The 60,634-nt window shown below is 37.6% G+C and overlaps 1 protein-coding gene across 1 annotated transcript; it reads right to left on the reverse strand.

Moving 5' to 3' along the window:
* Nucleotides 1-1,771: 1,771 nt before the first annotated feature.
* Nucleotides 1,772-42,634, reverse strand: LOC139732272 (polyamine-transporting ATPase 13A3-like). Its single transcript, XM_071643145.1, has 30 exons — nucleotides 42,434-42,634; nucleotides 36,853-36,984; nucleotides 34,643-34,813; nucleotides 32,478-32,554; nucleotides 31,655-31,792; nucleotides 30,538-30,618; nucleotides 29,420-29,489; nucleotides 24,635-24,769; nucleotides 23,712-23,781; nucleotides 22,712-22,843; nucleotides 21,883-22,047; nucleotides 19,981-20,091; nucleotides 18,785-18,831; nucleotides 17,271-17,459; nucleotides 16,439-16,500; nucleotides 15,915-16,059; nucleotides 15,073-15,183; nucleotides 14,608-14,761; nucleotides 14,112-14,235; nucleotides 13,202-13,326; nucleotides 12,445-12,635; nucleotides 10,756-10,866; nucleotides 9,796-10,028; nucleotides 8,521-8,617; nucleotides 7,770-7,842; nucleotides 6,632-6,782; nucleotides 5,812-5,960; nucleotides 4,643-4,731; nucleotides 2,679-2,762; nucleotides 1,772-2,098 (listed from the first exon to the last, which is right to left on the reverse strand). Exons 2-30 carry the CDS (start codon nucleotides 36,925-36,927, stop codon nucleotides 1,943-1,945), a joined length of 3,516 nt encoding a protein of 1,171 aa, XP_071499246.1. The 5' UTR covers nucleotides 36,928-36,984; nucleotides 42,434-42,634; the 3' UTR covers nucleotides 1,772-1,942.
* Nucleotides 42,635-60,634: the final 18,000 nt, after the last annotated feature.

Consider the following 60,634-nt stretch of genomic DNA (forward strand, 5'->3'; position numbering starts at 1 on the left):
GCAGCAATATCACATGAATTGTGCGCTGTTTTGAAGAGAAAAGCTTTAGACAAGCTTGAATGGAAAAAAAAAAGTGATCCATTTTGCCAAATCACTTTCTGGTATGGTATAGCACTGGAAAATTTATCCTCTTTCGTCACAACAATAATCTACTGCGTTTACTGAAAATACAACAACAAAAATGAATAGTGACGCTATGTGAAAGCGCACAAAAGCATTCAACCCGTTTGCAGCAATAATGTACAATGAGTATGACGAGTGCGCAACTGCGGAAGCAGGCATGAACAATAAAACAACCAAAATGCTGACTTATGAACACCGCGCGTTTATGCATGCACAGGTATAATACTATACATCTGTGATTACGATATTCAAAATGAAAATGTATTACAGTGTATACAACATTTACTGATTCACAGCACTGCACACATAGAGAGTGATACACGGATGGAATAGCGGACACTGACTCTTTAGAATGTTCATTTTACACTGTGCCAGCGCACAACTCCATAGACTATACTTAATATCGGCGTGTTTCCCATTAACAACAAGCGGTGACAGTGGGACCAAGTAACAACTATTGTAATGAGAGGTATTTTTTGCATATTAATGTACGTTAAATTCCTGATGTAGAATTATAGACCACAATGTCCACGTTTAAAACATGAAAGTTGGTAAGAACCTGTTCATAAGGTCCCAAGAACGATCAAGTATGGTCTGGACGACTGTGTTAAATTGAGGTATATTCTAAAGTTAGCAAAATTTGCTTCTTGGTCCTGGTCTAACGATATCTCCATGAACGCAAGGACGGATCTATGAAGGGGTTTGCTTGGAAGGGGGTTGTTCCAATGACAATTTTCTCGACTGACAAGAGAAAAAAAAAAAAGGTCTTCACACTTTTTCCCCCGACACACTGCGTGGGTCTTGACACGGGATGCCGTTTTTCTAAGCTCATCACATTTTCACTAGGCGGCTCGGGGGGGGGGGGGGGGGGGGGGGGGAGGGGGGATCGAGTTAAACCCCCTGCACCACCCCTCCCTCCCCCCTCCTAGTTCCACACTCACCGTCTCCTCTCCATCGTTTTCAGAAAATAGAAACAAAATTTCACGTCACGATGAACTGGAAGTATAAAGATATATATATATAGAAATGTATAACGTACATGTAGAGTAAATCTTTTCTCCTTCCCGCCATAAATGTTAGAAAGACTGAACTTGTGGTTTAATGTTTTGGTCTGATTATTGGTGTTCATTTCTTCATTTCACTTGTACAGATGCAATACATGAACTATATACAACTGTACTGGAATTTTCATGATATGTCTTGTTGTAGACGACACTTTTTTTTAATTTCTCTAACAGTATACTGTTTTCTTTCTGCATGAAAAACATACTTATAATACATTATGTGTAATATCTGTACAAAGGTGTTGAGGTGGGGGGGATACGTCGATGTAGTGAAGATAGATAGATAAACTGATAGACTGTAGATGGATAGATAGATAGATAGATGCCGAAAGATAGATAGATAGATTGCCAGTGAGAGAAAAGCAGTATACTGTACTCAGATGATAGGACACAGTTCGAAGAGCTGGTAGTATAATCAATAAAAATGAGATTACAGCTAGCATATTACCCGATAACAAAATAACAATAATTATGTGCATAGTAATTAAATCACGATAAATATTACATCTGAAATTGTCGCATATAATCATGTTGCAGAGTAAAAAAAAACAAAAAAAAAAAACCCCAAGTACTTTTCATAAAGCGTTGACATAAAAACATCAATCTGTCATTGATAAATCAGTGTCCGGATGACGCAAACAAAAGATATATTTCCGTTGCTCATCCATTGCAAGCAAAAATCCACGTGCATACATGCTCTCTTGACTACAGTTTCTCTTTTCGTACATCATATTATTGCTTGTTGTATTAAGGAGCTAAGGGTTTACTCCGGCCCCATCTTCGCAGATGAGTTCCATGAACGGTTTCTGCAGGACTCGGAGCTCCACCCCTTGGTATTTGCGCGGCGGCTCCTTGCGGCACAATCGGCACGTGATCAGATTCATCAGTCTCGTTGAGGGCGCCAACACGTACTGTAAAAAATAAACCAACAACAACAATAACAACCATACTAAAGAAAAATGTGACAGTATCTTCAAAGGTTGTCTTATTACAATCCTGTCTTGATACATACATAGACAGATAGATAGATAGATAGATAGATAGACCAAAATATAGATAGAGAGACGAATGGATATAATATGTGGATAAATAAAAAGAAATACAATGTGTAGATTAGAAGATCGATAGAGTGACATAGAGAGAAATATTTTAATGAATATCAACTTGTATAAAAAGTACACATTCATTTGAATCTATAGCAGTCGTAATTCCTGCGGAGGGTATATACACACTTTTCCCCGAGGCGATGATTTTAACCAACACTTTTACCAACAATATCTTTTAAAATGATTTCCAGTTTCCCATACTGATGTGTGAAGTGTTCTACTAACATAAATATTTGAAACAGCAGATAACGTTTTTAGAATTCAATAAAGTGTTCTACTAACAATTTATACATTCACAGAATTCACGTTCACATTTGGGGCAAACTCCCCGTTAAATATCGATGTCATTCACTCTTCACTTCTCTTCTAATGATGTTAAGCTTACCTCGATGCTCATGGAAGCCATGAAGCTAATAGCTACGAGGCCCAGTAAGACAAACTTGAATGTCAACGATGGAATCACGGTCAGCTGAAATGAAACATAGTTTGTTTGTTTTGTTTTGTTTTTTGTTTTGTTTTTTGATAAAGGATTGATTCAGCGACAACGAAATAACAAGAATTATCCGTTGCCATTCAACGAAAGCGTATCTCCCTGGTCGTTGAAGTGTAGGGGTTAAGAGTATAGCATGGTGTACCTTCATAAAAAATTTAAAAAAAACAGGCAAAGAGTGTGCCCAGTACAGAGTGTACAAGACAACAACCTAGATATGACTTTGACCGTACAAAAGACGGAGTACTGACAACTACATGTATCATTAAAAACAACGGGAATCTATTTTGACCATCAAGAACCCGAGTACAAAATTTCAGCATGAGACGTCACCTACAGTGGCGCACATAAGACACCGACCAATATGATCTCTGGCCCTTTAAAAGACGGATCATAGGGAGCATGTAGTATTACCAGAAACAACGTACAACAGAGGTCTGAATTTCACCATAATGTGGGTACGCATGAATTTTGAAATGGAAAAAAAAAATGAATTTAAAAACCCTGTCAAGAAAATGAATGGTAGAGCACACGCAAGAAATACAACATAGTGGCGACCTTTGGCCAAGAAAAGGCGGAACATTGGGGGCAGCATAACTAAAACTGGTACATATCCAAGTTTATCTAAATGAATGATTCTTGCGTAGAGTTGTTTTAAGACAACTTTGTTAATCAGTTGCAATACCGCCACCAAAAGTCTGAGGCGGCTAGATCTCATTATGTCTTTAATGCACCTCCATACCGAATTGGAATAAAATCTGTCAAGAAACGTTGCCAGAATTGCGCATACCAAATAATGTGACCCGGCGTGGCGGTGTACTACTGCAGAATCTAAGTATCCCCAATCATGTCAGGTAAACGTACAATGTAACTGCTTTTAGTATTGTGTTATCCTTTGCTATACACATTGCATCTGTATACCAATGGATGCGGGAAATCTAATCACTCATTCATGTACATAAAAAAGTAAACTTATTGAAAATATTTTCTCTCTTCACTTATGGCATTAACTTAAAATCCTTCGGTCAGTACAAAATGGGTTCTTTGTCAAAGAATGCGATTTCTATCACGTGTACAGGTATCATTATTGTCATTATGATATCGTCCCTTTCAAGCGGCATTTTCTGATTACAAAGAGAATTAAAGTAATAATAAAATATATAGGGGGAATTCATGCAGACTCGGAAATGGCAATTAATGTTTTAAAGAATGATTGACCTGAGCTCGATGAATCTAAATTGAAATTCCGTCCACCTCATCTGGATGTTGGACGATAATAATTTCCTTCAATTTCAGAGCCACTGAATCACTATCGGTCTCAAAGAAAATGAGTGGATCAACAAAAAACAATTTGCCTTTAACCAGCTCTTAGCAGAATTTGACGACAAGAATCATTCCTGTACCTTTTAAAATCAGGATTTGCATAAATATAAATCAGGTAAGAAAGACTAACAACCAAAATGCGTCGAACGTTTTAGTCGGTTGAGAATGATAGGGCGTTAAGTTGTCACTAAACCCAATAGTGTTCAAGACCACTTAACGCCCTTCTCATTCTCAACAGACGTGCTGGATTCCACAAGGGGTTATTTGTTTGTTTGTTTGTTTGCTTTTACTTGCAGGAATGGCTTTTACACCCTCTCTTCTGGAAAATATTATCATTGCGGGCAAGTAGTGGAAGGGATTGTCTCGGAGTATACTGTGAACTCGATCCCGTTATAACGAACATGCGTAAAACGAAATCCTGGTTACAACGAAGTAAATATACGAGGTCCCCAAATCATCATCTATACTTGGTCCCGAGGATTCCGGTATAACGGGAATGCACTGTATAAGGGTGACCTCACCTACAGCCGTCTTACCTGAAACGCTTTGACGATCTTTGGGGGAGAGGCAAAGAGGAATCCAAGAAGGATAAAGAGTTGTACGCAGAAAACCACCAGCAGTGGGACTGAAACAAAACACCGGACCAAACACCACAAGATTTAAAAAAAAAATCTTTGTTACCAGTTTGTATCATCAATTTAAAAAGAATCAAAGGGGCAGAATGCAGAAAGGGAGACGTGTCACCACATCGGACATAAATTTAAGAGAGTTGTGGAACTCAAACATGTCACATGTATTCACAAGCCAGCAATTTTAGGAGCAAACATACACGCATCTTGGAGGAAGTGGATATTTTGTGTAAGTGCATAAAATGACCCTTGCACAAATTAATCAACTATATTTCCTCTTCTTTGCTTTAATTTAAAAGAGAAGAAGTTTTATCTTTGCATCAGCTTCCTGTGAAATAGCCGACCAACTATGGCTTTTAGGGGAAAGGGATTTTAGTTGTGGAATTATCGACCCAAAACAGGATTATGTTGTAATATGTTTGTATGTAAACCAATGGGACAGCCCTAACGCCTGATCCAGCATATCTCAAATGTATATCTTATTTACGGGGCACGTGTTACCATGACTGAAAGTTACAATGTCGTTGCATGTCGGCTACCTTTAATAGTTTCAATCAATTTCATTTGATGGCCGGGAAGGATGATATTGATCTATTAATTCCTCAGTCATCTTCTCCTGACGAAGATTCTACTCGGATCGAAAGTTCAGGCCCCTTTTGACTCCATATGACTCCATTGGTTCGCCACATTTGGATATAAGCAGTTTTCAGCAGATTTTTTCTCGTTGTCTTTGTTTTTGTTTGTTTGTTGGTTGGGTTTTTTTTGGCAAAATCTAATCCTAAGATACGGAGACGATTTGCAGATGGAAGGCGATGGGGGAGTACACGTATGAAGGAAGCAAGCAAAATGGATTAGGGTACCGATTCATGAAAGTTGTCAGCCCTACCAAGTTGTCATCAGTCTCCGATAATTCCAGTAAACTCCTTGGTTGTGATTGGCTGAGAAGGTCTGATCACTGACTTGTGGTGATTGTCAGAGACTGGCACCTTGTCGGGGCTGACAACTTTCATGAAATGGTGCCCAGGACCCAGTCTATATCTAGCAGGGGGTAGTGTAATGAAAGGATCGAAACCCACTGTTCTTGTAGAAGCGGTTGCTGTAAGGTGGACCCGGTGTGTAGACGAAGGCAAAGATTAGGTAGAGGAAGTTTGAGACGTAAAAGACAGCCGTGTTCTCGTACGACACCACGTTCCTGTGAACCGAATCAATCTCGTGTGGCTCGTACCTGTACACAGATGAATGAATATTAAACATGATAGACATGGCTAAGTATTAATGTATACAGTCAAACCTGTCAATAGCGGCCACCTGCCCTATACGACCACTAAAACGATTCCCTCTGACATGTCTGAGAAAAAAATCAAAGCCACAGAATCTGCAAATAGCGGTCACCTGTCTCCCTTGGGTGGCCGCTATAGACGGGTTTGACTGCATTTCCTTATGGTACAGTCTTACGTCAATTACGAATGGTTTTGTGTCAAGGGTATTAATTGCGTATCTGAGGAAGTTTCCCCCGTATTTGACCCATCAGTTGTCAACATAACAGTCCTCATTGGAGTGGGAAAAGAACGGTGGTGGTGGAGTAGAGTAAGGAATACAAGGGTAACAATACATCAACCTCCTTCACTCTCACTCTTCCATCTGCACCTCAACGTGTCCACTACTTTAGAATCTTGCCAGTTAATTAATATTTCCTCATTGTATTCTTAAAACATCTCGCGATACTATTTCATTGTATCCATAAATCGTGAAAAGCGAAGTTCGATCCATGATATTCCATCAGCGGTGCAAGTACAGCAACCATGCACTGATTGCGGAAGGAGGAAATTCGAATCAGTTCGCTTCAATTCAAGTAATGCCAAGTGTGATCTCTTCCATGATCCACCGTAAACTTACCAGGGTTGCCGGAGGACCAGGACGAGAGTGACAATCTGGATGGCGAACTGGACGAGCACCTGTGAGATGAGGGCGAATACTATAGGTGGGGTGACGAGTTTGGTGTGCGGCCGTCTGGTCGAGATCTTGTCGTGGGCCTTGTTGCCACCAACTGGGGATCAGACAGGGAACAGACAGGATTCTCCGGTTGAACATGTTTTCGAGGTCGATAGATGAATTCATTACAGGTAGGACATTATATTAGATTCTCCACTGCTCGCGGTGTTATTAGTTGATTAATGTTCCACATAATATTCTGGGATATGTGTGTAGATTCTTCTTTTTTTTTCAAGTTATAGTAGTATAAGGATGGTGAGTCAAGCACCGTCTCGCGGGGTGTAACCTCCGCCGAACACGTTTTTATCTAGCATTAGTTCTGAAAGTTAAAGGAAGTGACTGAAAATCAGACCTTCCCTCTTAAACCGTTCTATCTCTGAAAATCTTCTGACAAACATTTGAATCGAAACTTGAATCGAAGTCTTTTCTGGGTATTATTAAGTATGCGAATACTTTATCAAGCCTCCCGTGCTATTCAAATCTGTGAGGACGCAAATTATTTTCGTTGTCAAGAGTTTGGGTTAAAAGTTCAAGTTACTGAGAGTCTGGGAGAGTGCTTTGCTTGGGAATGCCGTATACGCTTAGCAGGGAGACAACTTCTCCTTTTAATTCTCTCTATGCCAGGGACTTTGGACAGTGTGTACAATGCTACACGGGGATTTCTGTGCTAACTGGCCCTCAAAGCACGCAAACGGTTAAGCTAAACATAATGGAACCTATTAAGCGGTTAATAATAACATGTTGCAGCTATTGATAATACGCGTCTAATTTCACTCATTTAGAATCAATAACCCCATTCATCATCTTAAGCCGCGTCTTAACAGACCTCTGGTGGTCCTCCGGTGGTTTTCCGGAAGCTACCCCGCATTTACCCTGGTCGATCGCAGGGTAAGATTTCTCCGAAGGCTCTCCGGAGGCTGTCCACCGTGTTGTGTCTAATATCAGACACAATCTTCTCCGGAGGCTACCCCGAGGCTACCTTTTTTTTTTTTCTGCGGCCTGTTAAGACGGGGCTTTACACAAACAGTAGTCCTATACACACCTGTGAGGACAAAAGCTGTACACAAGACGATGTCAAATATGAAAAACTGCATGTCGCCGATGTAGTATTTCACCTGTTGACGAATAGCAATAGAAGAGAATTAATTTAAAAAAAATGGCAACGGCATATGTCAATATCTGAAGTACCAGTTGTGAACAAACGATATCAAACTTTGTTCTTTCTAACTTCATGTTGTTCTTTTTTCTTTACTTTGTGTTGTTTATGTTCAACAGCTTTGCAAGATTGCGCCATATTGCATGAACACATTATGAAACTTGTTTTGCCCCTGCTAAAACTCATAAATTGAGAGAAAAATTGGGTTAAAATGCTAATGTTTGGAATTATTCGTGGCTTTGGCATCTTAGAAATACTGTAAAAACTATTGTAATACAGGCCAGCATCACTTCTAAGCCTATATAATTTAAGGAATCTTGTATTTACAGAATAAGATGTTACAATTGGGATATCATTCCTCGTCTCTGTTGTCATAACGGTTTCTTGGCTGACTACGCCGCAAAAAAACCCCAAAAAACCAAAAAAAAAAAACCAAAACTAAATAAAAACAAACAAACAAGCATCCAAAGCACACAAACAAAAGCAAAACAAAAATCCCAAATTTCTCTGTTGTTTAGGTTCATCATAGTACCAGTCCTGGTAAACATCATATTAGAAGCAATTATGATAAACAGTTTAAAGGCCAAATCAACAACTATAATACTTTAAATGCGATACCCAAGAATGGGGTACTTACGGAGGTAAGAACGGTAGCGGTAGCAAACATGACAAGACTGTACAGTGCCATGTATTTGAATAGACCAAATGACGTCACCATGGCACAACGCCCTTCCCTGTGTAGTGGTGTAGTGGAAAAGATCAAATAGGAGGCGTGAGCACTTGACATACTTTTATGGTCACAGTTCGCTATTCCGATCAGAAGGTTCGTTAAGACGAAAACGATTCCGAAGGTTCGTTTCATTATTAGCAGTGTGCACCTTCTATTCATTTTCGGATTGACGAACCTTCAGAATAACAAATATCATCCCATCTCTACATTCACACTTTAAGTACAATAACAGACTTTTTATTCATGATAACAGATCATTGGTTTGGATACGCTCCCTTAGATATCCTAGATGACCATACCAATAGTTACTGGCATACATTTTCTAATTAATGTTCTAATTGATCGTTTACCCCATGTATGAGGGCACCGTCCTCCAATACAGCTTTGGCATTACTATAATCATTCCGGCATTAACAAGATGATATTACGACACAGAGGCTGCATTGCATTCCTTTCTACACCAGATTCTTGATAGTCATCAGGACAGCTAGGTGTACACATTCACTCTTTTGGTTAACTATTTTGAGAGACGAAACGACAAAACAAATGCCGCACTTCAACGAAATGACTGAGCAGCTAAAACAGAAAAATAGAAATTAAGTAAATATTGTAGTATAGACCATTTTTCGTTCTCTAAAATACGTATTAATTCTATCAAAAGCACATAATTATAGTAAGTGTTATTATTTTTTCGAAAGTTCAAGATGGAGGTGAAGTGAAATAATGGGAGTATGAGTATTCAAATGTGCACGTGTGTTGGGGGGATGCGCGCACGTGTATGTGTGTGTACAAACGTGTGAAATTCAATTCAATTCAATTCAATCATAGTTTATTTCCAATCAACGAAAATCAAAACATAGTACAAAGTGTACATGTCATGAAATGATATTGCTCAAACATTTGCAGAAGATCCATGTAATATACACGATAAGTTATATAACAACAACAATAATTAGGAGTAACAATGCATATATACTTCGTGGGCATGCGGAAAATAAATTCGATTATGGAAAATAGTGATCCACTAAAAAGCAAAGCTTGTGGGACGTGGATCGCTAGATGATTAATAAGTAAACAATGTATTATTCAAAATTGTCTCCATAAAACAAAATTGTGTTCATACATCTCTGTATAATTTTGTGGACACAATCTACTTCTTCATACCTGTTATATAGCACTTACTTGATGACTATCGGTACACAGCTGATAGTTGCGGTCTTTGACGTGAAGGGTGCAGCCGCCGACGCCTCTGCTTGTGATAAGGCGATTCCCACATGAGCTTGTTTGAGGGCGCCACAATCATTAGCTCCATCCCCGCACATCCCGACAGAAAGCTGAAGAGCTTGCAGCTCCTCGACTAGCTGGGATTTCTGGTCGGGTGACATACGGGCGAAGACTATCCCCTGAGCCGCGACCTGTAAGGGATCGCAGGGGAACGTTCTCGGGTCAGGCGATGAAGTAGCAGATGTTACCTGGTTTGGCTTTGATTTTCCTTCTTTGTTTATGCATCTCAAACCCCAATGTATTCAAATCGCTTGATTATTGTATAGTAACGGTGAGCGGTACAACACAAGGGTTTCATCTTTAAAGGAGACCTCCCAATGATTTTCAGACTTTTACATTAGAAAAACTATATATTATTTGTACGGAGTACAGAGTTTCAGAATTTAAAGTGATTGGGATGACGAATATGAAGGTTTTCAAAATCTATAATAAATTGCAATGAACAGGGATGATGACATGGCAGCCTCACCATAAGAATGTATGAGTTGAGGCTCAAGGAAGCAGAACAAAAGAAGATGCCATGCATAGATTCTACACAGGTGAACTTGTCAAGCGAGCGGTATTGTAATGGAATGACACTGCTACATTTCCGAAATATCATGTGAGGCTCCTATGTCATCAACACATTGCAGCGTAATTTGTTGAAGGATTTTCAAAGTATCGGTAGTGGTTTCTCAGCTCAAGGACCACAACAAATTCCACAAATCTATACATGGAGCTGACGATTTATGTACTACATGATGTGAAATTATGAAAATCGTTTGGAATGCCCCTTTAAGTACTCATCCACTGCAGATCATACTGCAATAATAAATTAACGATTATGACGTCAGCCATCAATATTCATTGTGTTAATACCTTGGGAATCATGGCGGGATAATGTTCGCAGATGACTCCAAAAGAAGTTCCATCCAGGACAAGAAGTCGAGATTCTTCTCTTTCTCCGATCGCCTTCTCCATCTCACCAAGCTTTGATAGGAAATAGACAAAACATGGGTCTATGAAACAGATAACTAGGTAATATGATTAACGCAATGTGACACTAACGAAAGCATTTCGTATGGGAAGTGTGAGGGGACCGTCTCGTCTTATCGTCTATGATAAAGAGGCGCAGCACCAAAGAATCTCCGAAGAAAATCCCATATCTTACAAGTACTCATTAACCATATAAAGCCCAAGGGGGGGGGGGCACATTGTGCCCCCCCCCCTACCAGATTTTCGTTTGCCACTCCTTCGCCCTTAATCCGATTTCAACCAAATTTGGTGACTTTCCCTAAAATCTTATTGCAAACATTTTGATATATAATTTAGCTATGTTTGATGTTGCTGGTTGCCATGGCAACCATAAACTGACCATGTCAGTCAGATTTTGCATCTTTTTTTCTGTTCCCATTTCATTTAACAGCATTACAGTGTATGAAATGGGTGTTTCTTGGCTGAAATTTGTTGAAGGAGCAAAATTTGAAGTAATTATGTTCCTGGAAAGTTTTTCTTATCATTTCCTTTGTTTTTATGTGACAAAGGCATAAAACAATAGATACAATAGAGATAATTGAAAACAATAATATTTTCTAAAGATTGTCCTCATATTTTGAGTTATTTTGATTTCTTTACCCAAATTATGCCTCTAATATCATTAGTTTATCATATTATCAATTTGTAATCTCAAAATTCCAGTATTATGCAAATGTGAAATGTCATAACTATATATGTACCCATCCCAAACATTTCATCTCAGGTCTCATAATGTATCACTATGTTGATATGAATAGCGCCCCCCATGTGGTGACCGTGAGAAATTTCAACCGTAACAAATAATAAAATTCAACTTGCTTATCACTTGTGGCAAATATGAAAATGATCGGTCTATAATAAGACATATTTAATGGGGATAAAGAAATTATACAGAAAAATCATGTTTTTAGCATATTTCCTATGTATTTCTTTATATTTTGGTAAATAGCGCCCTCCATGGGTGACCTTGTGAAAATTCAAATGTACGGTCATGAAGAGTATGAGTTACTCTACCCACGTGCCAAATATGACGATGATACATCAAATAATAAAAAGTTATATGGGGGGGGGGCACAATATGCCCCCCTTGGGCCTGCGAGGGGTCAAAATAGCTTGGGCTTAATAGGGTTAAGCTTGTTAGTATATTTACACACTCTTCAGACCTTTCACGAACTACAAGACTAATTACAAGAGGGAAAAAATACCGAAACTGAGCGTTTAGCTTCTTGCAAGAGTGACGCTAACACACACACAAAAAAACATACATTAACCTTGATGTATAGATGTATGCATGCGTTACAGAAGTGAATGCCTACAGAGCAAATGGGTGACTATGATAATGGAAGTCACGTGATGTCATTATCTATGATAGTAATAAAGAGAAATGGGATGCTACACGCAACGACTTAAATTAATTGGTAGTTCATCACTCTCATTAAATTACCAGTCTTGCGTGGATAATTTGCTGATGGACAGCTATAATGCCTTATTTTGACAGTCAAAACTATACGATACAGAGTATATATCGCTTACCAAACACTCCCTATTTGAGTTGAAGGAGTGTTCATCTGGCTCTTCTTTCATCTCATCCTCCAGCGGAGTGATCGTGATGATGGGCTTGTTCTCCGCTGACGGTGGTTTGGCTTCGATCCGCAGCACCGTGGTGCCCGATTGTATCATTCCGCACTCCCGCCCAACGCAGATGGCAGTAAAAATATTGTCTCCTATAGAGGATAGATGCGTACAATGACAGTACGATCTAAAATTAAACCTATAGCAACCTATTTATGAAGTACATTGCTTGTATGGCTTCACTCTGTCTATTTACCGCATGACTTGTCGTTATTGGATAAGATGTCCATAGCTTCCAAAATAGGAACAATTATATCCTCCTGTTCCCCAGTTTCTAAGAAAGCCATGCTACTTAACTGCATGAAATTTATTCTATTTATAAAAGCCAGTGGCACAAACACCAGCAAAGACACCAGTTATATGTCCAGTCACATTTGTAGACTACATGTCGAGTGTGCAAGGCCAGTGTATATACAGTTGTATGTTTGCATATTTTTCATTAGTTACATTGTTTTGTCGTAATCGTTTTATCTTCAATGTAATTTGCGAAATTGGAAATGTATACTATTTGAATTGAAAACAAAATATAGAGCAGGGAAACTGAAATTACTGTAGTATGATACGGTTACATGAATATGCCCTAAAAGTAAGACACACTCGAAGGAAGCTTTAAAACAAGCACAAAAAAACCCGAAAAATAATTCATGACGGTATTTACCTGTGACCATGATGGATCGAATCTTCGCCTCGTTGAGCTCCTGGATGACAGGCTTTGTCGCAGGTTTCAACTTGTTCTGCATGATAAGGAAGCCGAGGAATTCCAGGTCGCATTCGATCGCGTCCCTGTGGACGTCGTGAATGAACAAATAGTAGGCCTATATGTGTTGATGAACTTGGTTGATTGATTGATTGATTGATTGATTGATTGATTGAATGAATGAATGAATGATTATTTGATTGATTGATTTATTGATTGATTGATGGATCGATAACAAATCTGAGGGAATTTTGCTGATGAAATTATAATCTTTTCATCGTTCAATTTGCACCTATGAATTTCACTACAAATCTTCACTAATTGAGGAAAGATGACATGGAAATTTATACAAGGCACAACTGATGGGGTAATCATTAATTTTGTGTAATGTCCAGTTCGAGTTCTAATTCATTGAGGGAAAGATACTATGATGACGACAACAGTCATCACTTACAAATCATTCCAATGGCATTATAATATATAAATCACGAGAACTGAGAAAAAAACGTAGAATTTGGTTCAGATTGCAATAATAGTATGTTTTACGTTTTAGCATTGACTTTTTGTTGATATGCGCGGGCATGCCGCTACATGGTGTGTATATGGCTCCAATATTATTCCAAATAATTCTGAAATCGAGGAGAAAAGTGATAGCATTAGAGCAAAAGTGGATCAATAATATGATTATCCTCTTTATCTCCTTCTCCTCCTCTTCTTTTTTCCCTTCTTCTTGTCCTTATAATTATCATGACTGTTATCATCACTTTTATAATTATTATCAGAATCTTCATCCTTATACTATCATTATCATCTTAAGCGTCATTATCAACATCATCATCATCGCTGAAATATTCTTCCACACCATCATTACCTCTGGATCTTTGTAATGCCGGCAATGTCCTCCGGATCGATATCAAGTGGTTTCCATGCCAACGCGAGGAGACGCAGTCCGAGCTTGGTGTAGCCTTGCAGTACGGCTTCGAAATCTGCCGGGACTGTATACACAGGTTGAGACAAACAACGTTAGTCCAGGGACGATGACTGCTGTAAACCTGGTTTCCAGAAACCGCTCAATCCAGCAGAGTAGAGTTAGATGATTTCAATAAGTTTTGACTTCGGGAAATTCTATTCTAAATACTTACATCTTCACCATAAAATCGTAATTTCGGAAGAGGCGATGACGATAATGATTGTTATGCCTGATCTGTCCGATTCAATTTCACAGTAATAAAGGATTGAAAATCGAGTACCCTTAACACACTCTTGCTGCGCATATCCATGATTGAATAATGCATACATGATGAGCTATGTAAAAAAAAAGGAAGAAGATATACGAAGAATTTCATCTCCGTGTTCGGTTTATTTACCGGAATCTGGCTTCGACAGTTGTCGTATTTTCTCCGGCGACCCTTTGACGAAGGCATACGGTTTTCTGGTTGACGTCTCCGCTGTAATGACGCCCATCGATTGCAAGGCCGAAGAAAAGGGGTAGATCTTCAAGGTAGCAAACTCTTCCATTTCCTCGAATAATTTCAATAAACAGATGAATCTCTAAATGATTTCTATATATGATGCAAAATAATACCTTCACAGATACTGTATTTAACTAATACCATAATGATGATAATGTATCTTGACGCCAATCATTATTCAACTCGATCACATCTCACATACATATACGTACATAATAAACACATTACACACAGCACACTTAAGCATATACCTTAACTGTCCCTTTAAAATAAACAAACACGCACACACCCATACACATACACATGTACACACAAACTTGAACCACGTGAAAACGCGTTGCTTGCCACTTTTTTTTTTACCTCCCCAACGTCTTCCGAAGGGTCAGCTGAAGTCTCCTTCCACGAATCATTTCGTGCCAGCGCTAGTACGCCCTCTAGCGTCGTGTCCTTCTTTTCACCCAGATCAAGTGACTGTTTGTTTGTTTGTTTGTTTTGTTTTGTTTTGTTTTTGAGGAAACGAACAGACGAACTTTAATCATGAAAAGGATGCCATGAGATAAAGTTGTGTTTTCAAACAGACGAAGCTAGATGCACCCAAAAGCATATTTATGTACGAATTCATGAAGCGAGACAGCACATGCCGTGTTCTGTCAAAACTCTTGATAATTATGAAGCGACATAAGGTGATAAAGTGTATTTCAGCTCAAACTAATCTCGATGTTATGGGTTTAGACATGACAATCACAGGCTTGGTAATATAGATATGTAAAACAAATATTGCACTCGGAAATTTTTTTTCATAAAATTTTGAAAATTTCGCATTTCAAACCATCTATAAGGACTTAGTTAAGATAAACTAAATTATCTAAGATAATGCATATAAATATCAATCTTAATCAAAGTTTAAAGAAAAAGCAAATATTCTATTTTTCTTTAGTTTGATATTTACAACATTTTCAGACTTTTGTGGTGATTTACAAGTATGTATGATTATATATATATATATATATATATATATATATATATAATTATATATATATATCAATAATATGTCAATAACTAAATTGAGTATTACCTAATTGTGAGAAAGTACCCACCTATCCACTTTTAGACATAATATTATGCAGCAATCAGAGAATGTATATCTAAATAATGTAACTGCAAGCCGAGAGAAATCAAGGGTAAACAAGATCTTTCCTCACCCATCCTATGGCGTTAAACATCTTTATGTCCAGCGGGTCACCCATGACCTCACCATCTACCTGCATCAGCTCGTGGCACGTTGCCATGGCAGCGGGAACGGGACCACGTGGGAGCAGCTTCGCTTCACGGACCATTTCACGGAACCTGCGATTGTGGAGAAGGTTTGAAATGTCCAGAGGGAACAAAATGTAATGATAACTGATTAAACAAAATTCCCGGTTAAAAGAAAAACAGTACATTTAAGACAATTTTAAATATTGTTGTGTAGCTATTAAAGGCACTGTCGGACTATGCATACTGCTCTAAAATGAGAATTATGGTGTAGTGTACGGAAAAATTACGTCACACACCGGTATTGCAAATTTCGAAGCTTACTGTGTAACGGTCAATGTATCTACGCACAAACTTCACTATGCCAATACACCGTATTCTTAATTCTGATACTACTATCTGTGGGATACAGTGAATTATGGTAATCTAGTCACAGTCGACGCAAAACAGCAGCGAACATCACTACACTTACCGCCCATCACTGGCCCGGTGGACACCCTGTATGTCCAAACCATCTTCGGTTAGTGTTCCAGTCTGCGTGATTTAAAACCCATTGTCAGAAGATTATGCTTCTTATCACAACACAGTCCATGGTTCGGTTGATTTAGCAAACAAAATGGCAGTGCAACATAACTGACGATTGATCGTCATCACAACGACGAATAAAGCATATACGCAAAAGAGTTATGGAAAATATTCGGTTTCCATGCATATCATACATTCATACTTTTCTCAATGCGAATTCTTTTCGGGCCATTCTTTACCATGTCGGCGTGGCACAATAGGAGAGTCTCCTAAAGACACGCTTCTCAACCTTTATTTTTCTTTTAAACCCGAGGCCCACTTTAGCTATTTCAAAGTTTTTTATTTGTTTGTTCGTTTGTTTGTTTTTGTTTTTGTTTTGTTTTGTTTTTTTGTTTGTTTGTTTGGGGTTTTTTTTTTTGTTTTTTTTTTGTTTGTTTTTTTTTTTGGGGGGGGGGCAGTTAGCATGTGTAGATCGAATACAAATCCTGTTCGTTTTTTGTTTTGGGAAGACATCGCGGTCTATGCGAGAGCTTTGCGGCCCACCCTTGGGGCGTGGCCAGCTGGTGTATAAACTTTGTTATCAAATCTTGCACTCTGTGACTCAAATGTTGAAAAAGTCCCTCCGCATTTATTCAGATTTCTGTCTTATCGCTGAATGTGAACATTCATTTTTTTCAAACGCCCACTTGAGGAGATCGGTGTTTATTCCAAGTAAAGTGGTGCCATGTCGATCTTTTTTGACATAGATTTTACTTGATAACCAGACGAATAATCATTACCTTGTCAAAACAAACAACGTCGATAGTCCCACATAGGTTGATTCGCTGTGGGCTAATGCAGAAGATACCTTGCCTCTTCAGTCGGAACTGTGCGTACACCATGCCAATGGTGAGAGCAGCGGGCAGGGCCGGCGGTACAGCTATGGTGATGATGTCTATAGCGTGAGTTGCCGTCTTCGACGCGCTAGACTGCCGTTAAGAAAGAAATAATGTGTCTCAAAAAATAATGGTAATTATGTTTTTATTTTTTTCCAAACTGTAGCAAACGATAACACACACGCACGCACACACAGCAACACACACATTCGTGTATATTATGTATTCATAATTAATTGTGAACACAACATGGTGGCAATAATTATATTTCTGAATGTCTCACTACATATTGTATAACACGGAAATCATGTTAGAGTAAATAAATACAACGTAGTAGTCTTGTGACGCTTATAGGTATATCATTTTATCATTATTTCGTAATGCAATCATGCTACTATTCGTACTACTGACTATGGACATGTGGGGTTTTTGGTAGACACATTCTCACTATTGCAAGTTTGATAATATCAATGTTAAAGTAAGTTTGATACACACATGATGCATGTTATGTCAGTAACTTCAATCAGCATATCAAATCTATTCCACCTTCACCTTGACAATAATGAACAGAATTGTACAAGTTTGATTAAAGTCTGACATAATTTAAAAAAAAAATGAATATTAAGGAATTTAAGCGTTTACATATCTCTACACAGTCATTCCAACCGGATACGGTAACATTCGGTTTTCGTAACTGATTTCTACATTGCGACATTTACAAGAAGTGGCGCATAACATTCGCGTATATAAGTTATACGCACCTTTAACATGACTATAATTATGAATTGTTTTTGATTGATAACCCAGTAGGTCTATAGTAGTCACAACCACTTGCTCCCCATAGAAATGATTATCATTAGGTTATTGAAACACTACTGTAACCTGAAGCAATTAATATAGAATATGCTCACAACCGAACAACAAAAACAACAAGAACAAAAGGACATTCAGTGAAGATTTGTGATGTGTAGGTCAAAGGTGACTTAAAGGTGACTCCTTCGCTTCAGCTAATTTGCCAGTTAAGTATAGTTGTGACGAAACTAGATATCGCTTTGGCAGCATGTGAAATTTCGCAATCATATTTGTTCTTTTTATCTCTAATTCACGTGCGATCCTCATGCAACTCATACCATTCAGTTTGTTTGCTTCAATACACTCTGGTCATAAAAGTCAACGTGCACATGAGGCAATAATAAAGTGGCGTCGCACTTTTAGGCTCGAATGAGCAAAGGTTGCTTTAATCAAATGAATAGTCCTTAGAATTGGACTCACGTTAAACGCATAACAAGCGTACCTGATTGGATGTCAGTAAATATGCGATATGTGTCTTGCAAATTTACTCAGTCGAATTTGTAAAATACATGTATTACTCAAAAATTTCGTTGTGAATACCGACCTGAGCGCCACATTATACTTACGCCAGCAAGAGCCATCATAGTACTGGTATAAATAACTCCCAGAATAGCTGTCAAGTGTCAATCAAATGAAAAGATAATTAAATGTAACACGTAATGTAACGTTTCAGAGAAAATCAATGTCAAAATAGCATCATGTGTCACTTACAAATTGATTAATGTAACAAGAATGATACACTAGCTGTGCGCCAGAATACGTCTGACAAGTAGTGCACGTTACACAAAACTACTCATTCGTCAAACGGTTTCAAAAGAGTTTCAAATTTCAGCGTATATTTGCTTGTAATGTTGATCAAAATAAAATTAATGATTAATGTTTGAGAGTGGCGATTATGCAGTAGGAAGCACATATTCCCTTTGGTCAATGTTGATTGTACAGGGAATACAAAGGGAAATATAGAAAAAATATAGCCGACGTCTAGTAATAAGACGTGCGCATAACTTACAATGGCGATATGGCGTGATATCTTCTGTTATCTACGGTTAAAGGTTGACAGATACATTTTCCCGTCTCATATCTACCAGATTTATTACCCGGTCACACAAGACGCAAGTCAATATTTAGTCATGTACATTATCTTATCGTCTGCTACACGTTACAGTCATTCAGCAGAAGAAGCCGGAAATATCAAGAGAGAGAGAAAAAAAACAGTTGGAGGTTGTTTCATAGAAGTAGAACACGGAGGAAAATAGTACAACGACTTTACTCGTTCATCCATCTGTATTTTTTTTGTATATATTTTTCCCATCCAAGGAGAGTGTGTATACGTTTAAGGGGATGGTACAGTTTTGGCTGAGATGGGGCTTCAGGTTTCCAACGTTTTCAGAAGATGAATTTGGGGATAATGAGAAATCTCCTATGAAATGTGAAAGAGCATATCAATTCTAAAAGGAATAAAGTTTATTTGATGAAAATTGGTTTTGAAATGGCTGAGATATCCAAAACAAAGCAATTCTAATAAAAGGTGGAACTTACACCTTTTATTAGGATCACTTAGTTTTACTTGTTTTTGGATATCTCAGCCATTTCATAACCGATTTTCATTAGATAAACTTTGAATTCCTCTTAGGATTGTATGCTTTCTAACATTTCAGGCAGTGATTTCTAAGTATCTCAAAAAAAGTTAAAAGCTGAATCGTCACCTCAACCATATACCACTATACCATCCCTTTAATCTTAAAATCTGAATTTATCTTACCGATGATGAAGAGAATGCCAACAAAAAGTAGTGCGTCTCGATAAAGCTTGATCTCTGTTGGTTTGGGGTAGAGGATCGACTTCACCAGCCTGCCCTTTGCCGTGGAAAATCCTACCGGGTGAGAACGAATAATACAATTAGGGCATTGCTGTGTCCCTGTTGGAAAAAACCCCACACTGTCCACAGTGTGAGAAACACAGTGTGAAACACATTGTGAAACACATTGTGAAGTAAGTGTGAACACAGTGTGAAATCTCTTCACACTGTTAAATTCGAGCATTTCAACAGTGTGCACACAATGTGAGTCATCAATTCACAGTGTGAAACAAAGCATTACTATGTGAACACTCTGTGAAAAGCACACCACAGTGTGAAATCATCTCCACACTGTAAAATTCGAGAGTTTTCACAAAGTCGAATAATTGAACACTCTGTGAACACTGTGGGACACTGTGTCTTTCCAGTAGGGGTGGCAGCTATGGATAAGACTTTTTACTTTCGATGGGAGGTCCCGAGTTCGAATCCAGTCCAGTCACTGCGAAGATTCGTTCATCCGAAAGTGCAATGAGTTTTGTTATTCCAATGAAAGGTTCGTTATTCCGAAGGTTGGTTAATTCAAAAATGATATAAGGTTTGTTGTTCCAAAAGGTTCGTTATTCGTAATTCAGAAGGCTTGTTAGTACGCACCGTCTTTTATACATTTTCGGATTAACGAGCCTTTAACGTATGTATGGGATTTGTGTATTTCGGAACACCAAACCTTTGGAATATAGCCGCGAACATCACCCGTAAGATCACGTACCAGCATGCTTGTACTTGCAGCTTTCTTCAGAAGTACCCTTTTCATTGCAATTTTCAGTGATTGATGTCCCTGTTTTCATGAATGTTGGCTTGGGTTGCGTTTTATAGAGTGATGGAGTGCATTCTATTCTTTTGCGACTTTAGAAATAAACAGGTGTAATTAATGTCTTTACTTTGTCACGTTTTGTAGAATACTGTGTGTCATGTCGACACAAAGGGCGGACGACAGCTCGCGACTGAATCCGTCTCCAGAAATCCTCAGTTTCTATCTCAAGAAATTACACCATGTCGAGACGCCCATTATGAGTCTGCAGTGCTGTCATTTACAACCGACAAGATAAAAGATCAAATCTCAAAACTGGCGATGATGAATACTATTCCTCAGGGAATTATGTCAGAAGAGTGTGACTTCCGTCAATGGTGTCCCATAGCGTCCAAAGAAAATTGATACAATCATGACAGTACTAATAATGGTACTTCAAACGGGGTTTGGGGGTGGGTTGGTGGTGGGGGATGGGGTAATTCTAATGCCACAATCATAAGCCTTGGTTATTTCGTTAGACTGCCGATGTTGTTGCAAGTTACTCTTGTTCACTTATTCTCCTCTTTCTTCATGTTCTTGTTTTCCGTCCCCTTGTTTTAATAAATGTTGTGTAATCAGCCATTTTCACAAATGAAACTTGCATACATGATGATGGCATTGCCCTACTAAGTCACATATAACGTGCGTGGGAAATGAAAGTGGAAAAGAATTATACGATGGCCAAAATGTAGGTACAGTTTTGTGATGATCTGATAATTTTTCGTTATGTTGTGTAAAGCATAAAAATGATTCGTTCAATGAAGTTACTAATCATAAATTAAGATAATTATGCTTGTACATGTTTATTCAACAACGTTAATTTGAATGTACTTTCACTGATACATTTGTGTTCATATTTTACGGGCTAAACTGCAGAAAAAATATAAAGCCAGCAAAAATTAGATAAGGTATGGAAGAACTATGAATACTTAGATGTCTTACAAATATCCTAAACTATCCATTAAGGAATTACATTTTGTTGCAATAATAATTATATGAAAACCACTATGTTGGTTTACCTGTTTGAAGAACCACTGCTGTAACAACCTCGTCCCCGTGTTTTCGGACTTGAATAACCTCTGTCCCGCAGTACAGAGTGTGTCTCTTGTGTAGATCCATTGAGTAAAGCAGACGGACTCCAGAAGGGTTTGGCAGCGGTGTCTTTGTCACCGGAACACTTTCACCTGTCAAAAGATTTAGTACAAATAAACACTGGATCATCTCTTTCAAGACCTCTTCTGTCACTGGTTAGGCCTATACCATGTAGTGCTGGAGCTTACTCATACACACACTGGTATACATAGGTGTGTTGTAATGGGCGTTTGTGATGCAGTGTTTGACCGGTTTTGTTCTTTTCGTAGGTATCATTATTTCAGGCAAAGAATGATGAATTATACGCCCACTCAACACAGTAGCATATTTTCCTCACCCTCGTCATGCACACATTTAAGATATCAAATGAGTTTTGGTGCATCTTCTATGCATGGTTCATTGCAGAATTTAGCTCACTTATCTCGCGCCCCAGATGATTGAATTCTAGTGTTATTGTACGATGCAGTCAGGTAGTGCCGAAAAGAATAATGCAACTTTTCTGTCAGTTTGTATAAGGTAATGAGCAGTTGAACAGATTCTCCTCCTTTTAGTTCATGGATTTCTGTTTTCACTAGGGTGTCATAAATTATATGTATTTATATAATGCTTTTAATACATCTAATGTAATATATTTGATAGATCTCTCATGCATACATAGAGTGTATCATATTATTCTTATGTCACGTACAACATGATTCAGCAGAAGACTATATGGAATAGAAATATATGGAGTACTCCGACTTCAAGTACACTCACCCGTCAGCATACTTTCGTTGACAACGCAATTGCCCGCCAGAAGCACAGCGTCACACGTCAGACTACAGCCGGTGGAGGGTATGATTATGACGTCACCAGGCACTAGCTGAGTGCTCTTCACAGATTCGCTCTCTGCGTATAAAGACGTCCGTCCATCGACGAATATAATAAAGAGAGGAGGTAAAATTTGGTTCTCTGTTCTGAAGTCGTGATCATTCGCTAAACTCACGAAACCCTTGTAGCACTAATCTATCTAGTCATTTCATAGATATTAGAAACAGTGTTGCACTTAACAGCAGAGGTAGGTAGGTTCAGAATGGTATGTAACACACACTCTTATATGCTTTCAGACAATCTATTTATTTTACTTAACTAAACTGAACTGTAAAGTGATAGGAATGTGAGTAGAGTTATTGAAATCGACTATATCTTTTGATTTCACCTCGATCAGTCGATGGTGAGGTAATTGTTCACTGGCTCATGATGAGTACTAGTATAAATATACATGTATACACACGCTTTTACATACACTCACGTGCCTACTGTATGTTGGATACAAAGACATAAGCCAGAGTGGATGTCGAAAATAGATAAAGCAGAATTTCGATTAGAAATCTAGATAAGTAAGTAAATTACTTAATTAGTTAAAAAGCATATCATCGTTATCAATCATTATTAACCTTTTTTTTTCTAATTGAACATTAAACAAGCAACTACACAGCTATTTCACGTTCCTCTATTAAAAGGCATTTTATGAATGGGTTACAGTTTCATGCATGGGACGTGCATTATTTATCAAACATAATAAAATTTGAGGTATCTTCTTAGTGCATCAATGAATTAATTACATGGCTCAGATTATCATATTGGTCTAGACAATCTCTTGAACATCACACACACACACACACACACACACACACACACACACACACATCTTGACATAATTATGTCACTATATGAGACATATCTGCGTATGCAGGCGCATTTTTTCACCACTTACGTCCACCGGGCCGAAGAACCTCCACCATCTCCGAAGAGGCCTCCGCCATTTTACGAAGCCGCAAACTCTCCTGGGTTGGAGACAATTAAAAGAAATTTACATTCTTTACAGTTTGACGGACAAACCTGTGTGAATTAATGATGCGGACTTTGTTATCAAGGGTAGCCTCTTCAGTGTTGCCACTGCTCTACTAGAGGGCCCTGTCATTATCATTACCTTCTCGTTGTTATAGGTACCCATTCATACTGCTGGGTCGAGACGGAATGTTGGGTGAAAGTATTCTTGTCCAAGGACGTATAGGCACTTAACGGGGCTATAACTCGGGACTTTCAATTGACCGTCAATAGTCCTATCCCCTATGCCACAGTGCCCCCGCTATCAACAAGGTCTCCTTTATCCAGGGTAGCCTCTTCAGTATTGCCACTGCTCTACAAGAGGCACTGCCATTATTATTACTACTCTAGCGTTGCCAGGTACCTATTCATACACCTGAGTCAAGAGGGACGTGGCGGGTAAAAAACGTCTAGTCCAAGGGTGTGAGCACGGGGCGGCAAACGAACTCGGGTCCTCCGATTTGGAGTCGGGAGTCTTATCCACCATGCCATGGACCTAACAGTTCTGTTAGGTCCATGACTATGCCACAGCGCTGCAGAAATTGTCTTCGCTGATGCATCGGAAGGAGGAGTTAGCTTCCTTTATCTCGATTATATATCATTGTTACATGTCTATAACATGGTTGGAAAAACGAGGAATTTGAAGTGCTTATACCGCTCTCGTGGTATAGAGCGACACACACACTGACATCATTGACATCACGATTACACAAAGGGTGTAGTGGACGTAGTTGATGGAGAACCAAAAGATTATATATCATTGTTACGTGTCTATCATAGTTGGAGGAATGAGGAATTTGAAGTGCTTACCGTTCTCGTGGTGTAGAGCGACACACATATCGACACCATTGACATTACAATTACACACAGGGTGTAGTAGACGTAGTTGATAGCGAACCAAAAGATGACGGTGAAAAGTTGGAAGATGTAGAACGGGTGTATCACCTGCAACGTGTGAGTGTTACAGAGAGCAAATCCTAAACGTTAATCAGCTCATAACTTTTTGTTCATGCAGCTGTATATACTGAGGTATGTTAGTAGCAAGCACACACGCAGATTATTACACAAACAAGCATCATCAAGATGATTGTGCGAGCACATACATACATCCAGAAAACTGATCTTCGTAATCTCTTGTAGTGTTGTAGTTGATATTCTGCTGCTATTGTAAGCCCGGCTACTAACTTGAGGCCTAATCTCATTCGGTTGTTTGTTGTATGATTTGATATCTTGACGTAATCAAAGTTGAAATAAGATATATATGAATATATATATATATATATATATATATATATATATATATATTCATATATATATATATATATATATTGACAGCAAACCTTGCACAGAGACGTGGCTGTGATGTTGAGTAGCATTCCTTTAAATAAGCTTTCGAGCTAATTGCCCTAAGTGCAAGTTTTGCTGTCAATATTTTTAACTGTCCTTGCACCGCCCCACCATGTTCTAGTTTAGTCCATTGCTGTCACTATATAATGCCTAAATCCCGACACGGGCAAAGTACAATTTACAAGATGAGATTACCAAAATTTCAAAAGAAACATCAAAACAAAGTCCATTTTTTCATCTTGACTGTTGTTGGTGACGCTTTTCTCTTCTCAACTTGTTAACCTCCTTCCTCTGATGATCAATTTTCATGCTGACATCATGAGTGAATTTCCGCCATTCATGTCTGTCATCAACATGGTCTTTCCAGTTGTGAAGGACATCGGCTCTCCTCAGAATGTCTTTGATTGTATCTTTGTATCTCAGATGAGGGCGTCCTATACTGCGAGAGCCATCATCAAGCTCTCCAAAAAAGAGCTCCCTGACAGGTCTGGCAGCTTCCATTCGCACAACATGACCAACCCATCGTAGTCGATTTTTAACAAGGGTGGTTTCAATGTCAAGTGTTTTTGCCTGTTCCAATACTTCATCATTTGTGACAAAGTGGTCCCACTTGATGTGGAGAATAGACCTAAGGTGTCGTTGTTGAATGGTCCTGAGCTGCTTTATATGGCGCCGATAGAGTGTCCATGTTTCACTCCCATATAGCAGTAAAGGAGTCACACATTGATTATACACTTTGAGTTTTGTTTCAGAAGTCAGATCCCGGCACTGAAATACTCTTTGCCTCAATCTTCCCATTGCACATGATGCGGCTTGAATGCGTGCCTTGAGTTCTTCATCTACTTTACAGTCTTTTGTAATATAACTGCCAAGGTATTTGAAACGGTCAACTCTACAAAGTTTACTTCCATCAATGTAGAAATCAACTTGCTCTCCCACACTCATTGTCTCTGTCTTCTTAATGTTGATTCGTAGACCCATCTTTAGGGATAATGTGTTGTATGCAGATAAAAGAGTCTGTAATGCAGAAGACTCATTGCAGAAAATGGCAATATCATCAGCATATTGAGCTTCTCTTATATAATCTGTGAGTATCTTAGTTTTCGCTTTTAGGCGACGCAGATCAAAAATATCTCCATCATATCTGAAACGCACTTTGATACTGCAGAAAGGATCAACATCTTTAAAGGCTAGATGGAGGAGTACAGCGGCATACATTCCAAAAAGTGTAGGAGCTAATTTACAACCTTGTTTTACTCCACTATTGTAGTTTATTGAGTCCGAAAGTTCACCATTAATAAGGAGTCTGGCATGTACATTAGAATACAGTTTCTTGATAATGCGTACAAATTTCTTTGGACATCCCAGCTTCTGTAATATTGCATAAAGAAGATCTCGGTTAACACAGTCAAAAGCTTTGGTAAAATCTATAAAAGCAATGTGTAGGTTACAACGCTGCTCCTTACATTTTTCCATTATTTGCCGTAGTGTAAAGATGCCATCAATTGTGCTTCTGCTTCTCCTGTAGCCAGATTGTGACTCGGGATAAATCTTCTCTGCTAGGCGTTGAAGTCTCTGAAGTATAACATCTGCAAAAATCTTCCCTACCACACTGAGCAGAGATATGCCACGATAGTTCTCACACAAGCTGCGATCACCTTTCTTAAAAAGGATAGAAATATTTGCATCTGTCAGATCAGAAGGTAATCTCTCAATAAACCAGAACAGATTGAATAGAGTCAGCACGAAAGTCCACAAAACTCTACCACCATGGACTATGACCTCTGGAATAATTCCATCTGGGCCCGGACTCTTTCTCAGTTTTGTGTTCTTGAGTGCTGTTTCAAGTTCATCCATTGAGATAGGATCATCAAACTCATCAATGGTTGGAAGTTGATCGACTTCATTGAGAATCTCCCAGTCGACATTTGTCGGTTGATTAAGAAGCTCATCAAAGTGTTCAACCCATCTGTCTTTGATGTCTTCAGGAGCAGACAGGAGCTCACCCTGCTTTGACTTGACCGGATGAACATTCTTCGATTTGGGACCATACACAGCATTAAGAGTTGCGTAAAACTCTCTGTGATTCTTTTCCTGAACATATCTCTCAGCCTCCTCTGCTTTCTGTTGAAACCACTTATTTTTCATTCTTCGAATTTCTTCTCTTAGCCCTTTTACATCACCAGTTTTCCGTTTTTCCTTCAAGAGTTTCTGAATCTCTTGCTCTTGATCATCAAACCAATCTTCACTCTTCCTCTTTTTCTTTTCAAAGATGTGATCTGCAGCATTCTGAAGTAGTTCTTTCAAGTCATCCCAGGCTGATTCACAGTCAGGGATTTTTTCCTCTAAGAAACTTTCTAATGCAAGTTTCTTTTTGTTAGTTAGGTGGGTATCAAGTTTGCAGGGGGGTCTTGCACATTTCTTCCTTGACTTAATCATTATACTGCATTTACACAGCAATAGCCTGTGGTCCGTAAAGCAGTCTGCAGAAGGATTGACCTTGGTGACCCTGATGAACTGTCTTGCTTGTGAATTGGCGAGAACATGGTCCAACTGATGCCAATGTTTCGAGCGTGGGTGTTGCCAAGTGTTTTTGAGCCGATTTTTCAGCTGGAACATAGTACCCATTACTGAAAGCTTCATCCGGGTGCAGAACTCTAATAGCATGAGGCCGTTAGAGTTCATGTGTCCTACTCCATGCCTGCCTATGACTGATGGCCAGGACTCCCAGTCTTTACCAACACGAGCATTGAAGTCACCAAGCACAATAATGCCATCTCCTTTGGCACTGGTGATACACTCGCCGAGCTGCTCATAAAATTGTTCTTTCTCGAGTTCTGGTCGTTGCATTGTAGGTCCATAGACGCTGATTAATGTGAGATGGACATTGTTCTTCAGCTCGACATGAGCTGTCATGATCCTATCGGAGATGGGTACTGGGTTGATGTGACTAAATTTGTTAGAAACAGCAAATCCCACTCCTGCAGTTTTGTCTTTTCCTCCACTCCAATATATTGTGTGACTTCTTTCCTTAACGTTTCCAGTACCTGGACGACGCACCTCACTAAGTGCACATATGTCAACATCTGCTTCCTCCAGAGCTCGGCAGATAATAGCTGTAGCTCTTTCCGGTCGTAGGGAATTAACACTGTCATTGGTTGTACGAACGTTCCAAGCTGCTAGATTAAACACTTGCTTTGTTCCTTTGAATCCACTATGGACTCTACCATTTCTCAAGTCTCCATCGGTTAACCCGAATGCGGTAGTGTTGCTATATGGACTTCGCTCATTTTCCACCACTGCCATATAACGTGGGGCGTCGGTTACCTCGTACGCAGTAGCTGTAGGTGGATAATCAGTTGTACTCATCTCATAAAAAGTAGGCTGCGCTAAAGATGTCGATGCTGCCCAGCGCACTGCAGCATCCCTTGGCAAGGTGCCCTGTGGGTCGACGGCACAGCAAGGCTGAGACGGTCGCAGGAACAACTTGTTGCATTTGTGAGTTGCTAGATGTTACAAAGCAACAGGGCAGAAGTTACTATTCAGTGACACTGGTGACAGTTTTATCACGTTCACTAGATCTGCATGGCTAAGCTATGGCTACCCCTACCAGAATATACGTGGAACTTGATCTCATTGCCCTGTTCTCCGGCAGTTTAAGGAGTTTACCCAAGGGTATATCCGGCCGGCTCATTATTCACAAGGAGCACTAATAAGGCCAAGCCTAGTCTAGCTTATCAGTGCCATGACAGTCATCTGACACCTCTTGTCCTGTAGAGCATTTGCACTACCGAATAGTACTTCTGCGGGCACGTCGCTGGCTGTACACGTCTACGGCATTACGGTAGCAGTCTGCATTAAGATCTTGGGAATACAGACTGGCCAGACAATATATAATTATATATATAATTATACAAAATTATGTGAATATATATGCATAAAAAAGTATACTTGCGTGGGTATACGCCTATATGTAGGTGAACGAGCAGGTGAATAAAAGTGAGCATCTATATACGAGTAAGATTTTAGGTGTGCTGTAATGTGTATAGTGAGAATGTGAGTGCAGACACTATAGCGATAGGCAGTGCTTGAGAAGAAAATCACAATAGACAGAGATGTGTCTTGTTAGACAGACTCATGCAATCTTTTGTATTTTTCAAGATTTTTTTTTAAATTTGCGTTTGTGCAAACGTTGCTCACAGTCATAATGAAGAATACTGAACATAAGATGCAACATGAGGATCTTACTTCTCGGAGAAGCAGGACTAGGATTGGACGGACCCTGATGAAGATCTGATTGCACCCGTAAAGCTGGCGCCTATAAAGAGAGAGCATGAAAACAGAGCAAAATCCGGTCAATCTCACCGAGGCCAACTTCCCTTCCTCATAATCACAAACTGTACAGACATTCATGACGTTCACGAGATGTGATAATTCAAAGTGCAACTTATATATATATATATATATATATATATATATATATATATTTATTTATTTATTATGAATACCTAGACGTGTTTATTTCTTCGAATAACGAGGAAGCATTAAAGTGCTTAAATTGACATTTTTAAAATCATATCAAGTGGGCTTGATTTTTGTCATTAAAATGTGATTGAAAATAGTCCTATACAGTTACCAATGATGAGCCCTACAGCCTACAGAAATGTAAGAATAACTTCTCATACAACATACTAATTATTTAAGAAGTAGAACGATTTTCAATTTTGTCCAGGTTGGGATTTAAAGGAAATGTAATACTATGTGAACTCCACAGCCGAGACGTCCTTGGTATGTATGTAGGAAGACTGATGGAGATTGGTGTAAGACTCCGAAGTTAAATGGAAGTGATCATCAGATGAGCTCGACACCCACGAGTCATACGGCCCACGAGCTTGACATTGAAAAAAAAGGTCCATGAGTCATACAACCCACAATCCCACACAGCATACGAGCAAGACACCAAGCAAAACAGGTCCACTAGCTATAGACACTATAAAACTGACTCAAGAGCTCGATACTACAGGCAAGGCCGGCCCACGAGCTGACACTAGGCAAAAAGGGCCCACGAGCTCTACACTACGTACGTTATTAAAGCCCTGTAATAATGTCGAGCCTGTGTGGGCCTTGTTTTGCCTAGTGTCGAGCTTATGGGCCTTATTTACCTAATGTCGTTAACTCGTAGACAATATAGGTCGTGGGCCTATTTTATTTGATGTCGAGTTTGTGGGCCTTGTTCACTTTTAGTGTCTAGCTTGTGGGATGTATGACTCGTGAGCTCTAAAACTCGTGAACTGTGTGACCCGTGGACATTATGACTCATGGGTGTCGAACTCGCGACCTGAACCCAAAAGGACGGTCTCGCGTACCTCTCCGTGGTTTGATATTCATTCAGCCCGTGGCAGTAGAGTGAATGCAATTCCGAACACGGCACATCTTGAGCGAGTCCACTGTCAAAGGTCGTTGCCGTGCCAATGATCCGAATAGTAGGGAGTAGTTGTATAAGGAAGATTAGTAGTTGAAAAACTTCATTCATTTTGCAAAATTAGATCCCTTTTCAGACGAATCCCACAATTTAATACACTTTCAATACGTTTTGCATTCATTTCTGTATAAATTTACTCAGAGTCACAAATGAAAGTCACGTAAGGCTCATTATAATCTTACAGAGCTAATGGAAAGCTTTAAAAACGTAGACATTGTTGCCAGCGCATTCGTTGTTTAGGGAAGGGCACAAACACAACGATATTCTTGAGAGAGAGGGGGGGCGGAGGGGGCCAGAGGGACAAAGAAGAAACATGCGATATTTTTAGACATTGAGAATGTCTCAACACCATTGTGTTATTCTCATTTGTGCACACGATGACTGCTCGTAACGTATCATTTATCACGACACTTGGGTATTGCAATGCCTATATTCCCCCACCCCCGACTTCCCTTGTCTGATACAAAATCTCCTCCCAGCACTGAAAAACCTCTTCCCACAAAAGACTGTTTCACTGAATAGTATGTCGGTTAATTGATCGCGCTTTGCAACATTACAATTCAATTCAATTCAATTCAATTCAATTCAATTCAATTCAATTCAATTCAATTCAATTCAATTCAATTCAATTCAATTCAATTCAATTCAATTCAAAGCTAAACATAATTATTGACATATAAATATTATTGTGTATACGACGTAATATGTCACACACACAGACGCACTACACACGAACAAACACACACAATACTTCAATTTTCATACTGATTGGTTCTCGTAAATTTCTTATGATAAGAAAAACAAACGTAACAATGAAAGAAACAATATTGCATCATGTTTGGGTGGAGAGGAATACATAACCAAACAACATTGTAACATGTCAATAAAATGAGGTAACACAGCGGAAGCAGAACGCTGCTGTTTTTAAATACGTTTGTGTTTACATTTGCCTGGTTAAGAGTTTTTATATATCTGTGTTATGTAAAATCAGTATTGGTTACCGTAAAGGGAAGAACAACTGGACGCTCGGGTCCCATAGATATTTGACCTTTTGGAACGTGAAGTATCGAATGCTGCCGTTGTCAAGTTCAAGGTGTCGCCTAGTAACAGCCCGAATCGTCGTCAGGGACACGTGCTCTCTACAAGTGCGTATGAATTTGGCGGGAATATGGGAACAGACAGACGACAAGTAAAGCAATGGATAAATTTTACTTCTTTGATGGTCTCACTTGTTACTTTTTTCTTTCTCTACATATCATTTATCTAACAAACTGTGATGTACGGAATGCACTGCAGCTTAAATGCCAAGTATAGTCATTTACAACTTGAATAAGTTTTCCACTTCAGACATTTTTCTCCCATTTGATTTAATTAAAAGGTATGTTTTTGTTTATAAGATATGTGATCTGTTCCTTACCCTTAGAACATATTATGCTAATTTATTTCTTTGGAGACATCAAAGAATGGTAAATACAAGTTACCTCTGACCCTACAAATTTATATGAAAAAGAAATACGCTGCAAGACGTGCTGATAGAGCGAGGAGTATACCTGTATATTGTGTCGGATAGATCATTCAAAACTTGATTTGAATTCATTTGAAATTCAAATCAAATCAACCTCTTTTTCAAGTTATTCTTCCTTTAATCTTTACATCTTAATATGAATGTACATACATTGGACCAATGCTGCCAATAATAAATAATTTGTTTAAAGGATAAATCACCGTACGTAGTCAAAGCAGCTACCCTTCAACATGACATAATCACAAAATGAATGTGTATTGGGCGTTAACTTTGATTCATCATTCCTTCAATTAACGCACCCTTCGTTTTGTTCGTCTTTCCCATCTTTTACGCGTTGTTCATGTATCCATACACGGTGATTTCGATGAAATTTATCCTGTGAAGGGGATTTGGCAAGAAAAAGGGATGAATGAGCTGCAAATCGCCAAATAATGCTAGCATTTAAACAAAACAAACCTCTTATGTATGTATGTTTGTACGTATCATATATATATATATATATATATATATATATATATATATATAAGAGTAATCGATGCAAAATATATCGTGCCAACTGCGAATAGATAACGCCAACAATGTAATCTATACACACAGCTCATCACGAGCATATCCTGATGAAATCCTACAGCCGAAAGCTCTGTTAAATCAAAGAAGATGGAAAGAAGATACTTCTTTTGGGTCGGTGGAATACTATTTCCCAAACTTTTTATATCATATATATACATCTCTCTCTCTCTCTCTCTCTCTATATATATATATATATATATATATATATATATATATATATATATATATGTAATATATAGTATGATAGTATGATGTGTACAGGGGGTACAAAGTACTTTAATGTCCAAACCCAACTAAAGATATGTATGTGAAGCTGACACGTTGCTTTGGTTCTTTGGTATAGGAAAACATATTCCCTCATCCTATATGCACCTTCTTCTGAAATTCAGTCAAGAAGCTTCGGCTCTGATTGATTCGGCAAAAGTTATGCACCTTCAAAAGATGAAAAACCATTAGTGATGACTATATTTTACGCACAGGTATGCCGCCAACGAAATCAGCATCGTGAGAACTGTATGTGTATGAGCGTATGAATGTCTGTATGTGCATGTTTATGTAAAATTTGTGTGAATGTGGATTTTTTTCCACATTTCTTTCTTTCTTTCATTTTTATTTTGTTTCTAGGTACGCCTAGCCGGAGGGTCGCCGTACCTGCGAGAGTCAATGGGTCACCTATCGAAGTATAAAGGCACACCTATATCATGGAGCATACTAGAATGTTTGTTCATGTGCACTCACAGCCATCAACTCGACAGGTGCATGGAGTGGGCTGTGGTACTGGAGAGAGTGCAGGGAATGGGTGGGTGGGGTGAGGGAGGGGGGATTCAAGTCCCCCCGAATCCTGCATTGTCAGAGAATTGTGCATCACATGATGATTTTGAAGTCTACTTCTTCCTCACTAGTTGTAGCCAAGAATGCTGAGTGCCTGTAGGCACAATCATTCTCACATCAGAGTTTAGTCACGTCGTGATAATTATGCATTGTACTATTGTTAAGGCTACGTAGTTGATAGAAGGGAAATGTACTTGGGGTACAGTCAATTCTCAATGTAGCTAGCACATTTTGGGCCGATTATGCATTTCACAATTGGAGCAGTAGGACCTATATTCTAGCGAATCGGACTTATACTGGCGAGGGTTCAATATTGAATACACTGTAGGCCTATATTAACTTGTTTGATAGGCAACAGGTCAATGATCTAATTTGGGCAATCTTTAATACATGTCATGATAGATTGTAATACTTAGTACGTCAATACGTCATCATTAAACATGTATGTGTTTAATCAAAGAAGAATACGTCTATTGAGAATGAGAAGGGCTTTAAAGGGGATGGCTAGTAACTGATCAGTGGGAATCAGTGGGAATGCTGAGGGATGATTGTTCCAATCCTTGTGGGATTCATTTAAGAGTACATTATATATCTACTGTTGTGTGAAAATTATTTGCTTCAGAACGGTCTCATATTCCAGTAATGTGCAGATTAATGCCCCGTCACTGACCAGGGACGCTTATCTGGAAACATTAAACTGCACATTACTTGAATATGAGACCATTCTGAAGCAAATAATTTTCACACAAGAATAGATATATAATGTACTCTTAAATGAATCCCACAAGGATTGGAACAATCATCCCTCAGCATTCCCACTGATTCCCACTGATCAGTTACTAGCCATCCCCTTTAAGTCTTCTCGAACACTATGGGTTTTGTGGTCACTTAACGCCCTTATCATTCTCAACCGAATGTGGCGCCTTCCAGCGTACTTGCCAAAATGTGTCCTGTCATACAAACAGATGGGAAGTGACACGCAACAAACTGAATTCATAAATCTCCATGATATGAGGGTTGTTGATGGGGGGGGGGGGCGGATCTGATGTCTTGGTTTAAATACCTGCACCACTATGCCGTCTGCCTCCCCAAGTGAGCACCTTGTATGAGTTAGACGCAAACCCCAATCTGGCTTCCAATAGAACACAATGATGAACAGGCTTCCACAGGTTAAAACTCCTGCGGCGTACACTAGAGCTGTCTGGAGAGCACTCTTCTTGTAGCCCCAGCATTCCTTGAGAAAATGATAAAAGTTAAATCCGTTATTTACTCATCATAATTAGATTTATGTGTGGAAGACGGGAATTCATAGAATGAAAGGGAGTAAAATGTTGGAAGAATCCCATATACATACAACGTGTATATAAAAAAGATATAGATATCTTTAAATAATACTAAAAGCAAAAACATCAAATTTTAGTAATAGCACAGTGCACGCTGCTAGATGATATAAAGATTATTAGCATTGGCAGTCAGCGGAAGCTCGGTGGTCTAGTGGATAAGACGCCTGTCGGGTGATCAGGAGGTCGTAGGTTCGAATCCTGCTGGAGTATACCCATGAATTCTTCTACACGGCTACTACTAAAACACTGATCAATTCAGTGCTTATTTACGTCGATGTAGAGCAATTGTCAATCACTTACAATAAAAATCAACTCGACGTAAGATTTCATCAATTGGAAATAAAACAATACAATTGTTAAAATATAGAATCAAAGGAAGGATAGAAGAACTTAATTTGTGCAATAAGGAATAATTCCTCGTTTTGTTATGATTTCAACGACGTTGAAAGTACGTCGCCTAATGGCAGGGAAGTAACTAGTCGTATTTTTCATTTCTCGTTTATATATATATTGGTTGTATGAGAGACATTCTAATTGTGACATTTACTTGATCAAGTTAACCTATGATGGTTGAAATCATTGATGAATAACCTTTTTGAAAAAAAAAGCGAAAAAAAATATGATGCCTTATATCCATCAAAATCAATTCCAATCTACTTCTATATATTCTGATATGAAAAGTTGCCTGATATCTTTGGACCCTGAGGCTGATGATTGCTCAACCCATTCCAAATGCCAACACCTGTTGAACAGTTATAACACTTTAGTGTTCCTAGAGTTTACTGGGCTTTCTGCCAAATCAGCGATTATTTCTTGAAAATGAGATTTGCTTGTGGGGTCACTTTGTTTAATCATTACCAAGAGTGTAACTGTCTGTCAGTTCACAATGTTTGTAAATTTCAACTACAGGGGAAAATCCCTAAACTGAGAGCAATGAGGTAATGGGGTGAAATGAGGTGAATGCGTCTGATGAAGAATTTGAGTATCAACAGTATAGATTAAACATGAACAAACAATCTTGAATGTATATTTACATAGTATCTTTTATTCTAAAAAAAAAAACTAGACAACGTTTTGAATGCCTTTAGTAATTGGTACCGGACACAAATGAATATTCTATTGCATTTCGTTGTTCGTTATTTATAGTGGGAAATTTCACGGTGAAAGTGTTTTTCTTTCCCCATGGAGTCCATGAAATCAATTTCTTCTAAGCATCCAAATGTACACATCGAAATACACAACAAACTATTTAAGCTTATGTTCATGGGACTTTTTACGTGTTGATTTACAGAAATAGATTATAATTTCACCACATGGACTTTTCTCTTGAGACTGGCTCTGAACTGCAATTTGTTAACAGTGCTGCAACCTTTGAAGCACGTGTGTGGCAAGGGTACAGCAATATCACATCCATCATACGAGGCAAGCTGCTGTCAGAGATTTTCTTAGCTCTCAAAAGTCAGACTTGATTTTACCATATCTTATTCATGTCTGCCCTTTGCTGAGTTAGAACTAGTATTGAGTTAGATTTTACAATTCCCCTTTTTCCCCTCTCTGTCCCTACACAAGGACCACCTAGCCTGTGAAAATTACATTATCTATCTTACGGGAAATGCAGATGACGCCTGAGGCACTTGAACAAAGAAAAGAAAAGGAAGAAGTGGAAGGGACTATTTTTCTTCGCGCCATGTGGCAAACCAAACGTTTGACCCAAGTTGTTCCAATGCCATACATTGATACATTGATATACACAATGATAAACGCATTTTTTACATTGATCGATTTAAATTTATGATGGCTAATACCTTAAAACTCGCCCTAACTTCTCTAGATAATCATAAGAATTTGATGATCTCGATGGAAGGAGATAGCAAAATGATCAATACAATGTTAACCGTTATAAAGATGATATGAAGGACATTTTACTCACTATCTTTTCTCCTTTGTTTTCCTCAATAACTTGATGGTGGAGGTCTTCATTTTTGTGTTTCTTGAAGTGAGCCATACCGATGTTAACGACGGCGTAAGGATATCCTGATTCACCGGATCACATCCGTCTGCACTGAAAACAACGACAAATTGATAAGGTGCGAAAACATGTAGAGTTTAGCTTCAATTGGATGGAACTTGTTGCGTTTTGTCCCCAAGGACAGAGTACATTGTTACAACATTGATTTTAAAATTGTGGAATGGTATACGAAAAAAAGATTACCCATGATTTCAATGACGATGACAAAATGAAGTCTGAAGACAACGCCAGTGTATAATCTAAATATATTTGTTCATTCGTTTGTACCTACAATTCTTTAAGTTATTGCCATGTACTGATTACTTATATTGCTACTTATTTTCGAATTCAAAAAGTAATGGTATCTTCAATTCACTATCTGATTTTTAAAAACATCAAATATTGAGAAAGTACACATACATAAATTCAAATCGACATTAGAAATAGGTAGAGTAGAATATGGAGACGGCAGGGAAACGAAATTTAGGAACAGCTGCCACCATTCCCATAAGGGCATTTGACTCAATAGAGCAAAATTCAACTCGAGAAAATATGGAAAGAATCCAAACTAAACAAATTATACATATTAAGACAAAGATAGTAAATACAATATAACACCTGAATGCAAAAGTCTCGTTTGTTTCATTAACAATATAATTTAAATCTTCGGTTACAAATATCTAATGATAGACTTATCAATCTGATTTCTACATGCTAATTATTCCAAGTTTGTGGGACTATGTATAAAGCAGTTTAAACCAATATTTGTTTTATTAAGAGGTAGGTGATAATTAAGAGGATTTTTCCAATAATATAAAAGGATTTCCGTGTTCTACTGAAACAAGTATGGAAGGCTGGAAATAATACAATTGTTTAACACAATAATGCATGAATGCACTAATATAATAATCATTCAGCTCGAAAATATTTAGACATTAAAATTTCAAAGTGTTTAGTAAAGGTAAGATGGCATGACACACTCACTATTTTGACAGCTTGTACTACAAACGAGATAATCTGATTATAGGGTAATTTATGTATTAGCCCAAGCAATGGTACGATATTGCAATTGGGTTGATATCATGGCTTAAGAAATAATGAGTTGAATATTATGTGCATGGAAAACATTTTTATCCATATAAGATTCGATACACTTTGAATATTTTTTAATATCAAATCAATTAATGCGTGTATGCCTTGAACGATTTTTTATCATTAATAACACCCACATAGCACAAAGAACTTGTGATTTTATGTCACTTTTCTTTCCACGAATTACAACAATATGCCTGTAATATATGCATCAATTTCCTCGTTTGTGAAGACCAAATCTATATACTCTGTCTTATCTTCACATTTAGAATGTTAAATTACTCTAAGTATTTGCATTTGGTATTTGTATCTTCTTCTTTTTTATTTCTTAATTAAAACGTATAACGGCGTATAACGTCATATATGCAGACATATTCAGACATAAATACGCTGACATCACCAGTATTCAAAATAAGCTGTAATTTATCTGCAACATTGCAAATATCACTGATAAGTAAAAGATAAGGGAATGAATGACGTGATTTAAGCATTTTGGTGTTTCTTGTCGACCAAGGTATATAAAAGGAAATCCAGTCGTGGTAGTGTCATCTGAAAAGTTTTGTTAGACCTAAAGAAGTCTACCCTTAGTAACAACTACAAGTCACAATCACTATCCTACGGAATGATGAACGGCTAAGAGGTCGTCAATGTAGACGAGTACAGTGGACGCTTAATAATGTTCAGTTCCAGCAATTTTCCTTTCAGTAAACCACACGATTTTCTGCAGACTGCATTGTATTGGTGTAAACGGTATGGAGTGATGTTGTTTTCCGTGAAGACATCCAATCCGCCGTGACGTCAATCACTTGCATTATGGATGGATGATTACCTTTTGTCATAGACACTATACACAAGCAATCATCTGGACCTGCATTTAACGAATGACATGAACAGATTCGTATATACAAAGCGTCGTAATGTGGCAGAATGGGTACACTTTGGACTTTACCCTTGAATGTCCAACAGTAAACATTTTCCAAGTGAAATAGTTGAAAGAGTTCTTGTTGACTCATCGATCTAAGGTTAAAATGCTGATAAGTCTTCTCCATCTATCTCTATCAACATGAACTTAAGCAGTTCACAACAAAGCAACTATATGAAAAGGGGTTAAGTTTGTGACCCTCGTATTGACTTTGAAATGGCGTAACGGCGCAGAAGTCATGGATAGGATGTTACCTAATAGTAACTGGGAAGTAATTGTCAAACTGTATACAGCGATGATTTTTGCCTCAAGATTTGATCTTTAATACCAATATATCAGCAGGCCTCTTCCAAGTTTGACCGACCCATTAATGGCTACATGTAGGAATTTAAAGGGGCATTCCAGACGATTTTCATAATGTCATCTCATGTAGTACACAAATCGACAACTCCATGTATAGATTTCTGGAATTTATTGTGGTTCTTCAGCAGAGAAACAATACTTTGAAAAGCCTTAAACAAATTACACTGAACAAAGATATTTCAGAAATGTATCAGTGTACTTCCATTACAATGCCGTTTGCTTGCGAGTTCACCTGTGGATAATCCATGCGTGCCTTCTTCTTTTGTTCTGCTTCCTTGAGCCCCAACGCATACATTCTTATGGTGACCCTGTCATGTCATCTTACTTGTTCATTGCAATTTGTTATAAATTTCGAAAATATTCTTATTCTTCATCCCAATTATAAGAAATTCTGAAACTCTATCCTCAGTACAGTATAACTAAATTGTACTTGTTCAAATGCAAAAATCTGAAAATCATTCGGAGGTCTCCTTCAATTGACTTCGCTTCCCCTTTTATCACATGGGAAGTCAAGGGACCAGTTCTCGTTGTCTCTACGAATACCTACAAACGCAGAAGGAAGAGCTCTGGCTTTCGGATCACTTCGTGGCCCAAGTGAAATTGGGTTTGGCACGCCATGGACAATCGACTTCTCTGATTTTGTCGGAGCTAGAAGCTTCAAACATAAACACTCCTTAGTTGAAGGCACTTGTACAATAACAATAACAATATCCGTCGGAAAAAATTAAGGGGGAGGGGGGAATAGGTCGTGAGAACCAATACCAGAGAGGAAGCATTTTGTTACAAAAGGAAATGGGCACGGAAGAAGAACACTCCGAGGTATATTTGGAATCAAAGTTAAGTGACAATGGCGCATTTATAATTGATTCAAACGTAATGATTCGAGGACTGCTCGCAATAATGTAACATAGATTCCTTTCGTATGCAATTCCAGAACGTACGCACGTTACACATTTATCAGCATCTGTTTTGTACACGCAGCACCGCCTGCGGCATTAGACCTGATTCCTCATACAGCATTAATGAGGCAAAATAAGGTACACATGAAATCCCGCATTTCCAGACTTATGTCATTAAATAGGAACCACTTAACAGTTTGCTGTAAAACACGGTGCTTGCTGCAAATCATACTTGAACTGGATTCAGTTAATGAAGACTTCATCACTGTGTGATAAAATCTACTGATTTTACTGAGGTCAATTCATTGATTCTTTAGGGGCTTTTTTAAAAGAAGACGAAGAAGGAGAATGTGGATCAAATAAGTCAAAGGTTGGACTAAAGACCAACCCTTTGGCCCGAATTCACGAAGGTGGTACAATTGAAACCATGGTTTAAACCATGGACAATTTGTATGGAGCGCCAAATGTCGCATATGGCCTATTTCTTTACGAAATCAGTCATTTGGTGTGATCATTTCGGAGACGAAATGACTGATTTCGTAACGAAATAGGCCATTCGACACTTGGCGATCCATACAAATTGTCCATGGTTTAAACCATGGTTTCAATTGTACCACTTTCGTGAATTCGGGCCTAAGAGATCAAAATTTGTTTCCTCTGCAAAATTCTTCAGGTAATCAAAGACACATTAATAATCACGCGATACTTTCTCTAAAAATATGCTGGACTGTTCTTTCCTCGTCAACAACCTCAGTAAAGGCTCAATGTCGTAATCACGCTGACCAGTTCCTCTTTTGGTTTTTTTTTAGGTTTGTGTATGTGTGTGTGTGTGTGTGTGTGTGTGTGTGTGTGTGTGTGTGTATGTGTGTGTGTTTCTGGACAAAGATGTAGGACACAACACTGCCTTGAAGACAATATGAGTCCAGGTCAGCTTTCAGCAGTGTATAATGATTGCTTCATCTTCAGTAGAAGTGTTGCGCGTGATTGTTTTTGAGTTTTTACTACATACAAGCTGAAGAATACTGGTTACGTTCATCACTATTCAAAGCTTGTATGATTCAATCGCCCACTGAAACCTGATGCGGATCCTCCCGAACATTAACTGCAATTCCAGAATTTCTAAGAGAACGGGATTACTAGCATTATAATGTTCCTTGGCAGTGTCATTTCTGTTCTTTGCATACAATCATGGAGACTGGAAGAGAAATGATGATAATTGTCAGAAAATCTAGTGAAGATTATTTTCACGCTCCCCTTATCTTTCGTATTTTTAGTACTGATCACCCCTAGGGAAACAAACTCAGCCAGCGTAACGACAGTAATTTAAGCAGATAAGAGGGAAATATTAAAAGATGAAAGGTCAAAGGTTAACACATTTGCAGAAACAAATGCTTGTACACAAAGTTTATAGGATTCATTCACCAATGTGGTCAATGTTCATTAATTAAGTAATCAATCTCGATGTATGCATTTGATTATTTAATCAATTATTCATTTAATCCGTTTTCTTTCAGCAGGGTAAAGCCCTTTCAGCTCTCTCGGAACTGCTCTGCCAAGGGGCCGTGCAACATGTAAGGTATCTCATCTCACTTCTCATATATTACTCTCTCTTAGGGATCTGTCATCCCATATCTCACATCACGACGATTTTTGCGGGGGTGGAAACTTAACCCCTAAAATCAATACAACCATGGTTAAAAATGAATTTGAGAAAAAAAAAATATTTTCTGGATCTCGTATAGCACAAGACATCGGAGTCACCCACACACAAGACGTCAATGCACAGAAACACGCACACATACACACGCATAATACCAATCACATACGATATACGAATGGCTGGTTACCCCATATGTAGCTACACGTTTAACATATCCCCTTACATTCATATACACTACGTCACTAGTCTTTCTATTCCCGTGGAACCTACCTGCATAATTCGGATATGAATGCCCTCTTTTTAGCTGAAGGATCATATACCTTTCAGAACAATAGCATGTCAACTTACATTTAACTTCACGCGGGTAACGCCAGCGTACCGTACATATGCATTATCACATCAGTCGAATGAGCATAACAATGCATGACTTTAGTATAATAGCAGACTTACACCATAGAACTGTGCAAAGAATATCCCAATATATTCTAAAATTCCTTACTGTTCCGATAGAGCTACCTCCATGCAATTACACTCGATGCTGTTGGAAATTGTTTAAAAAATACTCACGTAAGCACCAGACGCATCAAAGTCCACCTACGGTACTTAGGAAAAAATTGTCCGTCATTTGTTATAAGGTTAGCAAGGAGAGCCTTTGCGTCCTCCTGTCGCGACCAACCTGTTCGGATCTAACCCAGTTTCAGGAGCCATAGTTCAGCCGCTCTGTCAATTGTCCAGGAGGCGGAGCTCTCAGCGGGTAACCTTGATCGGAGTACCTCAAAAACGAGGGCAGATCTACTCTTGCCCTAAAGGAAAAAAGCAACAAAAGCAACAACAATACTGGTAGGCCTACTGCTGACGTCACACAGGGTCTCTTCCCGAACAGCGTGTGAGCACTGTGCTGCCTAAAGAAAAATAAAAAAGTTTCTTAAACAAGCAGCTGCTGTACAAATACGATGTTGCTGTTTTGTTATTGTCGTTGTTAAACATTGTTAAAGGCGGTTAAGTCTATACCTGTGTGTAGTGGTTAGGATAGGAGGAAAAGTTGAAAAAGTCATCTAAGGCAAACTTTGTAGTTGTATTAGTCCGTGGGAAATGGAGGCGAGTATGGCGGAAGTTTATCCCAATGCCTACGAAAGTTTATCGGCTTGGAGTGGTAGGCTCATAGATTTGTGTTTACAGGCAGACGCATGTATTGGCAGAAACATTTTACATATTCAGGCCATAGGACCTAATTTGAAGCCCTATCTTTCATCTGTCTTTTTTTTTTCAAAGCAAGAGTGCGCGATACCATGTGGGTTAATAAAAAACGGATGATTGTTTTAACAAGTTAGGAGTGTAACTTGAAATTTCCGCAGGAATCCAACTCACGATAGTCTATTTTACTGTCGAGTTCATGATACCCAGCGTCACATTTAGCTCAAGTATATATGTGTGTATGTATGTGTGTGTGTGTGTGTGTGTGTGTGTGTACGTGTTAAGTAAAAATTTAGGGGTTATCAGAAACAAACCATAGTGTATCGGTGCCTATGTCTACAATCATAAAGTTATCTTCATGTAGGCCTATGCGGTTACTGAGAAACGAAGCGAGGTGGATATGGTTAGGCAGGCTTGCGGCGCTGACAACCAAGACAACATTCTCATTGCTGTTGGAGTGGTTCTGCTTGGAAACCAGGCTTTGTTACCCACTGTAAAATCGACCCAAAAAAAAATGGGTTGAAGGACTTTGATGTTGACTTACTGCAGTCGGTTGCCAAGGTACATAATTGAATCAAAGAAAAAAATTCAAGCGAGCAAAGCAATCAATCACGCATCACTTGATTGTCCATTGTAAGAATGTTTACGATGATACGCTTGTAAAGAAGCTTTTAAAATGAATCACATCACTCTATAGATAATGAGGAGGAAAACTTAACAAATGTGCAGATTCTCTCAACAATAACAAATCTGGATTCTCTCATTAACATATTTTCCGCACAAGAGCAATGGGCACCACAATGCAAAGATTATTTTGTTGTTGCTGCTGCTGTTGTTGTTGTTGCTAATTAACAGATATATTACTCATTGAACATATTGTTTCTGATATATAAAATAAACAATTTTGAATTGCTGGAGTATTTCTTTTGAGTTTTATTAGAGTCTTTTATTTGAGAAAAAAAGAGAGAAGTATACATCATATTCGATAGACAACGCAATACGTATCATAATGCCAAAACTAGACTACGAATATTGTCATGTTATTGTTTCTGTTGGTCGATCTGGATTGTAGATGTACATACAGAATGTATTTTGTGGAAATTTGATAACTGAATGAATGAATGAAATACGTCGCCACTATTTCTATCGGAAATACTCACACGACTTCACAAAAGCACAGCATTTATGCTATCTTTCGTTTTGTTGGCGATCTGTAACGATACATCAGTTACGGTAAGTAATTCCAAAGGTTCTTTATTCAGAAGGTTCTTTTGTAGGAAGACAAAATAAGGTTCGCTATGCCCAAGCCAGAGGTTAGTCCAAAAAAAAAAAAAAAAAATCGGAATGTTCGTTGATCCAAAAAAGAAATAAGGCTTGTTATTCCGAAGTCTTGTAAGTCCACACACCCTCTTAACCTGTTACAGACATTTGCCAAAGCACTCTCAACAGAATCTAGATGGTGGAGCTCCATCCAATGTTTTACATATACATTCTCATATATATATATATATATATATACATGTATATATATATATATATATATAGTGTGATGATGCTGATATTCCTACCGCACGCCTCTGTCATCTTAAGTGAAATTATAGTTGAGACAATGTAGATAAATGTATGCATGCATATGTATATGGATATATATGTATATATATATATATATATATATATGTATATATATATATATATATATATGTATGATCTTAATATGAATATATATATAAATATCAATTATGAATAGATTAATAGATAGATTGATAGAGGTGCACACAGAAAAATTATACTGTGCGACACAATTTTGTTATATTATGTGGCAAGAGTATATGAAGATTGTTTTAGCGATAATTTTGGTACATAAAATAATGTGTATATTGTATATTTCTATGTTATGTACCTAGGGACAAGTATCAACACACTATCCACTCTCTATCCACACTCTATCTGTACCCGGGTTCCATGCCTGCTATTTTGATTGTTGGTAAATCAGCTTTAGGGGCTAATGACCACGAGAATGTTCATTGTATCGTAATTGTTAACAATTCTTTATCTGCACTGACACGACTGACACACTTGTAACACTGAACCTAATTCTTTATACTACCCCACTCCTGCCTGACATGCACCACCGCACACAAACCTTCCCCCAATATCACATGATCACTCACATCCCGCCACAAGACAGCCACAAGACATCCAGGCAACGCAAACGTCTGCTTAGCAGGTAATTACATTATTTAGTTTATTTATGATATATGTTTGATAATTTTTATTGTATGATATGTTTGTATGCTATATCTACTCACTATACACTCATTTACAGTTATACATTGTTGAATGTGTTGCAAAGTGCCAAAAAGTATTGCCAAGTATGTCATGTAACTATTAACCCATGCTCAATTTATATTTAATATATTGTGTTAATGACTTCAGATTTGTTATGCTCAAAAATATATATTTCGTTTCACAAACAGACATTAAAGCTGAGGAAGACCACGGTCGAAAGCTTCACAACTCTGCCGGTTTCATGTGACATCTTCTGTTATCTACATTGTCTCAACTATATATATATATATATATATATATATATATATATATATATATATATATACATATACATATGATTATTTATGAGACTGAGTTATGGGTTCTTCCCAGGTCACTTATAGGTGGGTAGGTTGAAATGGACTCTTCATGTTGTGTATCAAACGAAACACGTGTCGTGAAAAATAGTTCCGTCTCACATGTGAGTCTAAAAAAACCCCAGAAATATGACAACAAAAACAGAAACAGTAAGACCAAAATGGAACAAGACATGCGTAGTTAGCAACTGAGTTACTGACATGGTGCTGGTAATAAACGGAGAGCATAACATCTTTCTTGCTTGCTGTGTGCTCATCCATTCGGTTACTGCTCACATCTCAATTGCTGTTGGGTCACTCCATTCGTGCCATTCCGTGGCCTTCCAACTGTGGTAACGCTGCCTACCACTGCATTATACATACATACATCATACACATAACAATGTATCAACGCTCATCATCAAAAAGTTTATTGACACCCTCCGCTTGTTCTTGTTTTCTTTCATGTGACTGCGTGTGTGTGTGTGTGTGTGTGTGTGTGTGTGTGTGTGTGTATGCGTCTTGTTACCATGGATGCCAAGTGATTGGACATAATTGAGTATATGAATATAAGAACGACCCAAGTCCAATTTTTGGCCAAAGTTAGTTTGACATGGGAAATTGTAGCTTATGCATGGACTCATCTTGTGTGTAAATGATAAATCCTAATTACCCCCGGAAGTGCCTGAAATGAATGAGTTAAATCTTATATTAATGTAAGAATGAAGGACTTGGGTCATTCTTACATTCATATAATAGCGCCCTCTCTCATCCTTCTCCCATCTCTATAGCAGAATATCATGTATATGAATCAAAGAACGACCCAAGTCCATATGAATCAAAGAACGACCCAAGTCCACCACACAAAATGGCCTCTCCACAATTAATGTAAATGTTAATTGTCATAATAATATATGTTCTAATTTGTGTATACAATGTTGCCTTCCCATCACAGTTAAATAGAATATTATTGGATAAATAAAAAAGATATGAAGTTGTTTTTAGTTTACTCGAAATGATCTTCCATGGACTTGGGTCGTTCTTATATTCATATACTCAATTACAAGTGTATTTTTGCATTGTTTGAATTTCTTCGGTATTGTAGTTTTTGTAAGCTTTGTATAAATGTATTGTAATAGTGTAACGCAAGTAAGTGAGGGCATTGCATTACACATGTTCACTTGTTAGCAGCCCCTCAATTTTCATTTCCATAAAGAAAGAAGATGTACTCCTACTGATCATGTGATAGTATGTTACATGAAATATACCATTGATTTGAGGCTTGTGTTACCCAAGTCTATATTATTTGGAAACGGAAAAAAAAAAAGATGAATTGAATTGAAAGTGGGAGGAAGTAGGTGATTGAAATACCTCATTACTATATAAGTTGTGGGAAACAAATCATCTATTAATTGTAACAAACAACAGACTGTCTATTATCGTGTATCATGTGTATTTTGTATATTGTTATGTAACTATGTAGCTCAAGTGACGAGGAATCTTTATGTATTGCAGATGGCTATCTCGGTACGTTATAATGTACAGTATTCTCGTGGATTTTTTTCTTACTCCCTATCTTCTTGCTCTCTTTTCCTCTATTGACCGATTCTGTGACGCGCTATGTGTATTTTTGGCATGGGCAGCGCCATTACTCGGTGTCTCAGCCGACCCCCCCCCCCCCTTCCCACTCCCCACCCCTCTCCCTACATTAGCACGCGCGCAAATGAAAAACTGCTTTAGCCAATGGGCGTCTCGTACTGAGTGCGCGAATGCTCGCTTTAGTGCGCGAACCTTTGTTACAAGTGCGTGATAAACATGTTGCCCGGGGTGGGGGAGAGCCATGGGGAGAGCAGGGGGGTCGGCTGAGACACCCGCTATGGCTGCGCCCAGCGCCATGAAATGTCTGCTGCCCTCAACGAACCCGAGTCGGTCAATATCGCGCTCCATCTTTTCCATGTTCTTGTTATATGTTGTTTAGTGAGACCTTTAAAAATTTCATCTAGAGGCCTATACAATACAAAATTAATTGCTTTTTAGTAGGTTCCTCACATTTCATGATTGATTGATTTTTTTTTGTACGCGGTTCGGCTAATTGAAATTAATATCATAACGCGCATATGAGTAGGGTAAAATCAGAGAATTCTATTATATAAGAACAAAATTCTAAATACCCGTGAAAGTGGATCTTACGTGTAAATTGCAATAGAGCATTAACATTGTATTTTAGTAATGTCAGTTGATCAAATATAATTATACAAATTATACAATTATACAAATATACATAAAGAGGATTAAGTAATGTATTAAGAGGATTTCGCAAGTTCCTACAGCGTCTTTTCGTAGAAGAATATGATATGATTTAAATGGGCATAATGTGCTCAGGGCCAAAAATTGTGGGATTAAAACCTTGGAGATTGTATACGGAGGAGTTTTTTGTGGCTCTGATTGATATATATTTATTCTGTATGATTTATACTGCAATTGCTTTGTCCATTATGTCGTTGACCGGTCTTGTTGGCTTTATGATAATTCAAAAGCAATCTTGTGTCAATGATAATACCTATAAATTTAGTATGATTTTGATTTGTGCAATAATAAACTATCAATTTTTGTGTTTTAAAATGGCTAAAACGGCCAATGTTGATATGATTCTCTTTAACACTCATATGGTTTTTCGTCTCATCTCGCTGACCAAAACTGAATTACTTCAGTGGAATTCCAAAGGACTGTGTGTTTGTGAGTAACAAAACCCGACACCTCCCGTTCATTAATCTAATAGACAAACGTAACGCTGTTGCATGTTGTGGGGGAATTAATGTCATGTTAATGCAAAGAGAGAATAATTAATTACTCAGGATGGAAAAATCTAATGATTGGATGGTACTCCCTATAAACAATGTGGCCTTAATGCATTAAGAAGATAATTTGATCAGGTCTCACCATATTGCACTGAAGGACAAAATGTTGATTACGTTATTTCAATGACACACTCAACTTGAAACTTATCATCACTCAATTAATTCCATCAGCACCACCTGGTAGTCCCATCATGTACGCCTTGCAAAGGATATGCACGTTCATCTTCTTGATTAAGCTACACTAACAGTTACCATGACAACAACTATACATTTTCCTCCACAGAAAGAAAGGAAACCACACTTTGTTTGCTTTGTTTCTCTAATTTTCACTTTTTTGCAACAAACTATAACTTAGTTGATGCCTTTGTAATGTTTTGGTTACTAGTATTTACCCGGGGGGGGGGGGGGGATACTTAAAATACCTGACAATGTTTATTTTGTTTTCCAACAAGCAACATCTACAAATTATTTATAAAGATTATCATATTTCCCCATTTAATTAATCAATCTTGATAAGGGGGAATTCCAGTGCAGTTGAAAGTTACTCTGAAAAGAAGGAGTACATTCTTACCACAGCAATGAAAATTTATTCAAAATCGAATGAACATTAAGGAAGTTATGACATTTCGAAGTTAAAGGGAACGCAAACCCAAAGAGCCATTTGGATTAGGTAAAAGCATTAACATTAGTCGAACACATATGTGAAAGTTTGAGAAAAATCGGACAATTGATGCAAAAGTTATGAATTTTTAAAGTTTTGGTGATGGAACCGCTGGATGAGGAGATTACCAGAGGTTATTACGTATGAGTGGACTATAATATAAAGAAAATACATAAGGAATTCTACAAAAATTCATTTTTCTAGCAAAATGAAAGAGTACTTCACTAACCGCTTGGAGAAAGCAGGGGGTTATAAATGCTACCCCTAACATATGTCATTATCAGGTTGATGGAATGTGTTATTTTCATGAAAAATGCATTTTTATTGAATTCCCTTTATATTTTCTTTATATTGTAGCCCACTCATACGTCCCAACCTCTAGTAGTCTCCTTATCCAGCAGTTCCAACACCAAAACTTTAAAAATTCATAACTTTTCTATCGATTGCCCGATTTTCCTCAAACTTTCACTGATGTGTTCTACTAATGTTATACTGCTTTCACCCAATCCACATTGTTCTTTAGTTTTGGGTTCCCTTTATTAAGGTAATTTGTAAGGAAACCTTTTTTTAACAGTTACTTCGATTAGCGAAGTGATGACGTAATTTCCGCACAGCTTGCCATATAACAGTGTATAAGTACATAGAATTTTGACATTTCCAGTTTTTCATTGAAACGCAATTACGTCCTAGTCTCAAATCCTGACACGTCTAACCAGGGAGGTGAGATGTTCACCTCCCTGCAGTGGTCTAACTGACCATTATTCTGAAGCTATTGAATAATGAATAATATGTTTTACGCTTAATGATAACAAAGAGATTTACTTTTCGTCATTTTTTTTTGTACACGATCAATTTAAAAGTATGAGGTGATGATTATATCATATGATATATAACCCAAAGTTAATTTAATGGCTTTTTCGAAATTAGCTCTTGTATAACTTGTATAACTTTGTGGGCGCACAACAGCGAACGCGTTCGTAGAAGCAGAATCGCTGATAGGGATTATCAGAAACACCACAAGGGAATTGTGATGTCAACAAGGAAAATCTTTCATTAATACGTCATTTAGGCCTACATGTGCATTAAGCATATTACGTGACATATTATTTGAATAAGTGCATATCGGATGAATCTGTGTTTCACTCCTTTTCAGAACAAGATGAACGGCCTTGGGAATCGTTATCACCAAAGGGTGAGTTTACATCATAACCTAATGACATTATTTTGAAATAAATTGTAAAATAAATGAACGCTGTGAACGATCCAGTGCATAGAAGGGCAGTAAAGCCGAAGCCTCTGGGTATTGGAATCAAAGATTAAACCCGCAGAGTAGGGAGTCTTGCGGTGATCAAACTCGGGTAACAACCACCTATGTCTCTATTTCTAGCAGCACAATCTGTTGGGTTAAAACAAAGAAGAAAAATGAGTGTAAATAAGAATGAATTGTTTTTCATCCAAGGATATTAGAGCTATACCAGTATGACATTTTAACACAGCATATGCCCGGTTTTCGGTTCACCATGTGTGGTCCTTAAAAGGACTGTTAGAATGAAAGGAGGAATGAGAAGGTAGGAGAAGAAGCAAGAAATTGAGCGACAGTATTCTTTTTGGAGTGAGTGTAGTCCTGAAAAGGACTGTTAACCAGAGAGGGTTGGAAGAGCAAGGAAAGGACGGACAGTCAACTGTCCGAAACGTTGAGTCCTCCGTTTCAACAGTCCGTTTAGGGACTCACACATGGTGAACCGAAAACCGAGCATATGCTATGTACACCACCATGCGAACTCCTTCCTTCAAAAATCATTTGACATTTTAACAATATGATATATTTTTTCATTAACTTCACTGCCCCAGAATAGTTTGCCTGAAACGCGTCAGATGTTTAGATGGGTTCTAAAGTCTGTTTCAGAAGACATGATTAGATGGATCTGCCGTACAGACTGAACGTTGGTCATATAACAATAGGCCTACAGTTCAACGGTAACAGGCGAAGGTGTATAAACCTAAGCCCTTATATAAACCAAATGCTGAAGATGACTCCATATCAATTAAATAACTTAATTAGGTAATTCTTTGGTGTTTGTGTGAATAGGGCAGATGATTGTGTGAATAGGGCAGATGATAGACGACTTGCCATCGGTTCCCAATTTAATGGTTCTTATAGGCCAAAGACAATGTCCTTGCTTTGAAGCTATAGAGTTATAGTAGACCTAACATTAAACACCCTCCAATCTCTTGGTGTAAAAGGTCAGGCATACGAATGGTTTAAATCTTACCTTTCATGCCATTCACAGGCAGTGTGTGTCAACAGCTGTAAATCAAATGCTATGCCTCTCAAATGCGGTGTTCCACAGGGCTCTGTGGGCGGGCCCACCTTGTTTTCTTATAAGCCTGGGACACATATTGCGCCAGCACAAAATTAATTATCACATATACGCTGATGACATTCAATTGTGTTTGTCTTTCAAACCTAACCAGGCTGATGCCTCACATGCCTTGAGTCAGCTTGAGAATGCAATGAACGATGTTTATTCATGGCTGAACTCACATTCTTTGAAATTGAATACGGATAAATCTGAGTTTTTAATGTTTGGTTCGAAGACACAATTAGGTAAACTTGACATTAATTTCATCTCTTTTTCCGGCATGTCAATTAGTGTGTCCCAAACCTGTCGCAACCTGGGTGTAATGCCAGATTGTAATATGACTATGTCTCATCAAGTTTCTAGCATTTGTAGATCTGTAAGATACCAACTTCGTAATATCGGCTTCATTAGAAAATATTTTAACCGCTCTTCTACCGAAAAATTAGTCCATGCCTTGATATCCTCTAGGCTCGATTTTGGAAACTCTGTCTTATTTAACTTACCACAAACTCAGCTCTCCATGCTACAGAGGCTTCAAAATGCGGCAGCATGCATCATCACACTATCCAAGAAGCACACTCTCCTCACCCCTATTTTGAGATCACTTCATTGGTTACCAGTCAAAGATCGCATTAAAAAAAAAAAGAAATAATTTGTTTTAAGTTTTTTTAATTCCTCGCCTTTTTATTTTTCAGCCATTTGGTTCAATAGACGCATTTGATTTGTGATATTCCTAACTACTCGTCTATACACCACCCAAGGTCTTTAATGTGTGGAATTATACTGATACTGCTACCACCTGTACCAATGCTTCTCTGTCTGCTTCAAGCAAAATAACCTGTTTAATTGGAAAGTGTGAGTCGGGACACTTTTTGCATCAACTTATTTAAAAAGACATGATGATTTCGGACAACATAATCTTATATACGCTGCTATGTTGTTCACATTACTTTTGTAATTAGTGAACAACAACAACAACAACAAAATATATCGTTAATTTTGTTGCATTTGTTTAAGGAAATATAAATGTCTCTTGATTTAGATTTTGTTCCAGGGAGTTTTGGTCTCCATTTGGCTTTCATTCCTACTGTGGCAATTTTCAGGTACGTATGCCTTTTTGTTTTTTTTTTTTTCGTTTATAAGGTATTCTGTGTGACATCACTGATTACTTTTTATTTCTACACAAGTTCTTTCTCATATCTTCTCATATCCGTACAGATCTAAGAAAGCTAGATAAGTTACACAATAGCACATACTTCACGAGTATTCCTTCTATTGCTTTGCTATCTAGACGACAGAATTACGTCTATTAATGTGACTGACATTAAACCTTGGATTTGATTTAGGATTCGCTGTATTTAGGGAGATGGTGGTAATGCGTTGTCTTTAATATGGGTAGAACATGTACATTCATGCAGCTGGCCGCAAAATAACAGACTCGAATCCTGGCACTTGTGATTCTCTCACCCCCCCCCCCCCTCTCTCTCTCTCTCTCTCTCTCTCTCTCTCTAAAATCAATTCAGTTCAGTTTCATATATCTATCCTTTGACAGCAATCTGTTCTTTGGTGACAATGACCAATCTTGTCAGTCACGGATTGAATACATCACATTATTGTCTTTAGTGGCATATTTCTAAGAGTAGTTATGATTATGTTTTCTCTTCTATATGACATAGTAGTCCATAAGAAATAAGCAAATGTCATATAAGAGATGAGAAAAAAATCAATGCTGATCCCATTAAATTTTTTTTGTGTGATTCACTGCTCTACGAGAATTTAGGAGAATTTAGGAGAATTTAGCAAATGATTGCTCAGCAAGCCCAGGTTTGACATTCGGGCAAGCATGCTGTCCAAAGTCTCGAAATGAAGGGAAAAAAAATGATTGATTCAGCATGACACCTGAATGTATCCGCACTGAAGACATGGCGCATGTAAAATCATTGTACGAGCATAGAAATGATCATTATGCATGGCACTCCTGTTATAACGAACATGGTTATAGCTGAACTCTACAATTATAACGAAGTAAAACTTCAGGTCTGATAATTATCATTTCATATCTATTCCAGTCTATGTTTGGCTACAACGAAAGATCAATGCATTACATGTATAACTAAAGATAATTTTCGGTCTCGAGGATGTAGTTATAAAGGGAGTTGCCTGCATGTGTTATGCCTTTGTAATAAAGAACTTCATGGAAGCTGCTCATTTTTGTATATTACTGAAAGTGCACAATACTGACATGCACCGGTGGTACTAAAAACAAACAGAACAAAAGAAAATTAATCACATTGAGAGAGGTACTGAATCATTACCAGAGCTCTCGTTAGACTGTAGATATCAAAGTGATCTCCTTAATTGACTGTCGGTTTTTACGTACAGCGAGTAACCATGAAACTTATTTCCACCATCCTCAGTTTCATTAATTTTCTGCTGTTGTCGTTGTTGTTGTTGTTGTCGTCATCATCCCATTGTAATTTTCACAGTTATGCCATAATGCATCACTTACCATAGCGCAAATGTGTTCATGAAGTATTACAACAATAATCAGATAATTACAATAGCTTCGTTTAGCTTGGAAAAAAAAAAGAAAACAAGGGGAGGGGACAGCGATTTGTTGCTCCGTCTGAAAGGGACAAATGTGACCGTGCATCACAAAACGAACAAAAAGTCTCACCCCTTGATTTCAAGTGAGGACTCAAGAAAGGTGAAACGGGTCAACCAAGTCAATTTTGAGTTTTCCATATTTTCTGAAAGAGCTATTCTTCTTCTACATTTTTCTTGAGTTTGGGATCATAAAATGAATGGGGAAAAACATTTTCAGTAGTTTTTCTACAACCCTTTTTTGTAGAGTTATGAGATCAGGTATGTCTTAGAGGCCCCTTTTCATTTCTTGATAACCCTTTGCACACTCTTCACTTTGGAGTCTGATAACTTTTGAAAGGATAATGCTACTGCTTTGGAAGTTGGCATTAATCGTGAACAGAATGTGTTAATAGAGTGTGCTCAATTTCAATTTAATCTGATAATCCCTTTATTGTTATTGCTCCAGTGGTTTACATCCTGTTTTTTGTCCCATTCCCATTCCCATTCACAGCTAGCACGGTTTGGTAAAGATTAAGCGCTTGACTAGACAGATAGACCTTGTACTTCAGAGCCACTTTTCTCGGTTCGCACTTTTCCAGAGTGAGCGCTTTCTTCCCAATATTTAGATAGGTTAGGAGTGTCCATTTGAATTGAGTTATACATCATTTTAAATCTTAGAGTCTGCTCTTTTAGAATCTCAAATCCATATGATACGATAAATCATGATATTCTTCTATGTAAACTGGGCCATTATGGTATTCGTGGAATTCCACTTCAATGGTTTGCTGATTATCTGTCCAACAGATCTCAACTGCTATCTTATAGAGGAATGGTCTCGACACCAAAGACTATAACTTGTGGTGTCCCTCAAGGGTCAGTTTTGGGGCCTACACTCTTCTTGATATTTATAAATGATTTGCCACGCTCTTCCTCTTTCTTTAAATTCAGATTGTTTGCTGACGACTCAAATATTTTTCATACTTATGCTGCTCGCCAAAAAGAAATAGATGTGAATGAAGTAAATGAAAACCTGCACAAAGTTTAAACTTGGTGCAATGCCAATAAAATTACAATCAATTTAAATAAAACAAATTATATGGTAATAAGAAGAAAACGCCAGATAGTTGCGATGAGGGGTGCAATAAAACTGTCTGACACAGACATTGATGAAGTGAGTGCTGCATCCTTCATCGGAACTCAGATTGACTGTCATCTTACTTGGAAACCTCACATTCAATTGGTAAATAAATGTGTTCGAAGAAAAGTAGGTGTATTGTATAAATTAAGACAGTATGTTCCGCAGCGCATTCTTGTGCTTTTGTATAAATCTTTTATACAACCACACATATTATATGGTATTGAGGTATGGGGCAGTACTTATAAATCTCACCTAAATTGTATACATATTTCTCAAAAAATGGCTCTGAGAGCTATAACATTTTCGACTTTACGAACACATTCAGAGCCATTGTTCCAACGATTCAAACTTCTAGATGTTGTTAGGTTACATAAGTTTTCAGTTTTAACATTTATGTACGATCTCTGCAATGGAACTTTTCCGCACCCACTGTATGAATATTGCCAAATTGTGCATCATACTTACAGGACAAGAACAAATGAAAAAAGAATGTTGTACTTACCAAAATTTAGAACCACACAGGGACAATTTTCGATTTCTTACTTAGGACCAAAACTTTGGAACACATTGCCACGAGAAATGCGTGAACAAAGCAAAAGATCTACATTTCGTAAATGCCTTGTAGATTTCCTACTCTGATAGATATTATACTGTAACAAGTATGATTAGTTTTCTATGTTAGAAAATGAATGATGTACATTGTATAAATATTAACAGCCATTTCAACTAACCATGCAATAATTTTTTCTTTTGTGTTTAGCTTTTTAGTATGAAGATCAAGGTGACCAATCTCGACTAGCACTTGTGCTAACTTTTGGTTCCCTTGTTAACAACAACTTTGTAGAATTATGCTACACGTATCATATCTAAATATAAATCTCAAATGTCATCCTTTAATTATGTATTGTAAAGGAGTAATAGATAAGTATTTTTTTTCACATATGTATGTAATTATACAATAATGTTATGATTGAAAATGTACATGCTCAATTGTTGTTGCTAATAAAACTTCAAACTTCAAACTTCAAACTTCATATCTGGCGATTTTTTGTTTGTTTTGTGGTGCAGGATCACAAATAATAGATTTGCCAGTTTAGGCAAAAAAAAAACCCCAACAACAACAACAAAGGTACTGCCTGTTGTGGTACAAATGTCTAATGTGGTACAAATGTCTAATGGTACAAATGTCTAATGTGGTACAATATTGGTACAAATGTCTAATGTGGTACAAATGTCTAATGGTCCTTGGGGTGAGTGGTCACTCTCTGTATCTCCAACAAGGAAAAAACAAAACCCTTATCCTAAAAACCCTTTTTGATAATGAGATGTTTATCTTCAACCTGGAGGAATGCTATAGTCCAGGAGGAAATTTGCACCAGGTAAATGTAGTTTTTTTTTTTCTCAAATCTTATCCTTCAATTTGCATAAATGAAAGAAATTAATGAAGAAAATAAACGGATTTGTTTGAACCATGAGTTTCCAGTTAGATGATCTCTAGATAAAGGCACTTTCACATAAAGTCTTGTACACATACACACGTATTAAGGGTATCCTAAGAACAGCTTGCGATGTTGTGGGGTGTGCTATCCTATAGAGATGTTAAATTCAGAGAGGGCATGCAGTTTTGAAGAGAAATTTAAACATTGTCTGCCATGTAATCTACAAAACTGTAGAGTTGATCCCCCCCCCCCCAAAAAAAAAAAAATCATTTATGCTAACAAAATATGCTAATTTTGCATTATGCTTTAAATCAGACCTTTTTTTTGCTCTAAATCACTAAATAAAAACCGAAAGAAAAACAAAAACAAAAATGTCAATCGTGAAAAAGTACAATATACTTCAACAGCTCAAGAGTACTTTTGATTTTCTTGCCAGATATTCCGCAGTTGCTGCTGTCCTAAAAATCACAGATAGGATGGACTTTGGCTGCAAACAATTTATATCAGACCGGCAAATTAGGTTAATGTTTCCTTATATAATGAAAGCCTTTGATGTGATTCATTTAGAGATTATATTATATATGCTACGGAGGAGTAGTGCTTCAGAACAATGTCTATTACCATGGTTTTAAAGTTTAACAAACACAGTCTGGTATTTGCTTTCATGGATTCATTTTTAATCCATGCAGTTCTGGTTCTCGGAACAGCACATTCATGGACCGTATGACTGTCTCGTGGGATGACCCCCATCTATCAGTCCTTAATTACCATGATTACTATAGATTTATAGCAATAATATCAGAGCTATAAAACAAAATAAGAGTATACTGTTCCATTCTACGTTGACCACACAAGCTGTGGATTATTTCATGATAATATATACTATGAAAACAAAAATGAAATTGTGATTTGATTTTTTTTTCTATATATTTGATAGATGGATAAGATTAGTTGGATCTGATGTTGCTGAAACAGTCCTTGACCCATATCTGCATATGACAATGCACTCAATGTTTATGTAAAGATTTGTGTGATGTGATTTAGTAATGTGAAGTTGGACATTATGTAGGCTATCACTACATTGTACATATAAAGCGTGGTTACATATCGACAATGTGAAAAGATCAAGGAAGTGATAGCACATTTGAATCAGTTCACGGGCTTATGTGAAGTATGATAATTTGAAATTCATTTTGTGGAATGTTGGAGTTTTCTACATAGTTATATTGGGCATACACTCAATGTACCAGCACATTTGAGTTTCATTCCCCTCCAATTGTGTTCAGGTCACATTTGAAAAGCTACGTATTTCTTTCATTTATGCTAACAAGCCATATTCGACACGTTTTCTTAGGTCATAATCATTTTTTGCAAATGTTTTTTATCGTAATTTGTGCCGTTTTTATACACAAAAGCCATAATTTAGCATTACCTCTAAAAATAATGAACGATTTTCTTTTTCTCAGTAGGAACACCTGAGTAAGATTATGTACATAAAAATTTATAAACTTACTACACTGTATTATAAATATTACAAGTTATTATCATGAGCGCACACTTGTATCCCTTTATATAATATTGAAAGAGGAGATCACCTTTTAACAGGTTTATCTGGCCTCTTGCACCACGTCACTCAGTATGGGACATTGATTCCAGCCCTTCTGAATATGAGCAGAAGCACCGGATATCCCATAATGTCACGAGGATAAAATCCTTCCGTTAGTTTAGTATCAAGAAGGATTCTAATCTTTTGTTTCCATTTAAACTAAACTAGTCTTAAAGACATTCAAGGTATTGTTGAATGACACCTCACTTTTCGCGGACATAAAAATACATCATTCGTGTTTTGTCATATTGACATATCAATAATGTTAAAGTTTCATGTTCTTAATTTCACCAAAGTAAGAAACATCTAAAAATAAAAAAGCAAGACATCGACTTTATTATATAATTACAAACATATTAAGCGAACAGTAAAAAACAGCAAAATAGACAGCAGCCAGAAATAAAAAGACCCTTATTTACGACTAACCTATAAAATTTTCATTCAATTTCAAAATTTATATGCGTTTAAAGGCATATAAAGTAATAATTACAAGGCATAGCAAAGACAGTCAAAACACACAATGACAAACAAACAGAATAAAAGATGTCTCATAACATAAGGGATAAAAAGTACTCTTAACAATAATAAGTATCAGAATGACTATTGAAGAGAATATCTTTTCAAAAGCTAGATTTTGAAGTGTTCAAAGATTTACAATTACTAGGTCACCATGGTAAGAAATGGTAATAGATGATAGACAGATTAGAATAAATTGTTAATGAAATGAAGTGAAATAGAGGTAAGCGAAAATCACTCAAATCACTTCAATACAAAATTAATTTGATTTGACCAATTTGATTTAGTGTCTACAACCTCTCTAATTCGGGGATCACGCATGTTAATAGATTCGCCGTCAGTGTTACATTTTGTTTTGTAAACTATAATATTACTTCTTGATAATTTATATCAATAATTCGTTTGTTTGTAGCAAGGTTGTAACTGATTGCAATTCTTTAAAAAAAAAAGCTTTTGCAGAAACACATTATCATGAGAATAGAAAAGCTCGTGTCATCTATGAATAAACGACATATTCAATCATCAGAAACATTCTCATTTATTCTTTTATGAGTCTATATTCCGATACATTGGAATGAATACAGATTGCTTACGATCTTTTTTTTTTCAGTTTTATAGTAACAGCGCGAATTCTGCAATTGACTTAATTTTGGAGCTAAAATGATCTCATGATAAAAAGCGTATCAAATGTTTTACTGTTGTCGAAAAATAAGCCCAGTAAAATTGTCCTGCTGTCTATTACACAGTTCACCTTGTGGATAAAATCAATCAATAAAGCAGAAGATGTGGAGTGCCCCGCTCTTAATCCATGCTGATTTTCTTTATGATGTTGCACTTTGTAAGAAAATAAACAAGCCTATAGATGAAATGCATTTCCCCTAAACTTTGGAGAAAACAGATAGAACCGATATTTGGTGATAATAAGTCAATACGTCAGGAGGACACCACTTAAGAACTCCAACAACTCTAGCTATCTTCAGTCTTTCGGGAAATATACCAGACTCCGTACACTGTTAAAATATTGCACTTGAGGGTTTGCATATTAAGTGGATAGCTCTTTTAACAATTCTCACATCACATTTCAGCATTTGCATCATTCTGAAAATCAAGTAATATCAATTATTTGTTTACTAGTATTCGGTTTAAAGAATGCCGTTGGCTTAACTTTTTTAACATGTTGTTTGTTTGTTTGATAGATACTTTATTTTCTGCAAATCAATATACATAAATTACATATAATCATGAACATGGGAAACAATACAAAGTATATCTAAAACAGAGTCGTTTGACTTGCATAAACAACGATATAAAGGGAAATTAATGAAATGATATTACAGTGTGCATGTCTATGCAGCAGGGATTACAATAACAATATTATATTTAAGAAGCGATAATACAGAGGGCCGCCATTGTAAGCATTGCTTGAAAGATGGCCGGCCCGAGGAAAAGGTAGGGACGTACTAGATTCGTAACAATACAAATTCTGCTGCGAAGATAGCAGGGGAAAATAAACTCTGTGTGATGGTGGTGAAAGTGCGTGCAAGTGCAGCTTGAAAGTGCACAGGGGCAGATAGGCTGGAATTTATAATAATAGAATTGGTTTGAAGAGGGAACGACATGCGATGTTGCTATCGGGAGACCAACATGAGTCATATAAATCATTCGTGCTTAATTCGTATTTGAAGTATACTGTAATGAAATATGCTTCTGTAAGTTTGCTTTGAATGAAAACAAGGAGGCACACTGTTTCAACTCCTCAGGAAGAGTGTTCCAGTTATCCGGA

Source organism: Diadema antillarum, unplaced genomic scaffold (genome assembly GCF_040938485.1).
Source record: "Diadema antillarum isolate AM-2024a unplaced genomic scaffold, OU_Dant_1.0 seq00000407_RagTag, whole genome shotgun sequence".
Classification (NCBI taxonomy): Eukaryota; Metazoa; Echinodermata; class Echinoidea; order Diadematoida; family Diadematidae; genus Diadema; species Diadema antillarum.

Excerpts from the sequence above, each read along its gene's own strand:
- LOC139732272 (XM_071643145.1), bottom strand. The coding sequence starts at position 36,927 with ATGGCTCACTTCAAGAAACACAAAAATGAAGACCTCCACCATCAAGTT. Across the intron at positions 14,236-14,607 it reads ACTGTCGAAGCCAGATTCCG|TCCCGGCAGATTTCGAAGCC; the intron begins GTAAATAAACCG and ends CTGTGTATACAG. Across the intron at positions 6,783-7,769 it reads TACAGCTTTTGTCCTCACAG|TTGGTGGCAACAAGGCCCAC; the intron begins GTGTGTATAGGA and ends TCTGATCCCCAG.